This window comes from Gossypium arboreum, chromosome 8 (genome assembly GCF_025698485.1).
Source record: "Gossypium arboreum isolate Shixiya-1 chromosome 8, ASM2569848v2, whole genome shotgun sequence".
Lineage (NCBI taxonomy): Eukaryota > Viridiplantae > Streptophyta > Magnoliopsida > Malvales > Malvaceae > Gossypium > Gossypium arboreum.
The window spans coordinates 28,530,270-28,602,358 of NC_069077.1; the positions used below are offsets into that span (position 1 = coordinate 28,530,270).

Genomic DNA, 72,089 nt, shown 5'->3' on the forward strand with positions numbered 1-72,089 from the left:
CATCAAAGAAGAATGCAAGCTAGTCCAGCAAAAGCTTCGAAGGATGCGCCCCGATGTTCTGTTGAAAATAAAAGAGGAAGTCAAGAAGCAATTTGATGCTGGTTTCTTACAAGTAGTTTAGTACTCGGAATGGGTAGCCAACATCATCCCCGTCCCTAAAAAAGATGGAAAGGTACGGATGTGTGTAGACTACAGAGACTTAAACAAGGCCAGCCCGAAAGATAATTTCCCGTTGCCTCATATCGACACCTTAGTGGACAACACGGTAGGTTACTCACTCTTCTCCTTCATGGATGGTTTCTCGGGGTACAATCAGATCAAGATGCATCCTGAAGACATGAATAAAACTATGTTTGTGACCATGTGGGGAACCTTTTGCTATGAAGTAATACCATTCGGATTGAAAAATACGGGAGCAATATATCAGAGAGCCATGGTAACCCTATTTCATGATATGATACATAAAGAAATTGAAGTCTATGTCGACGACATGATCGCCAAATCTCGGACTGAAGAAGAGCATGTGCAAGTCTTGAGGAAATTATTTTTGAGGTTGAGAAAATTCCAGTTGAAACTCAATCCCGCAAAATGTACCTTTAGAGCTAGGTCAGGAAAACTACTAGGATTCGTGGTCAGTGGAAAAGGGATTGAGATTGACCCAGACAAAGTCAAAGCCATACAAGAGTTACCTCCACCACGTACTTAGAAGGAAGTTCGAGGATTCCTAGAAAGACTAAATTACATCACTCGATTTATTTCACAACTAACTGAGAAATGCGACCCCATATTCCGTCTCCTTAAGAAACACAACCCTGGTTGTTGGAACGAGGAATGCCAGAAGACTTTCGACAAAGTTAAGCAATATTTGTCTAATGCCCCAGTGTTGACACCACCTAATCCAGATAAGCCACTGATACTGTATTTGACGGTATTTAAAAATTCTATGGGATGTGTGCTTGGCCAACGCGATAAATCGGGAAGGAAAGAAAGAGCGATATATTACCTCAGTAAAAAGTTTACTGAGTGTGAGACGAGACACTCGTTCATTGAAAAGTTGTGCTGTGCCTTGATCTGGACAACTCGAAGACTGAGACAATACATGTTGTATCATACAACTTGGCTGATCTCTAAAATGGATCCTTTGAAATTCTTGATGGAGTCGACTGCCTTGAACGGGAGAATGGCCCTATGGCAAATTCTACTTTCTGAATTCGATATAGTCTATGTGAACCAGAGGGCCGTAAAAGGGAGTGCGATAGCAGATTTCCTAGCCAGCAGAGCCCTAGAGGACTACGAGCCTCTGCACTTTGATTTCCCAAATGAAGATCTAATGTGCATAGCAACCACTGAAGAAGACCCTCAAGAAGGTCACCCTTGGAAGCTAAACTTTGACGGAGCATCAAATGCTGTGGGTAATGGAATCGGGGCAGTTCTGGTGTCTCTGAATGGAGATCATTATCCATTCACTAGTAAATTAGATTTTGACTGCACGAACAATATGGCAGAATACGAAGCATGCATCATGGGAATACGTACGGCCATAGAACGTAAAATCAAGGTGTTAGAGGTATATGGAGATTCTGCCCTAGTGATTTATCAACTCAAAGGTGAATGGGAGACAAGAGACCCCAAATTGATCAATTACCGGAGGTTGATCCTTGAGTTAATTAAAGAGTTTAATGATATTGTCTTCTACTATCTCCCACGAGAAGAAAATCAGATGGCTGATGCCCTAGCAACTTTAGCTTCTATGATTAAGGTGAACCAACCAGAGGATGTGAAACCAATCCAAATGAGCATTTACGAGGCTCCGGCTCATTGTTACAACCTCCAAGAAGAAGAGAAAAATAATGATCACCCTTGGTACCACGATATCCTACGATATGTGAAGAATCATGAGTACCTCGACCAAGCTACTGAGAACGACAAGAGAACGTTGAGAAGACTGGCCAGTGACTATATCTTAGATGGGGAGATCCTATACAAAAGAAGGAAGGATCAGGTACTATTAAGATGTGTAGACGCCATTGAGGCTAAGAAAATCTTGGAAGAAGTCCATGAGGGAGTCTGCGGGACACATGCTAATGGTTTTACAATGGCCAGGCAAATTATGAGGTTCGGTTATTATTAGTCTACCATGGAAGGAGACTGTATTAACTACGCCAAAAGATGTCATAAGTGCCAAATCTATGGAGACAAGATTAATGTACCTCCCTCACCTCTGCATGTCATGAGTTCGCCATGGCCTTTCTCGATGTGGGGCATGGATGTGATTGGGCCAATTTCACCAAAAGTTTCAAATGGGCATCGTTTCATTTTTGTGGTCATCGATTATTTCACCAAATGGGTGGAGGCCGCTTCATATGCCAATGTCACTAAATCAGCAGTTAGCAAGTTCCTGAAAAAGGAAATCATCTGTTGATATGGAATACTGGAAAGGATCATATCTGACAACGCATTGAATTTGAACAATAACACGATAGCGGATGTCTGCAGTCAGTTCAAGATCAGACACCACAACTCATCACTGTATCGCCCGAAGATGAACGGTGCAGTCGAAACAGCCAATAAGAACATCAAAAAGATTGTAGGAAAGATGACAGAAACTTACAAAGATTGGCATGAGAAGCTACCATTCGCCCTCTATGCTTATCGAACGTCTATTAGAACTTCTACTGGGGCAACGTCTTTCTCATTAGTCTATGGAATGGAGGCAGTTTTACCTATCAAGGTCGAGATTCCTTCCTTCAGAGTTTTGTCAGAAGCAAAGTTGGATGAAGCAGAATGGATCCAGTCCCGATACAATCAGTTGAATTTGATTGAAGAAAAGAGTCTACGGGCTATTCGCCATGGTCAGATGTACCAAAAGTGAATGATGCGAGCTTACAACAAAAAGGTTCGTCCCAGAGAGTTCCACAAAGGAGACCTAGTACTGAAAAAGATCCTGCCCATACAAAAAGACTTCAGAGGAAAATGGATGCCAAATTGGGAAGGGCCTTATGTGGTGAAGAAAGCCTTTTCTGGTGGAGCATTGATATTGGCTGAAATGGATGGCAAGACCTTATCCAATCCCGTGAATTCGGATTCGGTCAAGAAATACTCCGCCTAAAAAAAAAAAAGGAGAGGCCAGGGTGAAAACTCGCGAAGAGCACCTTGAGACCAAAGGGATTTTGAATTGAAAACCCGTAAAAGGCAATTCAAATTTTGATCGAAGGTGGGGCATGCGATGGTCTTATAATACCTAAATTAACAAGGAGGAGAGATGTTACATCTTGGGGCATCTGCAAGAGTACTCTAGATCCCCTAAACACATATTGGGCAAAAAAAAAAAGGGAGTCCTCAATAAGTCAGTACAGAGAAGCTCACGCTGCGATATCTGGGGCACCTATTCCCTTTTATTCATTTTGTATTCCAACAATGTTTGTTGACTGTGATTAATATATTCCCTTCAAATGTTGTTTCTGATAAATTTCAGTTTTGTCATTGTTATGATCTTTCTCAAGCATTTTGCATTGATGATTAATGGACTAAAACCATTTTTGCAAAAAGAGTTCTGCACGTTACTCTGAAAGATTCTAAATAGTACAGGAACCTGAAACGGGACTATTATTTAGAACTAACCAAACTCAAAGATTGGAAGCATCTGAGAAGAAAGAGTATAAATTGGGACCACCTCTTCGGGTTTTCTGTTCAAAATTTAAGCTGAACAAGAAGACAGAGTACCTTTTCAGAGAAAGAACCTTGATGAACAAAGAGCAATAGCAACCTAAACATTAAAAGGGACTCACGCTCACCACATGTTGCACTCATACATTCATAGATTATTCGTAATGCATCTAATTAGGAGCAATTGATTCACTTTGATCATAGCATCCTAATTCTTTGGCATAAGCATAAATACATGGAACTGATTCTACAGGTCATGTCCCTAGAATCAGTGAATTCACCAAGCCTTAAACCCATAAGCAGTAGGGTAACAGGTTAAATTTACAGATCTTAACCCCCTAAGCCGTAGGGTAATAGGCTAAAAATTACAGATTTCGTCTCTCTGAAATTGCAATGGAACAGATCAAATCTAGCGAATCCTGTCTTTCTGAAATCTCAGTGGAGCAGACTGAAGTTACAAGTCTCATCTCCTTGAAATCGCAGTGGAGCAGACTAAATGTACAGATCTTAAACCCCTAAGCAGTAGGGTAATAGATTAAATTCAAAGGGCTTTAAGCCCCCTAAGCAGTAGGGTAACAAGCCGAATTTGCAGATCTTATCACCCTAAGCAGTAGGAAAACAGATCAAAGAAGATGGGCCTTAACCCCCTAAGTAGTAGGGTAATAGGCTGAAAATCACAGATCTCACCTCCCTGAAGTTACAATGGAGCAGATCAAATACATCGAATTTCGCCTCTTCGAATGCAGTGAAGCAGATTCAAACCACCAAGCTTTAACCCCCTAAGCAATAGGGTAACAAGCTGAAGTTTATAGATATTATTGCCCTAAGCAATAGGGTAACAAGCCAAATTTTCAAACCTTAAACCCTAAGCGGTAGGGTAACAGTTGAGTTTACGATCTAAACCCCTAGCGAGGGAAACAGATCAATGATGACAAGCCTTAACCCCCTAAGCAGTAGGGTAACAGGTTGAAAATCAAATATCTTCTTCCTGAAATGGCGTTGGAGCAGCTAAAAGCCACAGTAGATCTCCTTGAAGTTTCAGTGGAATTGATCGAAGCTACAGCAGATCTCCTTGAAGTTTCAGTGGATTAAGCGAAGCTACAATAGATCTCCTTGAAGTTTCAGTGGAATTGATTGAAGTCACGTGTCTTATCTCCATAGAGTTGCAGTGGAGCAGATCAAAACAAACCTTACCGTCTTGAAGTTGCAGTAGAGCAGTGAAGCAAAGCGAAGCAACAAGATTGGAATAAAGCTACCTGGAGAAAAGGAGCGCTAAACAAGTCCAGACACAGTGAGACCGGGCAAAATTGGTCTTTCTTAAGTCTTAGCTCTGTTCTCGTTACACGAAAACAAGCAAAGAGGGGCAGCTGTACAAGCTCAATTTTGGGCCCAAAACCCCTAAACCCACTAAGCCAATAACCCTAAACCTACCCATGCCCACACACACAACAAATGAAAAAGTTAAGGAAACCCTAGCCGTCAGCACATGCTCCCTACCCCATCCACCACCGACGCCCACAAGTGGCCTCTGCTCCACCACCGTTTGCCTGCAGCAACAATAGAAGAATAGACAGATATTAAAAAAAAAAAGGAAATGTAATGGCTATTTAAAAGCCAAATCAAAAACCATTGAAAAGAGGATCAGCACTTGTGAAATAAAAACAATATTAGATTTCAAACATACAAGCAAAAAATAGAAACCCTAGTAACATCAAAAAGTAAGAAATAGCCCAATATCAGAAATCAGAGAACCGAAAATACCAAGATCTAAGGTGATTTTTACTTTACTTTCGTTTTGTTTTCGGAGCCATTTTTTTTTCTTCTCACTTACATACATATATTAAAAACATAAAAAAAGGAGAAAAATACACCTTTTGGGATTCCGGCCACCACGCGACGGCAGACGACGGTGGTCCGGCAACTTAGGCTCCACCGGAGAGGAGAAGCTTGAGAGGATTTGGGGGAAAGTTTTTAGCTTTTTCTGGAAAAGAATGAGGAAAATAAAATTTTTAAAAAAAAACTTGGCTTTTATAACAGGGTAAAACGGCACCGTTTTTGTGCCTAGGGTCTGAACGCCAAAACGGCGTCGTTTTATTTGACCCGCGTGTGACCCGACCCGACGTCTGAGGATCCGCGTGTTTTCTTTTGATGGTCTAATTGGGCGATCGGCCCTTCCGCATTCTTCTGCTTTTAAATTTCATTCTCTTGACTTTTAATTTATGCCCAGAATTTTTATTTCTTCTCCAATTCGGTCCTTTTGAAGCTGCGTGTTTTGAGACAAGGGGTTATTCCCCATTTTAGTCCCTCCTGGTTGATTGCGCATGCGATTTAATCCCCTCTTTTTTCATGTATTTCGGATTTGTCCCAAAAGTTCTATTTTCAATTCAATTTCCCTTTCTTTACCTTTTTATTATTCTATTCTAATTTTAATATTAGCCATGCTATTACATTTATTACTGTTATTATTATATTTTTATTAGTGCTCTATTATTATTATTTTATTTGATGCTTATATATATATATATATATATATATATATATATATATATATATATATTATATAGTATTATTAATAGCTTTTAATATTATTATTATTACTATTATTATTATATATTAGTGTATATTTTATGTACATACACGTATATATATATATATATATATATTTATATATAACATTACTTTTTCATTATTTAATATTTTTATTATATTTGCTCTTTGTATTTCTATATTATTATTATTATTATTATCACTATTATTATTATTATATAGTAGTGTGTATTTTCATTACATGTATATATATATATTGATATACGGGATTACTTTTGTTTACTTTACTTTAATATTATTATTATCATCCTTATTGTAATTACTATGATCATTATTAGTATTAGCATTTTTTATCAATACTTATATGTATGTATTATGTTTTTTAATACCATTTTTAATACCATGCATGTTGTGCATATTCTTAAAACTATATCATGTACATATATTTTAATACCACGTATATTTTTTTATTATTTCTATTATTACGTATATATTTCAATACTTGCATGTATGTATTTATGTATTGTTATTATTTAGTTACTATTGTATATATATCACTGTTTTCAATAAATATTATTTTTTAGTCTAGTACTACGCTTTTTACATATATCGTTCCCCATTACTTCATATTTACATTATACTATTATTATTCATGTTATTATTATTATCGTTAGTTATCATTGTCACTCCATTTTACCATGTTCTATTTATTTCTATTTTATTTACTTATGCATTCGACCATTGCATTTTCTTCATGTATTTGTTTATATTACTAAACATTGCTTTTATCTTCTTATACTGGCTTATATCATTGTTATTAACACTGCCGCACTTATTATTGCGTATTAGCATCATAATTTGCTTTCGTGTTTTACTATAAATCACGCTATATTCTTAATCAATACATTAAAAAAATTTCTTTCATAAAAGTAATATTCCGTATTTGGTAATTCGAAACAATCGTGCCCTAACTTACTGGGTTTCGACTTCTTCTCATCTTACCTAAATAACGGAATATTCTTTTTAATCAATATGAGTTAAAAAAATGCTTATTCTCGGAGACACGAAGTGTTGTGCCCTAACTTACCGGGTATGATATTTTGTCACCTCTAAATAAGAATTTGTTTTAAATAAAGGCAACATTCGGTGTTTGAGAATTCGAGAAAACGTGCCCTAACTTACTGGGTTTCGATTTCTCTCGTTTATTCTAAATAATCGAATACCCTTTTTATAAATTAAAATCCACAAATTTCATAAAAGGCAAGCTTGTTCTCGAAAATTCAAGATGTCGTGTCCTAACTTACTGGATGTGACATTTTATATTTTGAGATGAGAAGGTCTTTAACATCTGAGCATTTTTTAAAGAGGGATCATATTTCAAAGTCTTTCAAGTTTTCAATTTTCGACACTAAGACACTAATTAATCAACTAGGTACCAATTTTTGGGCGTTACGAGGGTACTAATCCTTCCTCGTGCGTAACCGACTCCCGAACCTATTTTCTTGATTTGCGTAGACCAAAATCGTTGTTTAAATAAATCAAACCATTTATTAAAAACAACCACTTTTACAAGGTGATCTAATCACACCTAAAAAGATTAGTGGCGACTCCCGTTTTTTTGTTTTCATTTTCAAAATCCCAATCGATTCCCAATTTTCCTTAAAAAATGGTTACGACAATCATCTTCGTCACTTCAAAATCTCAATTATCAAAAACAATTTTACTGAATAAAATGTTGCATGAGTAAGATCCATATATGAAATAAAAAACTTCTATATAAATAAAGATAATAGTTGTTAACATGGAAAAATATATACAGTTGTCAGAAATTAAGGAGGAAGTTGCAGTAATTTGTGATGATTCATATGAAGGATGAAGTGTCGTATGGGAACTAAAATGATTATAATGTGGATGTCGAGAGGATTAGAAAGAAAGAGGGAATGAGAGAGAGTTTAGAGTATTAGAGGGAGTGTGTCTTGGTGTTTTATCCTAATATCTATAGGCTTTTAAAGGATGAGAAAGGATTGTTGTTAATTATTTTTAATGTGACACGTGTCATCTATATATTGGTTTTTAGCTCTTTAGAATTTAGTAAATGTATTGTTATCTTGTTGTTATAGACGTGTAAGTAGAAGATGCCCAATACATATTAAGCTTGTGGTCACGAAGTTTAATTTGAATAATTGTTTAGTTAATTTGCAACTCTAATTTCCAATAACATTTATTATTATTATTTATTTATATAATTTTTAATTGTTTAGATAATCTATAAGTCTGAAGTAATTAATAGCATGAGAAATTAAACAAGTTAGCCACATAAGAACCAAAATCAATTGAATATGATGGCGAAGATAATAGATTAAAGAATATCAATATGGGAAATTTAATTATTTTATGTTTTTATTATTTAATTAGATATTATTTTAATTATTTTTAGCGTTGTCGAAACCATTCTTTTGAAAACGGGGATCGACTTTGTTTGAAAGTGAAAATTAAAACGGGAGTCGCCACCAATCTTTTATCAGGTGTGATCAGATCACCTTTGTTTTAATAAATCAAATTTAGTTTACTAAAACAGGGCCTTTGGTCTACGAAACTTGAGAGAATGAGTTCGGGAGTCGGTTACGTGCGAGGAAGAATTAGCACCCTCGACACGCCCAAAAAATTGGTACCGAATTGATTAGTTAGTGTCTTAATGTCAAAAATTAAAAATCGGGAAGGGACTTGAAATACGATCATTTCTATTAATACTGATTTTAAAATTCTTGAATTAGCTTAAATGGATTTGTTTAAAGATTTCCTTATCTCGAGATATCGGAGTATCACATCCCGTAAGTTAGGACACAATACCATGAATTCCCGAGCACAATGTCGTCTTTTGATTTAAATTGGAAATCCGTGCATTTCAAAACTCAAAAGGATATTTAGCTATTTAGAACCAACAAGAGAACCGAAACCCCGTAAGTTAGGGCACAATTCTTCGATGTTCCAAAATGCGAAACATTGCCTTATTTATTGAAATTAGTAAAACATGAATAAAAATCTTTAAAGTAATGAACAACGAAATGATATAAAATAGGCGGGAGACAAAAATAAACGAGTTGGAAATACATTGAAACAAATAATAACTATGACAACAATATTAAAACAATAACAATGCATGCGATATATTAAACGTAATAATAGTATCCAATGTGAAATAAAAACAACGAATATATACATAATAAAGATATTAAGAGTATCTACGTAAAATATAAATATATATATATATATATATATATATATATATTTATAAATAGTAATAGTGTTAGAAATATACTATATATAGTGTTTGAAGTATATACATAAAATAGTGAAAATATAACTAGTAATGTTAAGATATATATAATATATACGTATGTATAAAATAGATATTAAAAAAATATGTACATAACATATATGAATATATATAATAATATTAAAATAAAATAATAAGTGATAATAGTGAAAATAATAGGTATAATAATAAATATGATGATGTATGAAAATAATACTATATATAAAAGTATATATATACTCATATAATAAAATATATGTACTAGTATTAACAATAAATATAATAGGGATAAAATAGATATAATAATACGTACAAAATATGGCATTAAAAGCATATTGCATATATGTATATAACATAATATTTATATATGTACATAAGATGATATAAAAAATATATATATGGAACAAAGATAAGAATTATATGTAACTAATAACATTAAAATATATACATAATATATAAAATACATATAATATATATATTAGAAATTATAATAATATAAAAACTATTCATACGCTATATAAATACATACATATATATATAAATAATAATGATGTTAGAAATATACAATGATATTAGAAATATATATAAAATAGTATAAAAGATGTATAACTAATAATGTTAAAATATATGCACAATAATATATATAACATACACTATTGAAAACATATATACATAATATATACGAAAAATATTTACATAATACATAAATATTAGGGATAAAAACGACTAATAATAATGCTACATAAGTATATACATAAATATATTAAAACATATACATATATATATATAAATATATATACACTAATATATAGTAATCATGATAATAATAATATTAAAATATAAAAAGTAAATATAATAAAGATATTCAAATAAAGTAATAAATTAACAACATATATAAATATATATATATATATACACGTATGTAAAATATACATTACTACATAGTAATATTAATAATAGTAATAGATTGATATTAGTAACAATAATAATAATAGGAAATAGCATTATAAATAATAGCAAAATGATAAAATTAACTAATTTAATGACAAAATAGCTAAACCATAAAAAAGATTAAATTTTATTAAAACAGAAAGTTTGGGGCGAATTCGCAATAAAAACAAAAAGAAAGGACTTGATTGGACGCGCACAAAACAAATGAGGGCTAAAAACACAATTATTCCTCCCCTCAAAACACAACACAGCAAAAGGGACTAAATCGCAAAGCGTTACATACTTTGTGATCAAATTAAAAAAAAACTGAAAAAGTACTTGATTGCAGAAGCATGAAAAAGCGGAGGGGCTAAAAGTGCAATTAGCCCTTCCAATGAAAAACACGCGGATCCTTGGAGCGGGCCGGGTCAATAAACAGGTTAGGCCAAAACGACGTCGTTTTGGGGTTTAAAGGCCAACCCCAAAACGACGTCGTTTTGGGGGGCTATAAAAGGGCTAAAATTTGCAAAAAAAAAAATCATTTGGTAAGGAGAGAAAGAAAAAAAGAGAGAGAAGGAAGTGAGAAGGGAGGGGGAAGGAGATTTTCGGCCATGGGCGGCCACCGATCGATCATGGGACCACCGTCGCGGCGGCCAAGACCACCACTTTATACACCTGGCGAAAAAAGGTAATTTTCTTCTTTTTTATGTTTTAAAATATTATTTTATTTCTATTTATGTATTTAGATAGGAAAGAAAAAAAAGATTCGAAAATGAACAAAAAATAAAAATAAAAAAATAGTAAATTCACCTTAGGGTTTGATCTGATTCGATGATATTGCACTGTTTTGGTATTTTGGAATTATTCTTGTATTTTAACCTACTAGTATAGATGCAAAAAAAAATCCTCTTTGTATTGATAGCCAAAAATTCTTTTTTCTCCCCTCTTTTACATGATTTTTGAATGGCTTTTTATAGCCATCTTTTACATGATTTTCTATTATTTATTTTTCTATTTCTTTTGTAGGTGATGGTGGCAGACAATGGATATCAAAAATGGGAGGAAAATGGGGCAAGTGGGAAAGTGGCTAGGTGGCTAGGGTTTCTTGGTTTTTTTCTTTTTTTTTGGGGGTTAGGTTTTTTTGTGTTTAATGGGCTTTTGAATTGGGTTTAATATTTGAGTTTTGTAATGGGTTTGGGTAGATGTAAATGGGTCATGGGTTAAAGGTTTTAGTGGGTTTAGAGGTTTGGTGGGTTTTGATGTAATCGGGCCCGGGCAATTTGGATTTCTACAGCTGCCCCTCTTTGGTCATCGTCGTGCAACGGGAATAGAGCAAAGACTTTCAAGGAAGACCAAATTTGCTCGGTCTTGCTAGGTCTTGACTTGCTTTGGAACTCTTCTTGTTTAGTTAGTTCCTTTTCAGTCCACCGCATCTTGTAGCTTTGGTTCACTCCACTGCATCTTATGATATACGCCTTGTAGCTTCAATCTATTCCAATGTAACTTCAAGGATATGAAATTTATGGCTTCAATCTACTTCACTGTAACTTCAAGGAGACAGAATCTGACGTCTTCAATCAGCTTCAATCTTTATTCTCTACTCGGCATGTGATCCTGAGCTCAACTCATTTTTCGCAATATGAATTGACTCTCTAAAAATAGAAATTGAAAATAGCTCAGCGTGTGAGCCAAGGCTCAACTCTCCTCTCGCAATATGAGTTGATTTTTGAAACTTAACTTGAAAAGCAGATTTTGAAAATACCTCGATATGTGACTCGAGGCTCAATTCACCTCTCGCAATATGAGTTGATTTTTTTTTTTGAAAGGCAGAAATTGAAAAACGGAAATTGAAAATACCTCAGCGTGTGACCTAAGGCTCAAGTTGCCTCTCGCAATATGAGTTGATTTTTTTTTACAACAAAAATTGAAATTACCACAGCGTGTCCTGAGGCTCAACTCACCTCTCACAATATGAGTTGATTTTTTTGAAAGACAAAAATTGAAAATACCTCAGCATGTCTTGAGGCTCAACTCATTTCTCGCAATATGAGTTGATTTTTTTGAAAACAGAAATTGAAATTACCTCAACGTATCTTGAGGCTCAACTCATTTCTCGCAATATGAGTTGAATTTTGAAACATAAATTAAGAAACAAAAATTGCCAATACCTCAGCGTGCCCCGAGGCTCAACTCACCTCTCGCATTATGAGTTAATTTTTTTTTGAAAGATAGAAATTGAAAATATCTTAGCATGTGAACCGAGGCTCAACTCACCTCTCACAATATGAGTTGATTTTTGAAAACATAAATTGAAAATACCTCAACGTGTCTTGAGGTTCAACTCATTACTCGCAATATGAGTTGAATTTTGAAAACAGAAATTGAAATTACCTCAGCTTGTCCTGAGGCTCAACTCACCTCTCGCAATATGAGTCGATTTTTTTTTTGAAAAACAGAAATTGAAAATACCTCAGCATATCTTGAGGCTCAACTCATTTCTCGCAATATGAGTTGAATTTTGAAAACAGAAATTGAAATTACCTCAATGTGTCTTGAGGCTCAACTCATTTCTCGCAATATAAGTTGAATTTTGAAAATAGAAATAAAACTTACCTCAACGTGTCTTGAGGCTCAACTCATTTCTCGCAATATGAGTTGAATTTTGAAAATAGAAATAAAAACATCAAAATACCAAAACCTGTTATCTGGTGGAACTCAGGTGTCTTTTCCTTTGATTCAGTACAACTATCATCGCATCTTCTCGCTCTACTGGAGTATCTGTATATGTCATACATGATGTTATCATGATATGCACATGTTTGTCTTGAATGATTTTATGCCTACATGATTATGCTATGAGTTTTAGGCCTGTTTGTCGTATGTCCTTCTTCGTCATGATTTTTGCGATGACATGTATTCATTATTTCGGCTATTGACTTTCTCTTTAGGCCCTGTACCCGTCCTCAGGCTTCACGAACAAGCTACGTTTCTCAGTTATCGCTCTCTTGCCCCTGGTTGAACTTTATCCTTGCTTTGAGGCTCTTGTACTTATCGAGTTCTTATCCAGGTAGTGCTTAACATTTCTTTTGTTTAGAGTATGTCATTTCACTATTTATCATGAAAATAAACGACATAATGAGATGCATGAAAATGGTCAGGTAGGGACAAAGGGATACCTCACATTTATTTATTTCAAACGTGGCAAACAAAGAAAATTAACCAATGATACCAAAAAAAATGTCATAAAGAGAAAAGGGATCGCATTCAATGGATACAGATGCTCTAGATATTCAACACACGAGCTTTTCCACGTTTCTTATCAAGAATCTTTTCGAGCATGACTTCTTGCGTAGAAGATTTCGAGCTACTGAAAAATGCTTCAAATACTGTAGTCTCGCTGTTTAACCCACCATTCAACCGCCTTGCTCTTTAAGCCTGGGTTTGCTTCATTAGAATGCCCTTTCGGGTTTTCATCCTAATCTTTTGTGTTAATCAAGATGCCCTTTTTGGGTTTCCACCTTGATCTTTTTTTTTTCAGGCTCAATATTTCTTCACAGCATCTGAATTCACTGGATTAGGTAACTCTTTCCCATCCATCTCAATGAGAATCAAAGCTCAGCCTGAGAATGCCTTCTTTACGACATATGGTCCTTCCCAATTCCAATTTGGTGTTCATTTTCTCGTAAGTCCTTCTGTATTGGAAGAATATTTCTCAGCACGAGTTCTCCTTCGTGGAATTCTCTTAGCCGTATTTTCTTGTCATGGGCCGCGATCATTCTCTTCTGGTACATCTGTCCGTGACAAATTGCCTTTAAACGTTTTTCTTCGATGAGGTTTAACTGGTCATATCGAGCTCGAACCCATTCTGCCTCCTCTAGTTTCGAATCCATTAAGACTCGTAAAGAAGGGTTCTCAACTTCGATAGGTAGCATAGCTTCTATTCCATAGACCAGAGAGAAAGGAGTTGCCCCCGTAGATGCCCGTACAGATGTGCGATATGCATACAAAGTAAATGGTAGCTTCTTGTGCCAATCTTTATATGTCTCAGTCATTTTCCCAATAATCTTCTTAATATTCTTGTTGGCTGCTTCAACAGCTCCATTCATTTTCGGGCGATAGGGTGACGAGTTATGATGCTTTATTTGAAACTGCTCACACACTTCCTTCATCATCTTGTTGTTCAGATTCAAGGCGTTATCTGAAATGATTCTCTCAGGCAAACCATATCGACAAATGATTTCCTTTTTCAAAAATCTGCAAACTGCAGTCTTTGTCACATTGGCAAACAAAGCAGCTTCTATCAATTTTGTGAAGTAATCAATAACCACAAAAATGAACCGGTGTCTATTAGAAGCTTTTAGGGAAATTGGCCCTATAACATCCATGCCCCACATAGAAAAAGGCCACGGAGAAGTCATGACATGAAGGGGCGAAGGGGCTACATGAATCTTATCGCCATAAATTTGACATTTGTGGCATTTTCTTGCAAAACTAATGCGCGCTTTCCATCATCAGCCAGTAGTAACCGAGTCTCATAATCTTCCTGGCCATAGTGAAACCATTGGCATGTGTCCCACAAATTCCCTCGTGGACATATTCAAGTATTTTTCTGGCTTCAACAGCATCTACGTATCTCAAGAGCACCTGATATTTTCCTCTTTTGTACAGGATATCCCCATCAAGAACGAATCCCGCTGCCATTCTTCTGATTGTTCTTTTGTCGTTCTCATTTGCTTGTTCGGGATACTTTTGATTCTTAATATATTCTAAGACATCATGGAACCATGGTCGTCCATCCGGCTCTTTTTCAATGCTGAAACAATGTGCAGGGACTTCATATATGCTCATTTGAAGAAGCATTATTTTTGTTTCTCTGTTTGCTTTGAACGTTGAAGCCAAAGTGGCCAGGGCATCAGCCAATTGGTTTTCTTCTCGTGGGAGGTAATTAAAAGTTATTTCTTTGAATTCTTTAATCAGCTCTGCCACTAGATCACTGTATTTGACCAGTTTCAAATCTCTCACTTCCCAATCTCCACGGATTTGATATATCACCAAGGCTGAGTCTCCGTATACCTCTAAAGTTTTTATGTTTCGTACAATTCTTGTATGAAGTCCCATGATACAAGCCTCATATTCTGCTATGTTATTGGTACAGAAAAAGTTCAGCGTGGCAGTGAGTGGGTAATGGTTCCCTTCTGGCGATACTAAGACTGCTCCAATCCCATGTCCCAATGCGTTCGATGCACCATCAAAGCTCATCTTCCATTACTTCTTTTTTGATGACTCGTATTCTTTTTCTACAATGCACATCAAGTCTTCATCCGGGAAATCAAATCTCAAAGGCTCAAATTCCTTTGTCGTTCGAGCAACTAAAAAATCAGCTATTGCGCTCCCTTTTATCGACTTCTGACTTACATAGGCAATGCCGTATTCCGATAGGAGGATTTGCCATCGTGCTATTCTTCCTGAGAGTGCCGGTGATTCCATCATGTACTTTATTGGATCCAGCTTTGAAATTAACCATGTTGTATAATACAACATGTATTGCCTGAGTCTCCGAGCTACCCAAACCAGAGCGTAACAGTATTTTTCAATAGATGAATATTTTGCCTTATATTCAGTGAACTTTTTACTGAGGTAGTAGATCGCATTTTCTTTCTTTCCTGACTCGTCGTGTTGCCCCAGTACGCAACCCATTGAATTTTCGAACACAGTCAAATACAATATCAATGGTCTTCCCGGAGTTGGCAGTACTAGCACTGAAGGACTAGACAAATATTGTTTTATCTTATCAAAGGCCACCTGGCATTCCTCATTCCATTCTCCCGGGTTATATTTTCGAAGAAGCCGAAAGATTGGGTCGCATTGGTTGGTACGTTGAGCGATGAATCGGGCGATGTAGTTTAACCTCCCTAAAAATCCTCTGACTTCTTTTTGCGTGCGCGGAGGTGGTAACTCTTGAATGGCTTTTATTTTATCTGGATCAACCTCAATGCCTCTTTCACTGACAATGAAGCCTAGCAACTTTCCCGAGGTAGCCCCAAACGTACATTTGGTTGGATTAAGTTTTAGCTGAAACTTTCTCAGCCTTCCAAACAACTTCTTGAGCTTCACCACATGTTCTTCTTCCCCTCGGGACTTAGTGACCATATCGTCGACATAGACCTCTATTTCTTTATGCATCATGTCATGGAATAATGTCACCATAGCCCTCTGATATGTTGCCCCAGCATTTTTTAGCCCAAATGGCATCACCTTGTAGTAGAATGTTCCCCACATTGTTACGAAGGTAGTTTTCTCCATATCCTCAAGGGTCATTTTGATCTGATTATACCCCGAGAATCCATCCATGAAAGAAAACAATGAATGTTTTGTTGTGTTATCTACCAACGTATCAATGTGCGGTAAGGGAAAATTATCTTTAGGACTTGCTCGATTCAGGTCACTATAATCCACGCACATTCGTATTTTACCGTCTTTCTTTGGCACCGAGACTATGTTAGCCACCCATTCTGGATATTTGGAAGCTTGTAAGAAACCCGTCGAATTACTTTTTGACCTCTTCTTTTATCTTTAACAGCATCTCAAGTCTCATCCATCTTAGCTTTTGCTGAATGGGTTTGCATTCTGGTTTATCGGGAGCTTATGAACCACTACATCTTCATCCAATCCTGGCATTTCTTGATATGACCATGCGAATACATCTTTATACTCGCGAAGCAAAGCAATCAAATTATGCCTGGTGCCCCTTGAAATAGAGGTCCCAATCTTCACTTCTTGCTTCATTTCTTCAGTTCCCAAATTTATTGTTTCAACAGATTCTTGATGAGGCAAAATCTGTTTATCCTCTTGTTCCACCATTCTTAGCAAGTCAGGAGACGAGACATAGTCTTCTGCATTTTCTTCGGCTTCGAATTCTCCTAAACAAACAGCCTTCTCAAAATCAATTTCAGGACTCGTAACGGGTTTGTTCATGCTGTTGACATCTGAGCACCTGAAAGTTGAATGAAAAAGGAGACTATAGAGGGGCATCCAAGTATTGGAACCAACAAACGAAATGTTATGGCATGGCATGAGGCAAATGTGAGGATTGCCTATGAAAGGAGAAAATGATTATGAAATTAGTGATAATGTGAAAGATTATGACAAAATGCATCTTCATTGATATTCATTTGAATGATAAAGAGCGAATGCAGGCTCTTACAAAAGAACTCTATTATATCTAAGGACATAATAGAATGTTAACGTTTGAGCATTACTCTGAAGACTTATAAACTACAAGAAGGTCCTCGGCAGTCCAATTGTTCAACCTGAAACCCAGGGGAGAAGAGCGTATCCTTGGGACGTCTTTACTTGCGTTAGCTCCTTTGTCAATGACATTTATACTGATATTCTGAAAACCCTTTTCAATCATTAACATTGTGCCTTGTGCATTATCCTGCCCCGAGTATATCATTCCCGCAGACGTAAATGTTCTTGACAAAAGAGGGAATTTCATAGGCTCTCATCCTGGTTCTCGGCCTAAGGTTCTCGCGATCCTTCTTTCCTGATCTTTCTTCCACTGCCTTCTTCTTTGACACATGTCTGGCTGAAAACCTAAACCGTATCGGGCCTTGTGGTGTACTGGTTTTAGAGCCCTGACTATTCCTTACAGATATCTCCCTAAACCTCTTCTCGCTCGAGCTCTCCTTCCTATAGTCAACTTGATACCCATCCTGGTATTTCTCGACAGTTTTGGCTCGGGAATTTTGTTTCCCTTAGCGAAAAATGTGCCATTCACAAACTCAAGGGATCGGAAGGAACATTCCACTGCGTCTTTACTTACTTCAAGATATGGCGCATCAGTAGAGATAGATGCGATAATATCTTCTTCTCCCTCGACAGTGACCAAACAACCATCCATGATGAACTTTACTTTTTGATGGAGAGAGGATAGAACTACTCCAGCAGAATAGATCCAGGGCCTTCCCAAAAGGCAGTTATACGAAGGTGTGATGTCCATGACTTGGAACTCGACATTGTAAATGTAAGGGCCCACTTCTAAAGGGATATCAATCTTTCCCATAACTTCACGCCTTGTCCCATCGAATGCCCTTACCGTGGAATGACAAGGCCTTAAATAGGACAAATCTATCGGAATTCTGAAAAGAGTGGCCAAAGGCATGACATTGAGTGCCGAGCCATTATCGATAAGCACATTCGGTATTATGTAGCCCTTGCAACGAGTCGTAACATGTAGTGCTTTCACGGAGCCTCTACCATTAGGTGGTATTTCGTCATCACTAAAAGAAATGAAATTATCCGCATTCAAGTTGTTCACCCATCTATCCTGCTTCTCCACGGATATATTGTTTTCCACGTAAGCTTGATTCAACACCTTCAGCAAAGCGTTCTAGTGTGGCTCCGAATTTAGCAGCAGAGATAAAACCGAGATTTGTGCTGGTTGCTTATTCAATTGTTCCACCATATTGTATTCACTGTGTTTGATAAATTTCAAGAACTCCTGTGTTTCCTCCTCATCCACAGGCTTTTTAGTTTCTTGCACGGGTGAAATTTCTTGCTCGTCTTCGGCCTCATGCATCACTGTTTTCCCTTTTTCCTTCCAGTCACTGTTCTTCTTCACTAGTTCAACCTCTTTCGAATAACATCTTCCACTTCGGGTAAAATGACCTACCTCTCCAACATCTCCAGTTATGGCTTTGAGCTTTTCATCTTCCGGTGTGACGATATTGATGTCATATTTTCATGGTACGGCTTTGTCGTCCTTGTACAGGAAAGGAGACGGTACTTCGATTATCATTTTTGGTTTCACTAGCTCTTTCGTCGCATCGTAATAAATTACTAACGGTCGATCCGCGCTATAAGGGAGACTTGATGACTGGTTGTCAGAGGTGCATACTTCTCTTTCGTTGGTCTCTTCCCTGTTGTTAAGGACCTTAATCTCCTTATTATCCATCCAGTCTTGAAGCAACCTTTTAAATTCCTCACACGACTGAATGTCGTGTCCTACAATTCCATGAAAATTGCAAAAACTTTGACCTTCTTCTCTGAGAATTCTATCAGGGTGACAAAGCAATCCTTTCGAACCAAGACCTCCAGTTTTTCTGCAGAGGCGTCCTTATTTCAAAACACATCTTCTGACTTTCCATTCGTCCTCTTTCCCCACTGTGCTCACATTCCCTTCAGCATGGTTAGGGAACGGGTTCCCAGTTGCGTTACTGGCACTATCGAATCGTAGGATACCCGCGTCAATGAGTCCTTGAACTCTCCTCTTAAAGGCTAGGAAATTCTCCGTGGAATACCCCTGGTTCCCTGCGTGGTATGCACAATTAGCATTTGGATCATATCACTTTGGGTATGGAGGTTTAAGGGGTGCCATGTAATGGGGAGAAATCAGCTATTTCTCCAAAAGTTTTGGGTACAATTCCCCATACGACACAGGGATAGGAGTAAATTACGGTCTCTTGGGATTAGTCCTTGCTGGTCTTGTTTCATTTCTGGGCTGGCTTTGAGCGGGTACCGTGTTTTGTGGGAATGTGGTGACGGGTCTTTGGTTGTTCGTGGCGTATACGGGGTAGGAAGGAGGTGGTGCTTGGTAATATGGGGTTTGAGGGGGATAATAGAAATTTGGAGGTGGATAACTTCGAGGTCGGGGTTGGTTTGGATATGGATTAGGGGCATAATGGCTTTCTATTCCCACCATGTGGGCTTCTGGTTCTTTCTTCTTCATGGGCACTTCCTTTTTTAACCTTCTGAACCTTTCATTCTGCCGCTCTTGACGGCATTCTCTATGAGCTCACCGGATATTACAATATCCGCAAAATCCTTCGTGGTACTTCCCACTAGTTTGTCATAAAATGACGTTTTTAAGGTGTTGCTAAAGAGAACGGCTATTTCCGTTTTCGTTAGTGGGGGTTCCACTTGGGCTGAGACGTCCCTCCATCTCTGCGCGTATTGTCTAAAAGTTTCTGATGGCTTTTTCTCCATCATTTGTAAAGTCATCCGATCAGGCACCATATCTGATACACGCTTGTACTGCTCACAGAATGCCGACGCCAAGTCTTTCCAAGATCGGATCCTTTCCTTACTGAGCTGGTTGTACCACCGAAGAGTCGATCCTACTAGATTGTCTTGAAAACAATGTACAAGTAGCTTATCTTCGTTCACGTAACCGGTCATTTTTCGGAAAAACATGACAAGATGTGCTTTTGGACATCTTGTCCCATCGTACTTTTCGAAATCAGGCACCTTGAACTTCGGAGGCAGGATTAGGTCAGGTACCAAACTGAGTTCTTTAGCACCTAGTACCGAGAAGGCTTCAGTGCCTTCTATTGCCTTGAGTCTTTCTTCCAAACTCCTATACTTTTCTTGAGCCTCGTGATCATCTATTTTCAACTTGGCTATTTCGACTGGATCATCTAAATCTAGAACTACAGGATTGGCAGGGGTTGTTCCGGGATTTGACATAAATGTTCCTTGCCCTAGATGAGCAAATGGCATAGGTCGTTGTTCCAAGCCTGTGGATTCCCCTTGAGTATACCCTCTTTGTGCTACGTGGGCATGTGGTGGAGTGAATCCTGGGGGATAGAGTGGATCTTGGTCATGATTAATTCTTGATTGAGGTTCCATACTGTCGGGGTTCTGCATGGGTCCTTTTCCTTTGACCAAAACTGATATCATCTCCATCATTCTAGCCATTTGATTCTTTTGTTCAAGTGATTCCTCTCGAGATCTTATTATCAAATCCCTCGTTTCTTGCTATGACTTAGCCAGTTGTTCTTGTAATTCCTTCTGGACTCTTTCCATCCTTTCGATTCTTTCATTGAACTCAGCCTCCATTGCTCTAGTTTGTCAACGTGTTTTATACGAATGGCGTAGTTCCAGATTTGAAGTGTTGCAACTGTGAATTATATGATTCTAACCTTAGTGAATGATTATGGGACATGTACATGCAATGAATGAATACAAAAAGAGGCGTTGATTTCAATTCAATTTCATTAGAAGAACTTCACTAGAAGAAAAATTTCTTTACATAGAACGGATGATTACATATACGACTTCGCCCTAATGCCCAAAGTCTTAACTTTTCTAAGAAGCCAAGCTAAGCTTCGACCTCGGTCTGATTCCGACTCGTACTTTAAGCTCAATATATCAGCCTGAACTGCCAAGGTTTGCAAGTGATCAGCTATCTCCCGAACCTGAGCTATAGCTTCGCCCATGACATAGTCTCTATCTCTAATCTGGTTTTAAGAATGGTGAAGCTGTTCTCTGTAATGGTCGTTGTTTATCTCAAGAAGTTCCACTCGAATTTTGCTATCTCGCAGTGTGGTCTCGAGTTCTTCTATTTTTCCTTTCACCTCTTCGATCCTGCTCAGACTAGCCTTTAGCTTAATTATCGAATTATGGTTACGATGTTGCTGAAGTAATCTTTCCAATTCAGCCACCCAAGCTCGTAACTTCTCCTTTTCGTTTTGGGTTTCTAACAAGCTCTTCTTCAGAGTGTCCTCTCGTACTTGGGCATCTTGAAATCTTTTCTCCCAATGGTCGGATCTAGTCTTTTCCTCTTTAATCTCTTGACGCCATTGCTCCGACGTTTTACCTAATCCAGTAGTTTTTATTGTTATACGAAGCTTCTTGTAATCAGTTTTCAGACTATCTAAATCTTCATCGGCCTTGTTCTTTCCTTTCTTTAACTTCTCGGCCTCTAGCTTGTGGATATCGACGTCTAACCCCAACTTCATTTTATCTTCTTCTAGCTGCTCTATCTTCTTCCCCAACTCTGAGTTTCTTTTCTCAAAATCTTGCTTAATGATCTCTAACTCGGATGGGATGACCCGTAAATGCTCCTCTATCAGTTGTGTGTTCCCTTGATTCTGCCTAGGGATGTTGTCGTTGACTCTCCTATCCCACCACCATTCATACTTGGGGGTCATCATCGGGCCTACAGTGAATCTTTTTATTCTTCGAGTTTGGTTCCATGCATCTGATATCTCGCAAACCCTCTTTTTATAATTGTTGTCTTTATAGGGGAACTCACATTGTGCCAACCCTTGTGTCACCGGTATAAACTGCCTTGATCGATACTGCCTTAACACCATCAGTGGAGCGTATCCAATGGCTTCCCATATTCCAGCCAGAGGAACCCAGTCAAAATCACCGCACCTATATAAGATCTCATCAGAAATCAACTACGGAGCCCTCCATTCAATGTCTTCGGCCCGCAAATTTTGGAGAATAGTTATTCACCTCTCTTCGGAGATGTCGTCCCGCCTCGATGTGGCCACTAACTCTCTTAATGGGGAATAATCCTTAGAGAATATCTAATAGGAGACCTTCTACACCTTCCAAAAATGACTGTGGAACCAAGTCAAAAGAAGCTGTGCGCAACCAATAAATCTTCCCTCGTCCGCTCTCCGGCATGTATTCAAGGATCGAAAAGTTTCTGCTAGGATTGCCGGGATGGGTGTGGTACCTTTATCAAGTCGATCAAATAAATCTGAGACAGCTTCATCTATGTGTCCAAGTACTTTAGGAAAGACGATCAACCCATAGAGACTTAAGGCAAAAACATCAACCCTTTTCTTCGAATCCGGGTACGCAAGAATAAAATCCCTCAAATTCTTCCAAGGAATACATTTACTATCCCCTTTTTGCTTGATGCGGGCCACAACCCATTGCTCGCTCATCCCCGTGATATTCATCAATTTCTTCAAAAAGGGAGGGACATTAACAGGTCTTGAATAGGCCCTATCGGCCTGAATCTTCGGGCAATTAAGTAACGCCATGTATTCCTCCACCGTAGGTACTAAATCAACTCCTCCAAAAGTGAAGCAAGCTAGAAGCGGGGTTCCAAAATTGCGAGGGCCGGAACAAGTACTTGTCCACCTTTACATCGAGCAAATAGTGTAGGTCGCAGTAGTTACAAAGAAAAGAGTTGTTTGACTTCGCCCTTCTAACTATTCCATATATCCCTTAACTCTTGCAGGTCGTTCTGAGTCACACTGATGCGAGTGAAATCCCACAACTCTGATTCATATCCCTCGGTCAAACTATCTCCTTTCTCCTGTTGCGTTCTCTCAGACCACACTCGGACGGCCGCAATATCCTCCATTCTATCAAGAAATCCTTTTTCCATGCTAAACTCTTCTAATTAGTAACCGAACGTAAATCAATACCCTTTTATGATGAAATGTCATGCGAAAATGATCAAAATACAACAAGTTAGTATTATATACAAAGAATAGAATTCAAAGCAAATAGTGAGTAAATAAGCACCTAATCAGGTAACCACTAGGGTTTGGTGTGGTTCTACCTAGGGTAGGCTCCTAGGGCTCATTACATGTAGTTTCGTTCTAAAGTAAAGGTACCTGAACCAGCAGATTCCTCGATCCTAATCCATTATAGGTTCATACAGACTGAGTTTGATTCAGGGGAATACATTTCCCTACGGCTATACGGAGGTGAAAACCTCACGAAGACGCAAGTACGGATGTATCCCGAAAGCGATCCACTATCCTATACGGAGGTGAAGACCTCATGAAGGAATAGTTTTTCACTTCCACTTAAGAGGGTGAAATTGACCAATAATGCGATGCGATATGCAAAGATACCTCAAAAAATTAAACCACTTAAAGCAAGCATATTATGAAGAGAGTTACGAAAATAACAGACAACATGCAATGCAGTAAATTTAAAATCGATTTTCGATTTTTGACAAAAGACAAAAAAATAATCAATTTAAGGCTTGACTCTCGAGGTCCCCAGTGGAGTCGCCAAGCTGTCGAAACCATTCTTTTGAAAACGGGGATCGACTTTGTTTGAAAGTGAAAATTAAAACGGAAGTCGCCACCAATCTTTTATCAGGTGTGATCAGTTCACATTTGTTTTAATAAATCAATTTTAGTTTACTAAAACAGGGCCTTTGGTCTGCGAAACTTGAGAGAATGAGTTCGGGAGTCGGTTACGTGCGAGGAAGAATTAGCACCCTCGACACGCCCAAAAAATTGGTACCGAATTGATTAGTTAGTGTCTTAATGTCGAAAATTAAAAATCGGGAAGGGACTTGAAATACGATCTTTTCTATTAATACTGATTTTAAAATTCTTGAATTAGCTTAAATCGATTTGTTTAAAGATTTCCTTATCTCGAGATATTGGAGTATCACATCCCGTAAGTTAGGACACAATACCATGAATTCCCGAGCACAAGGTCGTCTTTTGATTTAAATTGGAAATCCGTGCATTTCAAAACTCAAAAGGATATTTAGCTATTTAGAACCAACAAGAGAACCGAAACCCGTAAGTTAGGGCACAATTCTTCGATGTTCCAAAATGCGAAACATTGCCTTATTTATTGAAATTAGTAAAACATGAATAAAAATCTTTAAAGTAATGAACAACGAATGATATAAAATAGGCGGAGACAAAAAATAAGCGAGTTGAAAATACATTGAAACAAATAATAAATATGACAACAATATTAAAACAAGAACAATGCATGCGATATATTAAACGTAATAATAGTATCCAATGTGAAATAAAAACAACGAATATATACATAATAAAGATATTAAGAGTATGTACGTAAAATATATATATATATATATTTATAAATAGTAATAGTGTTAGAAATATACTATATATAGTGTTTGAAGTATATACATAAAATAGTGAAAATATAACTAGTAATGTTAAGATATATATAATATATACATATGTATAAAATAGATATTAAAAAAATATGTACATAACATATATGAATATATATAATAATATTAAAATAAAATAATAAGTGATAATAGTGAAAATAATAGGTATAATAATAAATATGATGATGTATGAAAATAATACTATATATAAAAGTATATATATACTCATATAATAAAATATATGTACTAGTATTAACAATAAATATAATAGGGATAAAAATAGATATAATAATACGTACAAAATATGGTATTAAAAGCATATTGCATATATGTATATAACATAATATTTATATATGTACATAAGATGATATAAAAATATATATATATATGGAACAGCATAAGAATTATATGTAACTAATAACATTAAAATATATACATAATATATAAAATACATATAATATATATATTAGAAATTATAATAATATAAAAACTATTCATACGCTATATAAATACATACATATATATATAAATAATAATGATGTTAGAAATATACAATGATATTAGAAATATATATAAAATAGTATAAAAGATGTATAACTAATAATGTTAAAATATATACACAATAATATATATAACATACAATATTGAAAACATATATACATAATATATACAAAAAATATATAGATATACATAATATAATATTAAAATATTTACATAATACATAAATATTAGGGATAAAAGCGACTAATAATAATGCTACATAAGTATATACATAAATATATTAAAACATATACATATATATATATAAATATATATACACTAATATATAGTAATCATGATAATAATAATATTAAAATATAAAATTAAATATAATAAAGATATTCAAATAAAGTAATAAATTAACAACATATATAAATATATATATACATATACGTATGTAAAATATACATTACTACATAGTAATATTAATAATAGTAATAGATTGATATTAGTAACAATAATAATAATAGGAAACAGCAGTATAAATAATAGCAAAAATGATAAAATTAACTAATTTAATGACAAAATAGCTAAACCATAAAAAAAGATTAAATCGAAATTAAAACAGAAAGTTTGAGGCGAATTCGCAATAAAAACAAAAAGAAAGGACTTGATTGGACGCGCACAAAACAAATGAGGGCTAAAAACACAATTATTCCTCCCCTCAAAACACAACACAACAAAAGGGACTAAATCGCAAAGCGTTACATACTTTGTGACCAAATTAAAAAAAAACTGAAAAAGTACTTGATTGCGAAGCATGAAAAGCGAAGGGCTAAAGTGCAATTAGCCCTCCAATGAAAAACACGCGATCCTTGGGCGGGCCGGGTCAATAAGCGGGTTAGGCCAAAACGAGCGTCGTTTTGGGGTTTAAAACCAACCAAAGCAGCGTCGTTTTGGGGGCTATAAAAGGCTAAAATTTGCAAAAAAAAATTATTTAGTGAGGAGAGAAAGAAAAAAAGAGAGAGAAGGGAGAGAGAAGAGAGGGGGAAGGAGATTTCCGGCCATGGGCTTGTCACCGACCGATCGCCGGACCACCGTCGCTGGCCCTGGCGCCGACCACCATACACGGTGGCCGGAAAAGGTAATGTTTCCTCTTTTTTTTATGTTTTAAAATATTATTTTATTTCTATTTATGTATTTAGATAGGAAAGAAAAAAAGATTCAAAATGAACAAAAATAAAAATAAAAAATAGCGATTCACCTTAGGTTTTGATCTGATTCGATGATATTGCACTGTTTTGGTATTTTGGAATTATTCTTGTATTTTAACCTACTAGTATTGATGCAAAAAAAATCCTCTTTGTATTGATAGCCAAAAATTCTTTTTTCTCCCCTCTTTTACATGATTTTTGAATGGCTTTTTATAGCCATATTTTACATGATTTTCTATTATTTATTTTTCTATTTCTTTTGTAGGTGATGGTGGCAGACAATGAATATCAAAAATGGGAGGAAAATGGGACAAGTGGGAAAGTGGCTAGGTAGCTAGGGTTTCTTGGTTTTTTTTATTTTTGGTTAGGTTTTTTTGGGTTTAATGGGCTTTTGAATTGGGTTTAATATTTGGGTTTTGTAATGGGTTTGGGTAGATGTAAATGGGTCATGGGTTAAGGGTTTTAGCGGGTTTAGAGGTTTGGTTGGGTTTTGATGTAATCGGGCCCGGGTAATTTGGGCTTCGACAAGCGTGTTAACATTTTCCAGTTTGTCTAAATATAAATTTATTTTTATTGTATTTAGAAAAGTGATGCTTTATAATTTGTCTTTAATTTCATCTTTTAATATATATGAACACATTTGAAAAGCAACATAATAACTAAATTTAGATATTGTTTGCAATTACACACGTGTAACTATTGTAAGAGAAGGGGTGTAGTTAGGGGGTTGGCAAGGGCTTACCCTGTAAAATAAAAAAAATTTATTTAGGCCTTTTAAAATTTTAAATTAGTAAATAAAAAATAAAATAAAATTATTTAATCCTTTAAAACTTATAAAGAAATAGACTATTAAAATGATGAAATTGTATTTTTACTAGCGTAAAAATTACAATTTAATTTCGACCCCCTAAAAAAAATTTCTGACCTCGCCCTTGGTCATTAGCGAGTCCAATTAGATTGAATTCAATTTGAACACCTTAATTACACTCTTCAATTCTTACGGGAGGGTGTGAATGGTAGTTACACTGGTAATTAAAAACAATTGCACTCAATTCCGTTAGCCCTGTAACTTTCCAAACATATTGATACATCATTTACTTTTAAATAATTATTTTTGTACAACAATACTAATATTTTAATTTTTAAAATATGATTATATGTTATTTTATTAATCTCGTTTAAATAATTTAATTTTTTATTGATGAGAGATAATTTTTACACATTTTAACTTACTAAATAATTAACTAATTTACATAGTATTTATTATAAATTATGTATACTAAATTTAATTAAATTACACACTACAAGAAAATAAACTTTTAACAGCCTTTTTTTACCTTTAGAGGCGTTTTCACAAGCGCCGCAAAAACGCCGCTACAACAAACGTCGCAAAAATTTGCGAAGTTTATTTAAAAAAATGTCACAAAAGATCATGACTTTTAACGGCATTTGTGGAAAAAGCGCTGCTAAACGTTATCACTTTCCCCACAAACGCCGCTATAAAATGAACCTTTAGCGACGCTTTTCTCACAAACTAAAAAACATAACCTTTAAAAATATATTTTATTTTAATTAAATAATATTTATTTCTATGATAAATATTATATTATGTTTAATTTTAAAATTTGAACTTTAAACTATATACTTTTAAGGATAAATAAAAATATTAATTAAATTAAATTTTCTATTAAAATTTAAACTTCAAAACTAAATATAAAAATTAATGAATTTAAATTAACGAAACAAGATAATTGATCAAGTTAAAAAAAAAAAAAGACAATGAAGAAATTAAAGGTCAAACATCAGCTCCAATAATTGTTCAAAATTTAAGACAGCTACATTCAAATAAAAACTAAATAACAGCTAAAGCATCCAATGGAACATAATTTCACTCTTTATCACTAAATGTTTCCTCATAAACATGGCTTCATCCAAAACAAAACCTCACACCATTACAATTTGCCTTTTAAGCAGAAGCTGCTGCAACCTTCTTTCTTGGTGCTGCTTCAGTACCTATACATCACCCCCAATCAAAAATAAGAACATTTTGAAAGAAAAAAAATCCAAAATTTCTTACAAGAACAGAAATACGCAATGGAACTAAAATCAGAAAGCAATGAGCCTAAGGACATTAGCATTTTCCTACCTTCCCTGAAACCTATCTTGAACCTGCGAGGAACATGGCGAAGATACCTCTATACACCGGTGATGGAGATGTTAGCCTCATCTAATTGAAACCAACAGCTAGAAACACAAATAATCACACAAGTTAAAAAACCCAAAATAAGTACTTAAACACTCCAATTTACAGCATTCAAACACTTCAATTTGCAGCACTTTAACACTTCAATTTACAGTATTTAAACACTTCAATTTGCAGCACTTTAACATCTCAATTAACAACATTTATACACCTCAATTACATGAGTTGTTCATCCAAATGAATTATTTAAATATCAGATCATAAATACATATTAAAAGGACTGTTGACAGAGCTTCTCAAATAATTAACTGTTAGATAAATAGATTTTAATATTAAAAAAAAGGGAAAATTCCTGCTGGAAAATAGCCTATAGACGAGATCTGGAAAATTCAAAAAAGAAAACGGAAGGCAATAGTAAATAAAGCTAAACAGAACAAATTAAATCAAGCAATTTTCATTTTTCACTGAACAAAGATGCAAATTTTTGAACATTTTACTTCCTAACGTATGGTAATATATGCAGACAGAAAAGTAGAAAACACAATTTTTCGCATCATAAACAAACAAACAAACTAACTAACTAACTAACTAAACAGGAAAGTTCAACGGTATAAAGCTTCTATATTTTGATTTCTGGGTTCAACAAACAAACACATGATTAAAGCAGATTACCAACTATATTTATTACTCATATGAAATAGCAAATTACTTTTAGACTGAAAACAATATATCAGAATTACATGCTTAAAAGTTCAAACTCAATCATAAAAAATAAATATCTTGAAATTTCACCACAAGAAAAAAAAACCTGTAAGTGATTGTAGCCTGGTTTCCCAGCAGTTAGGAATCTATCTGCCAAAAATCCCCAAAAATAGGAATTTAATGAAATGAAAACGAAAAGTATTAGGTAGATTTATTGGCAAGTAAAAAGTTCGTTTTATTCTGTGAATATATGCGTCTTATCTGCTTCAAACTCTGGTAATCAGCTAGGGAGAAAGTCACCAAAGCTTATGATGATGAGTCTGTATTTCATACTGTCGGTATATAAATCTATACTCTTAACAGTGAATAAATGCATATATCTCGTTAAAAAAGCTTAAAAACAAGCACATAATATTAAAAATTTTAACATGTGACAGTAACTTATAAGCACTACGTTGGAAGATTGTATGATGATTTTGACCATGAATGTTAGCACTTATTAGATATGTCAACTCTGAATTTCCTACTCAACTCCAAAAGGAATCCATGTAAATGTGTCCTCATTGCAGAAAGATAATAAGAGTGGCGAATCCTATAGCGTTGGTAAGTGGCAACAGTGAAGATGATATAAGCATTTGTCCCCTCCCCCCCCCCGGGAAAAATCCCAAAGCATTGCAGGCAATGTGGGTCTAAGAAATGAAATGTGATAGAAAATAAAGTTAGAAAAGGCTAAACATCATACCTCATACTTTCCAATTTCCATTTATTCCACTTCTCCCAGTTTAATCCAACTCTTCAAACCATACCAAATTTTGAAAATCCCTTGTATTCTTTCACCTTCAAAAGGGGAAAAAATGGTTTTCCAAAGTGAAGGAGCTGAAACTGAAAGTAGATCCATTAAACAACAAAGCGAGCTAAGGGTTAACGAAGATAGCAATATTGAAGCAATAAAAGAAGAGTGGTTGAACCTATCAATTCATGATATATTGAGAAAACAATCAAACATTAAAATATATGTTTGCATTCACACTACCTCTCGAGGAATAGAATTTCAACTTGAGATTAAATTTAAGGGTATACTCTTTGACCCCCAATCACACCAAAAGGAGAAGGGGAGAGTAGCTACTTGAAATGGTACATTTTAAAGTTGCAGTAACAAGGAAATATGATTTGTCACTTTAACTTACAAGGAAATTAACAAGTATGACAGATAATATTCCCACGTCATATAAAAGTGAACATGCTAGTGTGGCATAGGCAAACACGAAAAACCAGAGAGGAAGTCAATGATTATATACTTACAGCAGATAAAGATTGATATGTGCCTTCCTTCCAACATCTTTCTCGAAGAATGGCAGGATGTGCACTCCCATCAAAAACACAATGGATGCGGGTGTCCCACAATCTAAGTAGCACTTTATCAACCAAAAGTAATTAGAAAAACTGAGCAAGTTGCTGAAAGGGGAAATCAATTCAGGAGAAAAAAAGAGTGCAGTGGCTTATGTATTAAGAGTTTTTCAAGCAACCAGATGAACCAGAAATTAGCATTTCTTCCTGGATACAGAGGGGAAAAAATGAAGAGATGGTTAAGAAAATGTCAACCACAAAGATTTGCATAATCAAAAGCATTTTGTAGTCACCCACTTACCCAAAATTGTAAAAGAAACCAAGAACTTGGCATGACTCTTTGACAAAAGAAAATAATGCAATCAACTGCCTTCCATTCTATCCTTTCCAAGATTATACCCATTGTAAAAAACCAAAACTTGTCTAAGTTACCACTTTCACAGAGTATTTACAGTATGGTGATTAAAATTGATGAATTCAAAAAGTGATAAAATAAAAGTGTAATAGCAGAAATTAAAGAAAAAGGACAGGAGATCAAAGAAGCAGGATAATTTCTTATAAAATAGAAAGGGATGAAGACAATGCTCCTTTAGTATTTGAATGCGAGAAAAAAGAACGGGGTTCTTCAAAATTTGCTCTTTTCTTTCTCGTCAATATACATGCACTTTCAGCAATAAATAAAAAAGGATATTATTATGTTTTTCTTATCCTCCAGCATATTTAGCTAAAACAAAATTCAGTGTTCTTTGTTTTTGCTTGTAATTTATTACTTAGCCCAATACTAGAAAATGATGCAGGAAATATTCAAAGTAAAAAATAGAGCGCAATTACAAGAAGGCGGGTTATCGGCGGATTTAGAGAGCGTAAGGATGTGGAGCATTTTTATATGATCATTCATAGATCATGCAATAATACATAGTCGGTAAGTATAGTATTAGTTTAGTTTTAGTACCACTACAGGACTGGAACAGGAATCTGTCTATGTCGGTGTTCATATTCATAGTTGATCCCAACCTACTCTCTTTTTTTTTCCCCCTAATTCTACTTGTTTTCTTTGCTTTGGCCCAAAACCAAATGTTTCCATTCATCTCCAAGGACATAAAATGAAAGAAGATTGAAGTTGGGAAGATGAAGAAGTTTTAAAAGAAAGGTAAATGTAATTTTAGGAGGAGCATTCAAGAAAAACCTGCGTAATAAACATGAAAACTTCCCTAAATGCAAACTTAAGAATGTTAAGAAAAGCATACAAAATACAATGTATCGTCTTTCATACCATGTTTATAGTTTAAGACACTGACCTCATCACAGAAAAGAATTGGTTCTTTTCATGTGAGCGCAGCGACATCAAGCCGCAGTGTGCAATCCTCCCAATGGATGCCTGAGCTTCCCTCTGAAATTTCTTCCCTTGGGTTCTGATTACAATTTAAAATGACAACAAAATCATCATCAATCACTATCCTAAATATCCTAGGACACAAAAATAAACCTTTGCAAAGTTTCGTAGTCTCTAAATTCCCAAACAAAAATAGCTAATGCATGACATAGAACAAAAGCCTAATTCTAGCAGCTCCTTTAAAAGAAAATACAACTCGTCTGAATCATGCTCAACCATGTCACTTCCACAATCATAGTCCAATATCCTGCTGGAACGGTTTACTGAAACATCCAAACAATCAATTGTGCTTCACTTTTAGTTTAATATTCAAAAGTAAAATAAAATCAAACTAAATGATCGTAAAATTGAATTTAAATCACCAAAAACGTTAAATAAAATAATCGACATTTCTTTTTACCTTCTGAATTTCCATTGAGCAGCAGAAGGAACTTTAACAGGAGGCAAACCTTCATGTTTCCAACCGTAAAAAGCATCTAATGCATTACGACGGCTGTGGCAGTAGAGACCGACGGCGACAGCGACGCAGCAGAGGGGTTAGTCGAGGGCGATGCACCAGGTGGTCCGGTCAGTGTCTTCGGTGGCAATGGGTTGGGCACTTGGGATGAAAATTTAGGGATTAAAGGAGAAGAGAGGAAATTGGGGAAAATTAAAATGAAACTATACGTTCCTTTGAAAGCCTAGAATTAAAAGAAACCCTAACAATCGAGAGAAAAGCAGTAGATATGATGGGTGAATTCAGTGCAGTGAAATGAAAAGGAAAAAGAAATGTGATTGGTGTAGGTGTATTGACTTAATGTTGTTGGAAGCAAACTTCGAGAGTAAAAAGGGACGGAGATGAGAAGAACAGGGAGGAAAGCAGGTAACCAAAATTGTTTTTGGGGAGTGAGCGGGATTTTGATTTCCCTTTTTGCGGCGTTTTCACGAAAAACGCCACTATAGTTATATTTTTTGTGGCGTTTTTCCCAAAAATGTCACTATTGTTCAATTTTAAATTTTTTTCATTTTTAACCTATTTTTTATTTTTTTCTTTCAAAATTTTTCTGTTGAGATTATATTTTTTGGAATTTTTGGAATTTTGAATATTAATTTTTTAATTGAAATATGGACTAAAATATTAAATATTAAATTTTTTATTGTTTTATTTTTATTTTTAAATTTTAAATTTTTTGAAGATTTTTATAATTTTAAATTAACATACAAAATATAAAAGGAAACTTTAACATAAATAAATTGGAATCGATGAATTAAAAAATATAAAATGACACAGCAATACAAGTATATTCTTTTAAGTATGGTTGTTTAAATTTTTATATAAATGACATTTAATTATATGTATACACTTAAATTTTGATAGAGATACATCTCATAATTATATATGAATTTTGGTTTAATGTGTAATTGTAGACGTGAAATTCTAATTGTGGTTTAAATGTATAGTTGAAACTTTAATTTTATTTAATCATACACATTTTAAAAATAAATACATCAATATATTTTTATATTGAATAAATATAAATATTTATGTATGCAATATATAAATATAAAATGACGTTATATCAATAATTGTGTTAATAATTTATAAGACCATAAACCATGAACACTAAAACCCTAACTATAATACACTAAATCCCAAATCATAAACTTTAAAACACAAAACCATTAACTCGAAATAATAAACATTATTGTGTAAACAATGTGTTTCTATTGTATAACCATAATTTTAATAATTATTGTAATTTTATGTGACCATAATTATAATTAATTAATTAATTTAAACCCTAAACTCCTAATCCCTAAACCCTAAACCCTAAACATTAAATCCTAAAATATAAACCCTGAACCCCTAACCCCTAAACCTTAAATCCAAACCCTTAAACCATAATCCCTAAACCCATAATCCATAAACCTTAAAATAGTAACTTATAAACATTAAACCCTTAACCATATGCCTCAACTATAAACCCTAAACTATAATGATAATTAATTCAATATTTTAAAATAATACTATCCTTTTACAATTATATAAGAAAATATTTAACATATAAATTAAAAACAATCAGTCATATACCAAAAATATTTAAAATTATTTTAAATAATAGGATTTTAATTTTTTAACAAATATTTTTCTATGTTTTACTTTCAAAATTTTTCTACATTATTTTTCTGAAGAATTTAAATATTCAATTAAAATAAATTGTATTTTAATATAAATAAACCAGTTAAATTATAAATAAATAGATGAAATGTTTTTGTGTGGCGCCGCTAATACTTGATCTTTAGCGGCGTTTTTAAAAAAGCGCCGCTACAGTCACTAAAAGCTCAATATAAAACTATGTCGTTTTGCAAATTTTTTTGCGGCGTTTTTTTAAAAATGCCACTAAAGATCGAGTATTAGCGGTGTTTTTTAAAAAGCGCCGCTAATAGTCAATCTTTAACGGCATTTTTAAAAAAGCGCCGCTAAAGCCACCAAAAGTGCAAAAAATTTTGCAGCATTTTTTGAAAAACGCCGCTAATGCTCTATCTATAGTGGCATTTTTTGTTTAAACACCGTTAAAAACGTCGCTAAAAACCTGTTTTGCTGTAGTGACATGATATTCATTATTAATTATTTATAATTGGTCAAGGATTAACTGATAATAATAATGAGTATATGATCAATGTTAGAAAGAGTTATGGAATGCTAGAATAATTAGATAAAATTGTTTAGAATGGTTATTTTTCGGATTAATTTTATTAGTAATGGTATTGTTGAATATTTTTTAGACTAATGTATTATAAAAATTTGTTTGATTTTAATTCTTCTTACTTAGTTTAGATAATTTTTTTAGTTAAACATGTCTAAGGTAATTACTAAGTTAATAATTACATTTTCATTCAATTACTCTAAAGGACTAAATTACCTAAAAAGGCTCATTTCCAAGCAAATTTACAGAAATGGACCGGTTACACAATTATTTACCGAAAAGAGCCACTTTTTGCAAAACACGCCTACGTGACTGCCAAAAAATGCTCCCTAGCGCGCTTTGCTGGCAATTTGTCAACCCCAACGGCTAATTTGTTTTTTACTGTTGGGGGGGTCCAACGGTAAAAAAAGTATAAAATCTCTCTCCTATTATTTCACACATAATTTCTTCACAATTTAGCAAAAAATCTCTACAATTTCTCCCTAAAGCTCTCAAATTTCTCATTAAATTTCTTAAAGCTCTTTATAATTAGTTATTTACTTTAATTTTTTTTCTAAATTAGTATTTTTTTTTATAATTTCAAAAATATTTGATCGTGTTAGCAATGGCCGGGGAATTAATTCGTCTCGATCATAAACATATCTCCGTCGAACAAATGAAAATGGTAATAGTTTATTTTAAATTTTAAATATTATTTAATATTTTTTCATTTATGTAATTTTAATTAATTTGTATTTTATAATTTTTTATAACAATTTGTAGATAGGTGTTACAATGTTATATTCGTAATATGTTTGGTCCGTCATCACCGTTAATAGAAAATTACTTAAGGGAAGTGGGTTTTGGGCACACGGCCATTATAGGCCGGAGGTGCAAGTTAGACCTGAAACTCATTAGCGCATTAATAGAGAAGTGGAGACCGGAGACTCACACTTTCCATCTTCTATGCGGAGAGTGTACTATCACATTGGAGGATGTCCAGTTACAATTAGGATTGCCGGTGGATGGGGCCGCACTCACCGAGTCTGTTCAATCTGCTTATTAGAGAGCCATAGCTACGATCTTTTGGGTGCGGTTCTGAATAATATTTACGGAGGTCGGATCGAGATAAGCTGGTTACGAGACACATTCCAGGAGTCGGGGAATGATTCGACTGAAGTAGAAAGAATATGATATGCTCGAGCATACATCATTGAGATGATTGGAGGTTATCTGATGCCGGACTTGTCATGAAACCTCGTTCATCTGAGGTGGCTGCTGAAACTCGTTGATTTTAGAGCAGCTGGCGAACTTAGTTAGGGGTCTACTGTGTTGGCAACATTGTACCGGGAGATGTGCGGGGCGGCGCCACCAAATAAAGCCAAAATTGAAGGTTACCTATCACTACTACAATCATGGGCTCGGTTTCACTTTCCACTTTTACGTCATTGAGTGAACCATCAATATACATTCTCACTAATAACGAGGTAAAATTTTTATTTGATTTTACAATTATTGCATAGATTTAAAATAAAATTGTATATTGAAAATTTATTTAATTATGTGGAACCATCTAACGAGTTATGTTGGAATACCTACCGTTCTTGAAGATATACGACTTCTATTAGACCAACGATCGGAAGCGCAAGTAAGTATTAAATAAAATATATATACATAAAATAGTCGTTTCATATTTAGTATTTAGTATTATATACATAACTAATATTTTTATCACGTTCATATAGTTTCAATGGACACCGTACGAGGATCCGGCAATACGGGCTATAATTCTGGAAGAATTCTTTCAAAATCCAAACGTTTGGCATGTTAAGATCCCATTGGTCAATTATGCTATTGTCGAGATGCACCAAACGGATAGAGTGTTGTGACAAGTTGGATTTCGACAACTGAGTCCTGAGGAACCTGAGGTGCTCGATGACTAGCACTGAATCGACTTATGGCAAACGAATACGAATTGGCCGATATTCTAGTTGGAATATATCGAAATTTGAAAAAATAGGTATGATCATATACTTGATCGCGAACCGATCATCGTCCCAGAGTTAGCGTGCACCCCAGATTACATGCCATGGTTTAGGATCCATGGCAAGCTATATTTGCTATCGGAAGAGCAAAGGTGTCGACAAATTCATGTGGAAAGGGAATGACAGGTCTTTAATCCAAGAAGAATGGATGACGTCACGGGCCCATCAACAGCGCCTACACAATCACCGGGACCAATGCCTCAACCAACGACACCCACATCACAACCCCTTCAGAATATGCTAGGTGCGTATCCTAGCTTTTATATGTATCCTAACCCTTATATGTTTCCTTTTCCTAGTCATATGCCAGGTTGGAATGCATGGCCAGGTGTATCTCTTTTCTCGATGATTCCGACTCAACCGATGATATATAGGTCATCGTCGCCGCAGGGATCGCACAAGGCACCATCAGTGAGCTCATCTCATTACCATTCCTTATTGCCTTATGAGACTCAAACACCTCTGCCGTGGGTGATGCAAACACCTCCACATTCTTTATTCTACCAAGGTGGGTCATCTTCCCAACACCCACAATTGGAGCAGCCACAACCCCCGCCAGAGCAACCAAGGAGGAATCCAACGCGTAATCATCGTCTACCCCCATGTGGCACTAATTTCGACCGGCTATACATTGATTTTTTTAATATATTTGTAGAAGCTGTTTCTATATTGTTTCATTTAATAAAAAAAGTTGTTTTTAATATTTTAATAGTAAATTAATTTTATATTTTTAATAAAATATAATTTCTTTTAAATAATGAGGAATAGAAATAATGCAACATCATTTCATAACAGTAATTATCAACTATGTCAGTTTAGGCATGATCGATTTGTATAACTTGGGTTCCTACACCATCCACACAACTTTTGTTAGTTCGTTCTTTCTCGGATATCCATATTATTACGTATTCTACTCGAGCAAGGTCGATCTTTAGTTTGCGACTCAATTCTCTATCCACTAACAACTTAAACTAAGCAAGTGATACAGGCGGCCACTTACGTTCATTTGAGACCGGTGGGAATACGTGTCTCCACACATTGTACATGTATTCTATTTTGTACACTTCGTCAACATATCTCATGGGATCCAAACGGAGATTCTGACAAGCTGCAATTGCATAAGCACATGGATAACGAAATGCGTCAAACGTCCCACAGTCCCAAGTCCTATTTCTTAAGTGTACTCGATATTGCCCGCCAAAAATACATTGGCTGGGTCTATCAAACTCCGTCACACGAAACCATAGGTTGTCGAGATCGTAACACACAGGGTATTTTTTTGAAGTTTTGCTGACAGTGCATCCTGCTTAAAGCGTTTTTGACACTATTTGTTTAGAAACGTCTTTTCAAAATTATTTTTTCAGGGTACAAATAGTCAATTTTGTTAAAAAAAATAAACACAATGTTATTTAAAAAAACTAAACCCTAATTTAATTTATTTAAAACCCTAAAACCCTAATTTACTTAATTTATTTAAAAACTATAAACCCTAAACCCTAATTTATTTAAAACTCTAGAACCCTAATTTACTTAATTTATTAAAAAATCCTAAACCTTAATTTGAATAAATTTTATAAAATAACACTAAATCCTGATTTTTAAAATCTACTAAAACTCTAAACCCTAACTTGTTTTAACAAAAACCTAAACACTAAACCTTAACTTATTTTGGCAAAACCCTAACCTTAAAAACCCTAAAAACCCTAGGGACTAAACATGCAAATATCCCTAACATATAAAAACACGGAGCAAAGCGCACCCCTGGGGAGCTTTTTTGCCACGTCAGCAAAACGCGCTTATGTGGATGCGTTTGGTTGACATGGCAAAAAAGCTCTTCCAGGGGCGCGCTTTACTGGCAATTTCCCTCTTAAACGCAGCCACGTAGGCGCATTTTACAAAAAGTGGCCATTTCCTGTAAATAATTGTGTAATCGGCCCATTTTTGTAAATATGCTTGGAAATTGGCCTTTTTAGGTAATTTAGTCACTCTAAAATATTTAAATAGACTGTAAAATAAAATTTTCATGTATTAAAAAGGCTTAATACATAATTTGATACTTGAGTTTGACAATTTTTTTTTAATATGGTACTTGTGTTATTTTTTGGTCCAATATGGTACTTGTATTTGGCAAAAGTTATACATTTTGACAAAAAGTTATACTTTAGTATTTAATTGAGTTTTAGAATTGATTTAATGGAAATTCAGAATTAGTTAATAATATTAGAAATTAACTCTCATCAAATCAAGTCTAAAACTCAAATTAAATCAAATCCATCAAACATAAACTTAAACAAAATTACAATTAACACTAAATTTATTCTATTATAATAATGTTAGCAATTAACTTTTATCAAATCAACTCCAAAACCTGAATTAAGCACTAAAATGTTAATATCGTTAGCTTTTTGAATACCAAATATATGGTACTAGATTAGACAAAATATAACATAACTACCGCATTAAAAAAAGTTTGTCAAATTTATATTAGTTGACGTAACTTGGGTTGAAAGCAGCTTATGTCGTGAGAATGTCTTTTATTTGATTGCCTAATAATGCAACACTATAGCAAGGTCCCATGCTCTGAAAACAATTCTTCTTACTAATCTTGCTCAAAAAATAACAAGAAGAAGAAACATATAAAAAGAGCAGCGAGCATTTATAATTTGTACCTATCAACATGTATTTATTCGAAAGATGGCTGATGGGTTCAGCCAGTCATCAATGGATTTTGCATTAAACATCTGTACTAAGATTCATCTAACCTGTCTTTCGTGATGGAGTTGCTGATTGGTTAATTATTTTCTGTTTGTTTAGTGGGCTATATTGATTAGATTTCATTTGTGTGTGTGCAATTAGAATGCAACTTTTGTTTTGGGAACTTTCTGTGGGTTATAGCCATGGTTTTACTTTTATTTCTCTTTCATATATGTCGACGTTGTTGAACTAGCTCTTTGTCATTTGCTTTCACCCGACTTACAATTACTACATTACAGTTACTACATTACAGATTAGACCACAGTCAATCTTAGTGTTTCATTTTTCAATTCATGTCAAGAATATGCATATAAATAATTAAAATAATATAAAATTTGTAATATATAAATTCTCCAATAAATTTTATAACACTTCTTACAAATAATATAATTTTTGTTAAAATTTTTAAAATTATTTTTATAATTGAGTTAACATTTTTATATAAATAAAATATATAGCATGGACAAATAAGTTAGGTTTATATTTCTTGGTCTTAATTTTTATAAATAAATATATTATAACTTTTATAACATTTAAATTATTTGTTATAATATATATTTTTACTATAACTTTAGAATTTTTTTAGGATCTAAATAATATAATTTTTTATAACTTTATAAAATAAACTAATCATTTTTACAATATATTCTTTTAGCATTTATATTATAAGAAATTTCTTATCATAACCATCTCAAACACTCATATGTGTTTTTGCTTATGATATCATTCTTATAACAAGTGTTCTACCTCCGTTCTCTATAAATAGATGGCACCAATAGGGCTACTAACACAACTTTCAGATATTTTTATTCTGTCCGAAAATAAAGAGACTTTTATTCTTAAATATATTTTCCGGAATAACAATTTTGTCTATTTCTATTTTGAAGCTAGGATTTTTGTTTTCACCCTAAAAGGAAAGAAAACTATTTTTAGTTTATGTGTTTGATTTGATTTGATCGAGCCCACACTCGAGGCAATTTGTGGTACGAGAATAGCGGAGAAGGTCGTTTGGTTGAAAACCAGGAATGACAAGAATCCATCCATCCAAAAACACATGTACGATTTCGGTTTAGGGTTTATTGCCATAAATATTACCAACAGAGTTAGTTTTCAAAATTTTTATTTTCCATTGTGCAAAAAAACCATTTTCAAACCAAATTTTTTCCAACAGATACAATAAAATAATAAAAAACAAAGCAAACAATGACTCTTGGTAGTTGAGATATTAACGATTTAATCCAATTCAACTTCTTTGGGGATTAGATAAGGGTGACTTGATTCGACATGATCCTCCAAATATGTTTTTCCAAATGATATGATATTTATTGATGGGCTAGATATCATTCACATAATCAACACAACTCATAAACGTTGTTCAATAAATTGTCAGCATCATAAATATGAAAATTGTCTCACACAACGTCGGTGATCGAGGAGTGGGCACTCCTTCACACAGTGGTTCATACTTTTCTTATTATTCAACAACTATGGCTAAAACTATTAATATATATATATATATATATATAATAACTATTATAATATTATAGAATATAATAAAAGATACAAATCAATAGTTATGTGTAATTTAGTATATTTCAATACATGTTTTTATGACTAATAATACATAAAATATTATTAAAATTTTAATATCTTAGTAAAATATTATTTTTATTAAATTATACTTTGAATTGGTTTTTAACTTTTACAAATTATATTTATGTATTGAGTTTAATTTCTTTTTATTTTGTACTCGATATTTGGGTTATAATTAGTTTATTTTGACTTTGGATAATAATGACTATATTATTTAAGTTTGGGCTTAGTATAATATATTTGGGTTTTGGAATAAATATTTTAAGATATGATTATTAGGTTTATAATTTTAATAAAAAGATAAAATTTATTTATTTGACAATATAATAAAATTTATTTATTTGACAATATAATATAATAATAAATAATAAAAGATATTTTTGTTTGTTATAGGCCAATTTTGGGCCATTCAACAATTACCCATTTACCCCTTTTACAACCCAAACCCTAAAACAGATCAACTAAATCAACCCAATAAACCAAAACCCACACTCAAATCCCATGTCAGACCCAAGACCCAACCTTACCCACTAGCCTTACAAAACCATTAACCCATTTAAACCTCAGCCCATTTCATAACCCCAAAGCCCAATTACATCACTATCCAACTAAACCTTAGCCCATTCCCAACATTTTTAGAAAACACAAAACAACCCTAACCCCTATTCCCTTTCGGCACCGAACCTACTCCCCACTTGCCCCTGACACCAACCACCGGCCACCTGCTCCACCGGCCATACCCTGCAAAGACAGAGGCAACAAGCAAGTCAGAGAAAGAAAAAAGTTTGTAACTTGGCTTTAAAAAGCCAAAACGAAACTAAAATAGGACCTTTTTTTTTACTTTTTTCTTTCTATGGAAATAAAGCATAGACATTTGAAACAAAAAATATAGATCCTTGCAACATCAAAAAATAGAAGAACAAAGCAAACTAAAATACCAAAAGTCAAAAAAGAGAGATTCAAGGTGATCTTAACTCTTTTCTTCTTTCTTAATTTTGATTTTATTCTCATATATACATACATATTAAGAATATAAGAAATATATAAAAAAAAAAACTACCTGAGGCGATTTCCCACGACGGAGAGATGGCCGGACCCCCTGGCCGGTCTCGGGGTTTCTCCAGAGAGAATGTAGCACCCCAAACCCGGTTCAGACGTTATGGTCGGATCCGACATACCACATCGAAGCGTTCAAAACATTTTATATTGTTGATCTAGAAAAACTTACTTAGTGTTTTAAAAGATAATTTCATTATACGTTAAAGTGAATGGAAGTTGTGCACCAGATAGGAAACCGGAAAAGAGGTGGTGAGTCCATCGGACTGCTTAAGTACCAAGCTCCCTTCGGATCCAATCCTAGACATGCATACCGCCATTGCCACACCTTAACATCATGGATATTTCTAGGAAACCGATTTGATTAAGTCATTTTTAGGAAAAGTGATTAGTTTTGAAAAATACTTTCATTGCGGAAGCTTTGCTTGTTGTCGTGTTATTTTGAAATCAATTGTTGTTTTTGAAAACGCGTCCTAAAGCTATCCAATTTCAACAGTTAAAATAAGTAATACCTATCTTAGTAATACATATTAAAACCATCAAAAATAATTAAGCGGCCTTATTACATTTAAAAACCCAAAACTTCAAACGTAAATAAAAGGATGTCTAGTTCTCCAAAAGAAAATCAAACTTTCAAAACGGGTGGCCACTCCGAATTCCCTCACAGCTCCAAGCCCACTATGGTTGGGGATTTCCTGCGTCGATGAAAATAAAAAGGGTGAGTTTGGGGAAACTCAGTGTGTAAGGAAAACCCATTCAAAGCCCAAGTCACTCAAGCCTATTGGGCCTAAGCCCATTCAGTAATAAATGGTCTTGGGCGAGTCCTTTTCAGATTACAATAAATTGGGCCTTAGCCCTTATTCAGATAACAAGATGGCCCATAGGCCCATTTCAAAATACATGCAACATCAGTAAACATATGCAAGCCCATTTGGGAGACTACTCAACCCACCAACCATTACACTCCACCGTACCAGCCATACACTCCATGTGGGAATAGCTCAACCCACCTAGCCCAACACTCCACGCTTGTAGCCTTGTTGCTTTGTTATGATGAATTGAGGCAAAGCCTCTAGTGCGTGGACAAGCCACTTTCAGTACTTCCTCCGTCAATATCCCAGTCCCATGCATCAGATAATAACAACATGGCATGCGATAAATAACAACATCAAACATGCATTTAAGTCAATTTAACCCTATGGGTATTTGGTAATTTATCTCCTAGAGGTAAAGCGTAAATTTTTCACTTTTAAAGGTATTTCAGTAATTTATCTATTTTAGGGTTTTTCATGCATATTCCTACCTTTCACGTACTAACGAGAATCACTACCGAGGGTTCTTACGAATTGGGCCCGTTGGTCCATCATTCCAATTTTGGCCCATTAAGCCCAAAAATATCGAGGCACGTAAATCATGCACTTTGCAGTCCAAATTTTGCAGCTTACCAAAAACATTAATCGATTTACCTCACGAGCATTCGCACACTCGCAAATCTACAAAATACGGTTTTCGGCATTTCGCTTTTCGACTTTTGCCGATCTAGACTAAGAAAGAGGGTGTTAGTTACACACTGCTTTGCGACGATATCTTGACGAGATCCACACACGAACGCCTACAATTGGATTACTAACACATTAATCTAACTATTCAAATATGAACTACGTATTAACCCCTTACAATATTCGGCCAACCACACCTACAGATCATAGTAAGCTTATAAGAAAACAATAAGCAACTCATTAGCAAATTTTTGTCAATGTTTACCACATAATCATAATTTCACTACAAGCTGTCTTCCTGAGCAACAGTCACTAAATTATTTATAACTCGAGCTACGAAACTCCAAATCAAGTGCCGTTAATTTTTCCTGAAAATAGACTCATATATCTTCTATTCATAAAATTTTCAGAATTTTTGGTATGGCCAATCAATACCAGATTTTTCTTAAAGTTTCCCATGTTTCACTGTTTGACTAATCTGACCACTTTTCATTACGAATCAAATTTCTCATTGTACAGAATTCAAAATATGTTCTTGTTTATTTCATTTGAAACTAGACTCAACAAGCTTTAATTACATAATTTATTTAGCTTCTAATTCATCTCCCACAATTTATGGTGATTTTCCAAAGTAACATTATTGCTGTTGTCCCAAGCAGATTTATTACCAAATTCACTCTTTCACACATAACTTGCATGCATGTTATTTAAACATGTATATCACCAATCAATCATCACATATCTATGAGTTTACTTAAGTATAGTCTCTATTTCATCATTTTAAAGCACAACATGTTAGCCGATTTTTCTCCTTAGCATCTAAGGTACATGCATGCTCATTTGTTTGGCTCAACTTCACCTATCTTCCATTTTTCATCAAAAGAACATGAAACAACAACCATTTCCTTCATTTTAATTCATGACCAAATGCTCACAGCACAACTAAAAACCAAAATATGCTTCAAGAGTTAAGGTAGAATCAAGAAGAACTCATGAACATCAAGATAGAAGCAAACTACCATGAACTTACCTTCAATTTTCTTCCCTAAGTGACCGAGCATTCAAGAGCTTTCTCCTCTCCTTTCTCTTCTCTAACTTTAGGCTATGATGAACAAAGATGGACAAAACTTTGTTCTTTTCACCCCTTTTTCTCTTAATAAAATTTCATATTTCATCTATTTAATTCTTTAATACAAAAGACATGAAATTCCCATCATGGAACATTTACCTAAACCATTATCATGGAACATTTACCTAACCCATTATCATGGAATATTTACCTAATCCATTATCATGGAACATTTACCTAACCCATTATCAATTTGTATCAATTTGTACCATAAATTATGGATATCAAGTGCTCATATTGTCTACAACAACATGATGGCTAGCCACTTCATGTAAAATGGGAGGTTTGTCATGCAAATCCTCCTATTTTGCACTCCTATTTATTTGGCCACTTCAATTTAGCCTATAGCATTTTCAAACATTTTCGCATAGGTCCTATTTCATAATTTTACTCACAAATGACAAAATCAGAGCATGAAATTTTGCCAACATTCACAGAATTCCTGAAAATTGGGGCGTTACAGAGAATACCCCCCACTCTTTTTTTTTTCTAAAACTCAAGCATAATGATTTTTTTTTCAAGAAAATTTAACTTTTATAGGGGTATGGAACGGCGTCGTTTTGGGCTTTGCATTTAAGTACTGAAACGGCGTCGTTTCATCGTGGATCGGGTCGACCCGACCCTACCCGCCAGGATTCGAGTGTTTTTGTAGCGGAAGGGCAAATTGCGCTTTTGGCCCTTCCGTATTTTTATTGTTCTTCAATCAGGTTTATTTTGATTTTTAATTCGACTTGGCAATTCGTTACACTTTACAATTGAGTCCCTCCTACTGCGCAGTGTTTTAATACTGGGAATATTGCGCTATTGGTCCCTCTAAGTCATGCGCGCGTTATAATTTGATCCTGTTGCCTATTTTATTTCTAATTCTACCCCAACAATTACTTTTGGTCTCAATTTAGCCCTTTTTTGTTTCGTTCTTAAAACATTATTTGTAATATTAATTTTGCTATTATTGTTATATTATTGTTATTTATTACTATCACTATTATTATTACGTACATTTTATTTATGCCATTCTTAATATTATCATTATTATGTGTATTATTATCATTATAAATATTAGTGTATATTTTTATTATACATGTATATATATTCTTTATTTATGGTATTTTGTATATTATTATTTTTACTATCATCTTTATTATTTTTAATATATTATTATTTATTACCTCGTTTTCCTTAGCTTAGTATTATATCATGTTTCCTTTTTTATTTTTACTGTTACCATTATTTTATTTATTTATTTATTTATTATTATTATTATCGCTAGTATTGATGTCATTATCAATGTAAGTATATGTTTTATGTATACATCTTTAATACATATAGGCATATATTTTATTATTAATAGTTGATTTTTGTTTATATTATTATTATATAATAAAATATTCTAACACTATATTATATATATATTTTTTTTTCATATTATTATTTATATATATTTTAACATTGTTGTGTATATATTTTAACATTATTAATACTATTTTAGATATATTTCTAATATCATTGTATACTTTTACATTATAATTATTTATATACATATATATAGGTATTTATATAGCGTATGAATAGCTTTTCTAATAATCATTTCTAATATATATATCGTATATGTTTATGTATATATACCTTTAGTACTATTAGTTATATATTTTATACTATTTCTTATATATGTTCTTACCAATGTAAGTATGTGATCTATTTTGTGTATATATCTTTAATATACATGTATGTAGTTATGTAGTAATATTAAGAATTGTCTTTTAGCATTATTTTCAATATGTATATACTTTGTAAATATTTTAACGTTTTATTGTGTGTATGTATTTTTAAATATTGTATTTTTATTATGTATATATATACCTTCTAAACGATGTATTATTATACATGTCATGTATATATTTGAATATTATATAGCATATTTCTAATACTATTATTATTTACATATACATGTTCTACGTACATATTCTTAATATCATTATCATATATGTGTACTCGTTGTTTTCATTTCATGTTTAATTCTAGTATTACGTTTAATATTGCACATATCTGTATTGTTTTTAATTTATTTGTCACACTTACATTCGCTTCCATATATTTCTAGCTCTGTCATCTATTTTAATCAATTTGCTTTGCATTATTTTGAAAATCTTATTTTTTTTGTTTTTTTAATAAGTAAGGCAATGTATCGGTTTAATACTAAGTCGCTGATTTCATCGCTATGTTGGGTGAACATCAATTGACTCGTGTTAAACGGTATGCCCTTCTAAAAAATCGGAAAAGCTAAAATTTTTCGTGTTCCAATCGGATTACGACTAAATGTTACATTGAACTCGTATTTTTGAAAATCAAGACAACACGTGTTTTACAAGATACCAATTTTGGGCGTCGCGAGGGTGCTAATACCTTTCTCGCGCGTAACCGACTCCCGAACCCTAATTTTTCTCTGGACTTTGACGTTGACCTAAACTCGGCCTCCTTTTTATTTTAAAAATAAATTTATTAGGTGTCCGATCACACTTATAAAAAGGATCGGTGGCGACTCCCTTTGTTAATAAAATCAAAAGTTGGTTTTCAAATGTTTAATAAATCGTCACAATTAGCGACCAAGCTAAAATTTTTACGTCGCTACAGCTGGCGACTCTGCTGGAGACACTTTTTGAGAGTCGTGTCTGGAACTAAACTCGTGTTGTCAAAATTTTCAAAGTTTCTTGTTCAAATTAATATTTAGTCGTGATCCTAAAATTGTGTTTTTGAAAAATCATGCATTTGCATCGTGTTGTATATATTCTTCTAACTTGTTTTGTCTGGTTGTTTTAAAGCTTTAAATTTTTATGGTTTTAGTTTTGATTTAATTTTTAAATAAAATGTAAAGGTTTGTAAGTTTCTCCCCACACACCGTGCACGTGCATTCTTGCATAACATGAGCTCTATACTTGGGCTCCGTCCGTTTAAGTGAAAGTAAATACTACGCCTTCGTGAGTTAACTCGTCCCTCCGCACAGGCTAGTGAATACTTTCGGGTTACTTATGACTTATGCTTTCGTGAGTTAACTTGTCCCTCCGTATAGGCATAAGTAAATGTAATCCCTCGAATTGAACTCGTCAGCTTGTGATGGGCTACGACCTAGGCTTCGTACTAATCTTAGTAGATGACAGTACGGACAATTCGAGCACCTATCTAGAACCGAAACCGCATATAGTGAATCGTACGAGCCACCTAACTAGAGCCATGCCGAACCTCCGTCCGTTAATGGTCACCAAAATAAATACATGGGAGAAACGCCTCTTCCCTTTTATTTCTTTGACATTTACACTTTCTATTTTGATTTTCCGTAATTCATATTTGCTGTACTAACCAAGATACTTGTTTGTGTTCTTATTTTGCATCATGCATTATAGGCATCATATTAGGAAGGTGTTGACTAGAAATTAATTGCCAAAAAACGGGTTTCTAATGGAAGAGTCAATTATACAAACAACCGAGAAGAATGCCGTGGTTCGGGACTGGTCTCTAAAAACTCAGAAAGAAAAGGGGATAGTCTAGTGGAGGGATGTATTGCCAATCTGCCGACCACGTAACCGTGAATGTTCGCCAGAATAACCTTGAAGATTTGGTTCGAGTTTGGAATCAGTGGGACTCGGACACTAGGGGTATCTTCACTGAAAGATATGGAGACATAGCCAACTTAATTGCTGTCAACATAGATGAGCGATTGATTCAAGCCATGATCAGATTTTGGGATCCGACCTACCAATGTTTTACTTTCAATCAAGAAGACATGACTCCAACTATAGAGGAGTACGTTGCTTTGCTTCGTGTTGAAAATGAAGGAGCCTAAGCCGATGACCTTCAAGGAAAAGTTAGTGAGATTGACAGACATGACTGACGCATGAGCCAAAAAACAGATAAAGAAGAAGAATGAAACCATTTGCATTCTATGGTCTTCCCTACGAGAATTGGTTTTGAGCCATCCCGACATGTTGAAAAAAGTAAATCTATTTGCTTTGGCCATTTACGGTTTGATCATCTTCCCAAAAGTCCTTGGACACATAGAAGTTGCGGTGGTGGATTTCTTCGAAAAATTAAAACAAGGAATCAACCATGTTCTGACTATCCTAGCCGAGACCTTTAGATCCTTAAATAGTTGTAGGAAAATGAGGAAAGGACGCTTTATCGTATGTGCGCAGTTACTAAATGTTTGGATTTTGAGCCATTTCTGGAAAGTAGAGCGCACACCGTTCCATATGTTTTCAAAAATATTTGCCCCGTTGGAAGCTTATCTCAAGAAAGAATGGCCAAAGGAAGTCACTGAGCAACATTGGGTCTCAGTTTTTCAGAACCTTCGCTCCGAGGATATAACGTGGAGAGCACCGTGGATCCGCCCTTCGGTTCTGCTATACAAGGTTAGAGATCAAGATTGGGTACCACTACTCGGGTTATGGGGAGGAGTTGGATATGCTCTGCTATTAGTTCAAAGGCAATTTTCTTCGCGACAATTCATACCTGCAACTGGAGGATTAGCACAGTCCGAGTTCGCTTTCGCGGGTGAAGGGTATATGAAGAAGATTCGAGACACTGCAAAGTCTTGGAAGAAAATTCATCTCATGGAATTAGCCTTATATGCTGATACCCTTACCCAAGATTACGACGTCTTGCGGAAGCAACAGGTGAATAGTCAGCAAATCTCGTCAATGAACTATACCATCCAGAATGCTTTCTCGGAGAAAATGTCGTCTGAGCTAGAAATGGCAAGACAAGAATTTGAACGAGAAAAGGCTAAGATGTCTCAGGACCTTAGTGCTCTTCAAGAGGAAAACTACCAATTGAAGATCAACGTTCAGATTGAAAGATCCAGAACTGAGAAAGTGTAAAAAAAGTTGAAGTCGTGAGAAATGACTTAAGGGACCTCCATCTGGAAAATAAAAAGTTAAGAGGCACAATAAAAAATAGTGGGCTGGGCAAGTCGTCGGCAGAATAGAAAGAAGAAATAAGCAACATTAAAGGCGGGATGGAATTTTGAAAAGGAAAAGCGAAGAAAGAGGAGGAAAAGGCTGCGCGGGCTATGATAGAACTGAGGAAGAAGAACGCCGAATATGAAGCTGTGTCTGCCGAGGTAATGACTAGTCGATCTAAACGTCAAGAACTAAAGGAAAGGATACGAGATTTAGAAGATATGCTGAAAAATCGTCAACAATAGCTTGATACTCTCTTGAAGGCTTTGGAAGAAAAAAATAGTCAGTATGATAGAGACGTTCGTGCTTACGAAGAGGGTCTCCAAGAAAAAGAAATGCAACTTAGCTATTTGATCAATGAAGTTCGTGGGGTAGCCATGCACGTGGTACAATTATCGGAAGAAGCTGAAATTCTCATTTGCCAATTCCCTCCAAGTCGAATATCAAACATATCAGAGTTCTTAGCACGAGTAAAGAAATACGGTGATATAGCTAGGAAGTTTGTGTAATGGTTGAATCGAAAATGGAAAAATGTTTTGTAATGAAATCTTTTGATGAATGAAATGCCTAAATAGGGGCTATCTTAAAATCAACACCCATTTCTTACATATCTTTCATGATTGACATTCATTTATGCACTCATTCATTCATTGCATATATCTATCCCATAATCATTTGCTAAGGTTAGAATCATATAATTCAAGTCAAAACACTTCAAATATGGAATCACGCCATTCGTATAGAAAGCGTCGACAAGCTAGGGCAATGGAGGCTGAATTCAATGAAAGAATTGAAAGGATGGAAAGAGTTTAGAGGGAATTACAAGAGCAGTTGGCCAAGTCACAGCAAGAGACAAGAGACTTAATGGTGAGGTCTCGAGAAGAATCGCTTGAACAAAGAGACCAAATGGCCAAGATGATGGAAATGATGTCAGCTTTAGTTAAAGAAAAAGGACCCATGCAGAGCCCTAACGTCTAGGAACCTCAGTCAAGAGTTAATCACAGTCAAGATCTGCTCTATCCCCCAAGATTCATTTCGCCACGTGCCCACGCAACACAAAGAGGGTACACCCAAGGGGAACCCACAGACCTGGAGCAACGGGCGGTACCACCTGCTCACATAGGGCAAGGAGTATTCATATCAAACCCAGGAGCTAGTCCTGTTGATCCACTCGTTCCAGATTTGGATGATCCAGCAGAGATAACTAGGTTGAAAATGAATGATCATGATGTTCAGGACAAGTATAGGAGTTTGGAAGAAAAGCTCAAGGCGATAGAAGGTACTGAAGCCTTCTCTGCATTGAGCGCCAAAGAACTCAGCTTGGTGCCCGATCTGGTTCTGCCTCTGAAGTTCAAGGTGTCCGATTTTGAAAAGTACGATGGGATAAGATGTCCAAAAGCGCATCTTGTAATGTTTTTCCAAAAAATGACGGGTTATGTGAACGAAGATAAGCTACTCATACATTATTTTCAAGATAGTCTAGTAGGGTCGGCTCTTCGGTGGTACAATCAGCTTAATAGAGAAAGGATCCGATCATGGAAGGATTTAGCGTTAGTGTTTTGTGAACAGTACAAACACATATTCGATATGGTGCCTAATCGAATGACTCTGCAAATGATGGAAAATAAACCAACGGAGACCTTCAAGTAATACGCTCAAAGGTGGAGAGATATCTCGGCCCAAGTGGAGCCTCCACTGACTAAGACTGAGATAACGGTCCTTTTCATCAATACGTTGAAAGCGTCATTCTATGACAAACTAGTGGGAAATGTCACGAAGGACTTTGCGGATATTGTAATATCAGGAGAACTTATTAAGAATGCCATTAAAAATGAAAGGATAGAAGGCCCCGAAAGCTCAAAAGGGCAGCACCCGTGAAGAAAAAGTGCCAGAAACCCATGTGGTGGGAACAGGAAGCCACTATACTTCTAATTCGTACCCAACTCAACCACGACCTCGATATCGCCCACCTCCAAACTTCACATACTTGGGAGTGTTTTGAACAATGGGATAGTGGAAGAGATCCGTATACTTTTAAAGCTAATCTAGAGTAATATTCAAAACATACTTATTGTCTTAAGACCTAGAGGTGATAAGACTTCTTTTGAGAAATAGGTTTCAGTCCAAGATTTTTATTTCAATGAAATGCATCTTTTTGAGTAAATTTTCTTCTATTTATAGATTCTTTCATTATTTGGACTTTCATTCTTTTATTCTACATTCATGATCATCATATACAAATAATCATCCTTAGAATCATTTATTCTCTGGAATTTGCCTTCGTACGCACAGTAGGTCCCCAGATATCAATGTCACGAGCGACGCTGTTACTACCTCCCTTTGGAGCAAGGTATGTGTCTAGAAGGATCTCAGGACTTCGAAGATGATAGAGATTGTGTCTATCTTCCGATTCGTGAAGGATGACAGAATGAGATGAAAGACAGACCCTAACTTACAAAGGGTCAACTGACATTGTGACATTGGGAAAGAGATGAAGATCGAAACCTAGCTCACCGCAGAAATAAGGCAAGACTATTGAGTTATTTCCAAGAATTCAAGGATGTTTTCGCACGATCATATTAAGACGCACTTAGGAACATCTTGAAAGAGGTCCATAAGGGAGAACACATGACAATGGTTCTGCAACAGCTAGGCTAATCAATGAGGATCGAATATTGTTGGTCTACCATGGGAAGGGAATGGCATCAGTTATGTCGTCCAGACTCACGTGCTTCTTCCATCTCTTCACAAACTTTTCAATACGTGGGCCATAGATGTTATGGGGATGATCTCGTCAAAAGCTTCTACTCGACATCATCGTCGTGGCCGTCAATTGCTTTACTAAGAAGGTGAATGTTGTTTCATATGCCAATATCATAAAGTCGACAGTCATGAAAAGAAAAAAAAATAAAAAAAATAAAAAAAAGAGATCAATTGCCAGAAAGAATCATGTTTTAATGCGTAACTGTACAATGTCATATCACAATACAACAAAGGCTGCCAAAACAAAAATACAAAAATAAAGAAAAGTTATAGAAGGTGAACGAGACTTGTAAATATTGGCATAAGAAGCTACCTTTTACTCTTTGTGCTTATTAAAGTTGACCAGGACCTTCACCGGGGCATTAGAGGTGGTTCTGTCCATGGAAATTAAGATTCTTTTTCTCCAAGCTTTGATTGAATCAAGAATTGGATGAAGTAAAATGTCTTCAGTAAACTTGACTGCAGAAAAAGGTTTGAAAGTCAAACGTGTATGATCCTGAGTTATGACGGAAATGGTTCACCCAAAAGAATTTCATAGTAGGAACTTGGTATTGCAGAAGATCCTTTCTATACAAAAGGATTTCAAAGGAAAATGAATGCTTAAGAACTTTATGAGGTAAAGGAGGCTTTCCCCGGAAGAGCACTGATCCAATCTTGAATTCGGATTCAGTCTAGAGATACTTAAAAAGGAGAGGCCAAGGTGAAAACCCGCAAAGGGCGCTTTGTGACATTCATTCATTCAAAAGCAAAAAAAATAAAAAAATAAAAAAAAAAGAAAGAAAGAAAAAAGAAAGAAAAGAAAATGGAGAGGTCAAGGTGAAAACCCGCAAAGGGCACCTTGAGACCAAAGGGGTTTTGAGTTGAAAACCTGAAAAAGACGGCTCAAATTTTGTTCAAAGGTGGGGCATATGGTAGTCTTGCTATACTTGAATTGACAGTGAAGAAGTATGCTACGTCTTGGGGCATCGATAAAGTACTCTGAATCCCCTAAACACATGTTGAACTCAAAATGGTCTCAAAGGAGTTTGTACAGAGAAGCTCAGGCTGCGATATTTGGGGCACTTAACTTTCCATTTTACCCATTTCTGAATTTATCTTTGATTATCTTAGTCTTTTCAAAATGGGCTTCTAATAAACTTGCATTTACTCTCATTATTTAACTTGTTTGTTTCATGCTCTTAATCAATTTTCTTCTTGTCCATTAGTTCGATCCTTTTCAAGCATTTCGCATTGAAATAATGATTAATGGACTGATCATACTTTCGTAAAAGGAGTTTCGCGTATTACTCTGAAAGCTTCTAATTAGTACAGGAACCTGAAACTAGTCGGTTGTTTAAGAGCTCACCAAGTGTAAGGGTTGGAAATATTTGAGCTCAAATTGAGTTTATCTCCTCGGATTTTCTATCAAAAAATATTAGTCGATGGAACAAGTTACAGATCATACACCCTTGAGTTACAGTAGGATACAGATCCTATAGCCAGGAATTGCGGTGGAATGGTTTAAAGATAGTGCCAACCTTGTGTCCCCAAATTACAGTGGAATGGACCCTGAAGTTATAGTGGAGCAAGCTGGTTAAGCAAAATGCGATTATTTCCTCAGGTTTTGGGCCGAGATACCAGCCGAGCAATAGGGCAGCGTACTATGTCAGTGATAGAGCCCTGATGGGCAATGAGTGATGACGCCTTAAAAAAAAAAAGAAGATCAAGATGAAAACCTAAAAAGGGCATCTTGATAAACAAAAATTAGGATGAAAACCCGAAAGGGCATCCTAATGAAGCAGGTTTGGGTCTAAGGAGTAAAAAGATTCAAGAAGTGAGTCAAACAGCAAGACTACAATATTTGAAGCATTTTCAGCAGCTAGAAAATTTCTACGCAAGAAGACATAATCAAAAAGATTCTTGATTAAGAAACGTGGAAGAGTTCATGCGTTGAAGATCTAGAGTATTTTGAAATGACATGCTCCAAACAAAAGAAATGTTGAGTATCACTTGGATGAGAATTTGATAAGTACAAGAGCCTCAACGCAAGGACAAAGTTCAGCCAGGGGCAAAAGAGTGATATCTGAGAAACGTGGATTACTCGTGAAGCTTGAGGACGGGTACAGGGCCTGAAGAGAGAGTCAAGAGTCAAATCAATAAACACAGATCATCAAAAATCATGATGAAAAAGGACATATGACAAACAAGCCCAAGACACAAAGCATAATCATGTAGGCATAAAGGCATTTAAGACCAACATGTGCATATCATGATAACATCATGCATGATATATACAGGTACTCCAACAGAGCAAGAAATTTTGAATGGTAGTTATACTGGATCAAGGAAAAGACACATGAGTTCCACCAGATGTCATCTTTGGTATTTTGATGTTTTTATTTCTGTTTTCAAAAAAATCAACTCATATTGCGAGAGGTGAGTTGAGCCTCAGGACATGCTGAGGTAATTTCAATTTTTGTTTGCCAAAAATCAACTCATATTGCGAGAGGTGAGTTGACCCTCAAGACATGCTGAGGTATTTTCAATTTCCATTTTTCAATTTATGTTTCAAAAAAATCAACTCATATTGCGAGAGGTGAGTTGAGCCTCAATATACGCTGAGGTATTTTCAATTTCTGTTTTTCAAAAATCAACTCATATTACGAGAGGTGAGTTGAGCCTTTTAATTTCTGTTTTTCAAAAATCAACTCATATTACGAGAGGTGAGTTGAGCCTTTTAATTTCTGTTTTTCAAAAATCAACTCATATTTCGAGAGGTGAGTTGAGCCTTGCGGCACATTGAGGTATTTTAAATTTCTGTTTTTCAAAAAATCAACTCATATTGCGAGAGTTCATGTTATTCAAAGAGTCAATTCATATTGCGAGAAATGAGTTGAGCTCAAGATCATATGCCGAGTAAAGAATAAAGATTGAAGCTGATGGAAGACACCAGATTTGGACTCTCTGAAGTGCAGTGAAGCACGTCAAAGCTACAAATCTTGTCTCCCTAAAGTTGCAGTAGAGCAGGTCAAAGCTGCAAGTCTTATCTCTGAAGTTGCAGTTGAGCTGATCGAAGATATCAGATCTTGCTTTTCTAAAGTTACAGAAGAGAAGACCCCAAACCCTATCTCACTGAAGCAATAGAGGAGCAGATTGAAGCCATAGATCTTATCTTTCTAAAGTTACAAGTGAAGCAAAGCGAAACCACAAATCTCATATCCTTGAAGTTACATCAGAATAAATTGAAGCTACAAGGCGAATTATCAGAAGATGCAGTGGATTGAACCAAAGCTACAAGATATGGTGGAGTGAAAAGAGACTACCTGAGCAAGAAGAGCACTAGAGACATCGAGACTCGGCAAGACGGAGAAAAATTAGCCTTTCATTATGTCTTTGCTCTATTCCCGTTACACGACAATGAGCAAAAAGGGGCAGCTGTTATAGGCCAATTTTGGGCCATTCAACAATTACCCATTTACCCCTTTTACAACCCAAACCCCAAAACAGATCAACTAAATCTACCCAATAAACCAAAACCCACACTCAAATCCCATGTCAGACCCAAGACCCAACCTTACGCACTAGCCTTACAAAACCATTAACCCATTTAAACCTCAGCCCATTTCATAACCCCAAAGCCCAATTACATCACTACCCAACTAAACCTTAGCCCATTCCCAACATTTTTAGAAAACACAAAACAACCCTAACCCCTATTCCCTTTCGACGCTGAACCTACTCCCCACTTGCCCCTAACACCAACCACCGGCCACCTGCTCCACCGGCCATACCCTGCAAAGACAGAGGCAACAAGCAAGTCAGAGAAAGAAAAAAGTTTGTAACTTGGCTATAAAAAGCCAAAATCGAAACTAAAATAGGACCTTTTTTTTGACTTTTTTCTTTCTATGGAAATAAAGCATAGACATTTGAAACAAAAAATATAGATCCTTGCAACATCAAAAAATAGAAGAACAAAGCAAACTAAAATACCAAAAGTCAAAAAACGAGAGATTCAAGGTGATCTTAACTCTTTTCTTCTTTCTTAATTTTGATTTTATTCTCATATATACATACATATTAAGAATATAAGAAATATATAAAAAAAAAACTACCTGAGGCGATTTCCCACGGTGGAGCGATGACCGGACCCCTTGGCCGGTCTTGGGGTTTCTCCAGAGAGAATACCCCTACTCTTTTTTTTTCTAAAACTCAAGCATAATGATTTTTTTTCAAGAAAATTTAACTTTTATAGGGGTATGGAACGGCGTCGTTTTGGGCTTTGCATTTAAGTACTGAAACGGCGTTGTTTCATCGTGGATCGGGTCGACCCGACCCTACCCGCCAGGATCCGCGTGTTTTTGTAACGGAAGGGCAAATTGCGCTTTTGGCCCTTCCGCATTTTTATTGTTCTTCAATGAGGTTTATTTTGATTTTTAATTCGACTTGGCAATTCGTTACACTTTACAATTGAGTCCCTCCTACTGCGCAGCGTTTTAATACTGGGAATATTGCGCTATTGGTCCCTCTAAGTCATGCGCGCATTATAATTTGATCCTGTTGCCTATTTTATTTCTAATTCTACCCCAACAATTCTGTTTTGGTCTCAATTTCGCCCATTTTTTTGTTTCGTTCTTAAAATATTATTTGTAATATTAATTTTGCTATTATTGTTATATTATTGTTATTTATTACTATCACTATTATTATTACGTACATTTTATTTATGCCATTCTTAATATTATCATTATTATGTGTATTATTATCATTATAAATATTAGTGTATATTTTATTATACATGTATATATATTCTTTATATATGGTATTTTGTATATTATTATTTTTACTATCATCTTTATTATTTTTAATATATTATTATTTATTACCTCGTTTTCCTTAGCTTAGTATTATATCATGTTTCCTTTTGTATTTTTTTGTTACCATTATTTTATTTATTATTTATTATTATTATTATTATTATTATTATTATTATTATTATTATTATCGCTAGTATTGATGTCATTATCAATGTAAGTATATGTTTTATGTATACATCTTTAATACATATAGGCATATATTTTATTATTGATAGTTGGTTTTGTTTATATTATTATTATATAATGAAAATATTCTAACACTATATTATATATATATATATATATTTTTTTTCATATTATTATTTATATATGTTTTAACATTATTAATACTATTTTAGATATATTTCTAATATCATTGTATACTTTTACATTATTATTATTTATATACATATATGTAGGTATTTATATAGCGTATGAATAGCTTTTCTAATAATCATTTGTAATATATATATCGTATATGTTTATGTATATATATACCTTTAGTATTATTAGTTATATATTTTATACTATTTCTTATATATGTTCTTACCAATGTAAGTATGTGTTCTATTTTGTGTATATATCTTTAATATACATGTATGTAGTTATGTAGTAATATTAAGAATTGTCTTTTAGCATTATTTTCAATATGTATATACTTTGTAAATATTTTAACATTTTATTGTGTGTATGTATTTTTAAATATTGTATTTTATTATGTATATATATATACCTTCTAAACGCTGTATTTTTATACATGTCATGTATATATTTGAATATTATATAGCATATTTCTAATACTATTATTATTTACATATACATGTTCTACGTACATATTCTTAATATCATTATCATATATGTGTACTCGTTGTTTTCATTTCATGTTTAATTCTAGTATTACGTTGAATATCGCACATATCTGTATTGTTTTTAATTTATTTGTCACACTTACATTCGCTTCCATATATTTCTAGCTCTGTCATCTATTTTAATCAATTTGCTTTGCATTATTTAGAAAATCTTATTTTTTTTATTTTTTTTAATAAGTAAGGCAACGTATCGGTTTAATACTAAGTCACCGATTTCATCGCTATGTTGGGTGAACATCAATTGACTTGTGTTAAACGGTATGCCCTTCTAAAAAATCGGAAAAGCTAAAATTTCTCGTGTTCCAATCGGATTATAACTAAATGTTACATTAAACTCGTATTTTTGAAAATCAAGACAACACGTGTTTTACAAGATACCAATTTTGGGCGTCGCGAGGGTGATAATACCTTTCTCGCTCGTAACCGACTCCCGAACTCTAATTTTTCTCTGGACTTTGACGTAGACCTAAACTCGACCTCCTTTTTATTTTAAAAAATAAATTTATTAGTTGTCCGATCACACCTATAAAAAGGATCGGTGGCGACTCCCTTTGTTAATAAAATCGAAAGTTAGTTTTTAAATGTTTAATAAATCGCCACAATTAGCAACCAAGCTAAAATTTTTACGTCGCTACATCGTTAATTCATATACATACTATATAATAATAAATTTTACATGCAATTAGCAAATTGATTGTTTTATATAAAGAATTCTATTAAATAATATAAATTATATTTTTATAAGAAAAATTATTTGTGTTGTAATCATATAAAAATAAATATGGTATTACATTAGAAATTAAAGTAATTTTCCAAATTATTTAAACCATCAAAACCCACGGCTTGATTTAAGCTCGAATATGAGAAGAAAAAAAAAGAATTCAAACCTGAAAATTCAAGTCCAAAAGAGAGCCCAAGCCCAAAAATTTCATGCCTAAAAAATTTAAATCTGAAAAAGTTTATCCATACTTGCCCATTTGCCGCCTCTATGAATCCACAGTTGAACCCTTCAATCTAGCGGGAATTTGAGAAAGTGGGTGACATCAATAGACGCTACCAAAAGCCCAATATGACGGGCCGTTTTCCAAGGTAACCAGGCCTTTGTCCACGAAGAAAATAAGAAACATATGTAACAAGAGCTCCTGTTTGGATAAATTATCTAGTGGAGGAAAAAAAAGTTAAAAGTTGTCATAGACCCCTGTGCTCTTCAAAAATTTGAAATTTAATCTTGATATTTTAACTTTAAGAATTTAGTACCTTTACTTTTTAGCTTTCAAAATTGAAATCTAATTGTTACTTCTTCTTCTTCTTCTTTTTTTTTTTTTGATAATTTGGTTGGTGTAACATTTTGAAATAAAAAGTACTCACTCGGTAGTAATGTAACTAAAAAAGACATTATAATGAACTTGAATTTAAAAAATATTTTAAACAAGTATTAATAGTTAAACCTGAATTTTGAAATTGATAATTTAAAGGAACAAATTTCTCAAAATAAAAATACATAGACTAATTCTTAAATTTACAAAGAGTAAAGAAATTAAAATATCACAATAACTAAAAGAAATTAAAAATGAGATTAAGGATTTACTATGTGTTACTACCTTATTTTGAAAGAATAAATAAAATTAACTATACATGAAAAAAATATACATATACAAATATAATGTAAATATAAATACATATTTAAGCAATTATAAAATAGAATCAAACCATTAAAAAGCACAAATAAATAAGAGAAGAAAATGATTCGAGACTAAAACCTAGACATATACAATTGCATATGATGGATTAAAAACTCAAACTTAGATCTTTCAAACTAAACGGTACCAAGGCTTTATAAAAATTTATTTTCTAATAACTAATGATAATAATTTTTAACGTATGGACAATTAACCATACAATTACACATCATTAGAATAGCCCTTGGCACTTTATGTGCATTTATCATATTTTCATCTATACATACTGATACTAATAAATAAAAGTCCAAACTAGTCATAAATCGAGCATGTATAAATTAATAATTTTACATGTGTCATTGTATAAATAATTGTCAAGATATAAATATTGAAATAATATAGACTAACAAGATATTAAATATAAATTCACATAATAAAATTAGTATGTGGAAGCCTTTATTTTATTAATTAATAATTTCAACTTTTCAAACGGATATGTAAATGAGATTCCTCTAAGTTTCTTAAATATAAAAACTTGAGATTCAAATGTAATAGTAGTAGGATAGATAAGCAAGTTCGGTTCAATAAATCTAAAGGAATCCCCACAATAATTAAAGATTTGGTAATCTTTAACTCCCAAGTCCCATGTCCCATCCGCATATCTAAGAAATGCCTTGGGAAAAAAAAATCAACGCCTTTGCCGTTGTTCCTAACTTTTTTGTGAGTCAAAAGCAAAGGAAATGGCAATGAAAATGTGATACCCATTAACAATTGGAAGCTGAACATATCCCTTCATCCATTCAAAGGTTCAATATTGGATGAAAATAGAACCTTTAGACCTTTCCCCACCCCACCACGCCATCAATATGGGTTTTAAGCCACAGGTGGGTTAGCCCTTAACTGTCCCACTAACACATATAGATTATGCATTCTTTTCTTTGCAAATTGTTAATATTAAAATATGGAGAATGGGTTCTTCTTCATTCATTTGTTGCTTGCCTTAAGATTCTCTCGTGATCTAATTCGAATAAAAGGGTTGGTATTGATGGCTGAATTAAATATACATTACCCAGTTTTAAAAAAAAGTAGATTTTGGTTTTGAGATAAGACCAAGTTGGTGCAAAATCTATGTCTGCAGGCAGAATAAACTGATGGTTTGACTATATTATAAACCATGGAAAGTCGGAACACTTTTTGGTGTAGTTGAGGGGACCTTGCCTTGCTTGATGCCTTATGGCTAAACCCTATCACTTGCAAATAATTAATTATTACATTTTTTGCCTTAGAGGAGGATTTAAGAATATCCAATTCAACTTTGAGTGGTCCGTCTTTTCTCTTCCTTCAAATTAATTAGCTGTGTTTTGAGTGATTCTCTAATGGCGTCTATTGCTAGATGATATGTTGTTGATTCTCCTGATATTTTGTGTCTTTCATTTTAGACGTCCTTTTTCATGGAAAGTGTTTCAACAATGTTTAGCGTGTACTGTTTTTGATTTTAAGGCTTACAATTGAATTAGATATAATTTATCAAAAATCAAACAAGCAAGGCCAGAGGTATTCATGATTGAGCTTTTCTAACCCCCGGCCCCGACCCATTTTACTATTAATTTAAAAAATAAATTTATATTTTATTATTAAAATAAAATTAAAATAATTTTATAATTTATTTAAAGAAAAAGAAATGTGCGGAAACAAAATTTTAAGAGTAAAGTGGAAGAGATAAAATTCAGAAAGTTCCGATAATCAATTTGAAATTGTCGGCATGGATTTGTAGTTGGCAAAAAAGACAAGAGTCAAAAGTTGAAGCAGCGTCATAACTTAATTTCTATAATATGGCCAATGCTGCTAAATTTCCTAGCAATTGTGGGTGCCCCCATACAACAGTCGCTTTGAAATGCCAACAGACAGTGGCATCTTTATAAAGATTCGGAGATTGCCTGATTTGTTGGTACAACATAATAAGAAATAGAATGACACCATGGAGGAAGCTTCTTGGTTTTTATTTATGTATAACCTATGATGGCGGCAAGAAGACATTAATATATTCAATGGAACTTTGGTGGGAAACATGAAAGAAAGCTGATTTATAATCTAAAAGCTTTTTAATCAATGTAAATAAGCTCTTGCCTTTTCCTTTATTTCTACTTATTTGTATATACTACCTTATATCTATTATTTTTAATGTGATTTTTATTTATTTAATTCAATTCAACCCCACCATTTTATTTCTTTTCTTAGGATTTTGAATTTTCTGTCTGTTTTTTTTCACATACGCCTGCTCCACACTTTGCAAATAGCAATACATTTTAAAATATCATCCAAAAATACGATATATTATCGAAATTGGATTCGTCAATTATTAAAAATATAAAGTTAATTAAGACTCTATGCTGAAATAATTAAAACACAAAACTAAAAATAACATGATATGTGCATCAAAGTAATTGTCACTCAGTAAAAATGTATCAATTTACAATACTTTAAAAACTTGAATACATCAATATGTACATTATACAAGGTACGCACCTATTGCTTAACAAAATATACATATATTAATTATACAATTAATATATAAAATAGGTTATTTGCACTAGGCATCACCAAATTATGGTCTACATTTGAAATTGATGTTCAAATTTTAAAATATTTTTTATTAACTCATCATAATATCAATATTATATCAATCAAGTCTTTCTGTCATCTTGACCATTAACTTAGGCATTAAATCCTAGCTCGAATGTGAGATTGAGTATATTTGAAATGCTTGAATCAAATTTTAAACACATGTACCTATTGCATAAACAACTTGGATTTAACGTATTTTAAAAAAATAACTTTATTAAATTTTAATCATATTATTTCTTTTAATTCCTTGCATACAAGTAAATCCATACATAAGCCAAGATGTGGCTCGATTCCAAAATAATTTACAAGCCCAAACCCGTTTTGGGCTAACTCGACCAATTGACCCATTTTACTATTTTGATTTCATATTTCATTTTAAAGGCTTATGGAAATGTAATAAGAAGTTTGAGATTAAGGATGCTAGGAAAAAACTTGTTCGTTTTGATGATGAAGGAGATTTGGAGTTAATACTAAAGGGATAGCCATGGTTGTTCAGAAGGAAAGTGGTCATTTTTTTAAAGAATCTCTATTTCAATAAGAGGCATAAGTTACATTATATAAAATGGGTCCTTGTTCACTAGAATGTGATAAGAAAAACTTATTTTATACATTGCGCTCAACTTTCAATGGTTTGCACAGATAAAAAATTAAGGGTGATATATGTAAATTGAAAGTTACATTAGATTTCCAAAAATCAAATAGAAGAAGGGTGTTTGTGTCTACAAATTTGGATGAGAAGTTTTGGATTTCGTTCAAGTATGAATCATTGCTAGTGTTTTCTTTGGTTGTGGTCACATTTTCCACAACATTTGTTACACCTCACACCCAATCTGATCACCAAATTCGATCGTCTCTCTTAGTAGAATCATCTGAAAGCCAAGGTATGAGAGCTCATCCCACTTGAGGAATTGGCTAAAGTGTAAGGTATTGTCCCTCTTATTCCCTCGAAGGATAAGGTGAAAGGTCTCGTTCCTTTTGATAGAATCATTTGAAGGCCAATGTGTCAGGTCTTCTTTCCATTGAGGAATTAGATAATATGCGAGGACTCGTTCCCCTTACACCCTTAAAGGATAAGGAGAGAGGCATCTTCCCTTTTGGTATAATCAATCGAAAGCTAAGGTGCGAGGTCGTACTCCCTATTTGTAACGCCTTCAACCCGACCCGACCTGATTAACAAAATTTTGAAACTGTTGACAGATACTCCTTACTTAAAACATATTACTTTTTTACTTTACTCAAAGACTCAATTTCAAGAAAACAAAGGAAAGTATTTAAGAATAAAATATTACATCATGATTTTCACTAAATATTTTACAATACTTTATTAAACACAGACTCTTTAGGGTGAAATCCTACAATACACCATTTTTCCACTATATGTATTATAACCCGGTGTGCCACTTCCTTGGCGTAATTTTGGCGTCGTCCCTCTTGGCGCAATCTCATCTCATCAGTACTTGAAACATAAACATAACACTTGTAAGTTTAGGAGAACTTAGTGAGAGTTAATATAGAATACCTTGGCAGATACTTTGATAATATTTGAAGAACATTTGTGTGCCAGCTACCCTTACTAACCAATTATTTTTGTTTCGGCGGATGCTTTCACAATTAAAAACTTACACTTACACGCTAACTTTCATACTTTTAGCGTATCAGTTTTCTCTTAACTACTTGACTGACTTATGATCGTTCCAGGTGTTACATTAATCTATTTTTTACATTAATCTATTTTTTCTTTTAAAACCAAAAAAGTATTTTTTCAAAAGAATGTACCTTCAAAACTCACTTTATATAGACCATCTCTTCACACATACACTTATTACAGAATGACTGTTCATGAATACTGTTTATTGACGAATTCTTTCATACTTGATGGATTCCAACAATAAGTTGGATAAAGGGGCGAAGCTAGAATAATTTTTTAAGGGGGTCGAATGAAATTTTAATTTTTATAGTCTATATCTTTATAATTTTTAAAGTATTAAATTAAATTTTTATAATTTTAAGGGGACCAAAGTGTAATTTTACTTTTACTAATTTAAAATTTTTAAAAAAATTAGAGGGTTTAAATGGTAATTTTTCATTTTAGGAGAGGTAGAGGCCTATGCCAGCCCCCCTAGAATCGCCCTTGGTCGGATACCACTAGTTTACCAAATCAAATCATTTTCTAGTTCAAATTCGATACATGCTTATATTGGCAATGATTTATCCAAATCATTCAAAATAATTATCCCCATCTTTGTTGCAAAACATAAATCTACCCTAGATGACAAATAGTTCAAATTCCGTAAGATTCCAGAGTAATACATAATATTATTTAGATATGCTAGATACCAGATACTCAGATTTTAGCACTACATAAAATAGACGAACTCAAATTGACAATTTCTGAAGTTTTTCATAATTATGAATGCGTCATATTCAAAACAAACAGATTACCATGGTGAATACCTGATCTGCAGAAATTCAGTGTAGTAAATTAAACTAGTTTTCACACTTAAAGAGCCTGAATACAAGCAATTTCATTACAATTTATCTAAGTTTCTTTAGTTTTATTTACATTCAATAAAATGTACAAATTGAGTCTTTTATTAACCTTAAGGGTCGAATGAGGCTTCATGAAGAGTTAACATACTTTGTAAATGTGCAGTGGACTATTAGAAGGCATTTTAAAATGATATTGGACGATATGTCGCAACACGAGAGGACTGATGTCACAACATAGGGAATAGAATGAAGAAAACTTAAGTCTGCCTTTGATGTTGCGACACAGATTGAGGGTGTCACGACACAGACTGAGGGTGTCATGACATACCCTTGAAGATGGCTAAAAAGGAGCATACTAGTTGTTATGCCGTGACATAGGTCCTGGTGTGTCACGAAATTGAATCTGAGACAGAAATTAGACACGAAGCAGGGGCGTTTTGGTCTACACAATTAAACTTAAAGCTCGAGAACGTCAGTTGACCTAGGGTTAAGGAAACGACCACCTGAAGGGTATAAATAGGCTCATTTGACACATGTTAAAGACACTTTTCCATTAACCTAGTTTCTTTCGTTAAATTTAGTTTTGTTTTCTTTCTTTTTTAGTTTTTAGAGTTTAGTTTATTTGCTCTCTTTCAAGAGATTTTGATTGTGGACTCATTCAACTCGTGGATTTGCGCTAATATCAATACAATTAGACTCTTTCATTTACTCTATCTTGTCAATTTAATTTGCATGTTTTCTCTTTATATTGATTAAATATTGTTTATGAACATATGAGGAACTAATCCTTTTATGAGGTATTAGCAAGTGAAGGTATGATCTGTTAACTATTCGTAGGGTTACTCAACGGATTAGCTGTTTGGGAAAGGGAAAAAGTGAAACAAACCGTAGACCGACAACCCAGAAGTTACCAAAGTGGGAGTTAACCCAAAATTGATATTACCTATCCTTAAACACCTTAACCCTAAACCAGTCTAGACTGTGAGGTCGGAAGATAAGTAGTTCTTACTGACTCATTATGTTAGTAGAAGATTGAAAGATCCTGTTAGGGTAGCGACTAGTTGATTGACAAGGAAGCTGAAGTGATAGTTGATGGAGATTATCGAAGCAAGCTAATCACCCATAATCAGATTTGATTTATTCTTCTTTTTAAATCTCTTGAATTTTATCTTTTTATGTTGTTTTTTTATTATTATAAAAACATCAAAAAATCCTTTATTTTATATTATTCGTATTATAAATGAATCCAAAATACTAATTAGATCTTTTAGTGCTTAGGTTAAAATTGATCTAGCACTTGCCTCCTTTGGGTACGATCCTCGGAGTGCTCACTCACTCCATTGTAAAACTATAATACAACTAGACCCGTACACTTGCGGATATCGTCTCTAATTCTATATTTTATTATAGTATTCAAACTTTGAACGCTAGTACGTTCAATAAGTTGGATAAAGGTCTTGGTGGGCTTTCACAGAAGGTGTCATGGGTTTCTCCCTCATGGACTTGTACATAAATAGAATAATTTTTAAACATTATTGGGTATAAATGAATGAAATTTTAATTTTTATAGTCTATATCTTTATAATTTTTAAAGTATTAAATTAAATTTTTATAATTTTAAGGGACCAAAGTGTAATTTTACTTTTACTAATTTAAAATTTTTAAAAAATTAGAGGGTTTAAATGGTAATTTTTCATTTTAGGAGAGGTAGAGGCCTATGCCACCCCTAGAATCGCCTTGGTGGGATACCACTAGTTTACCAAATCAAATCATTTTCTAGTTCAAATTCGATACATGCTTATATTGGCAATGATTTATCCAAATCATTCAAAATAATTATCCCCATCTTTGTTGCAAAACATAAATCTACCCTAGATGACAAATAGTTCAAATTCGTAAGATTCCGAGTAATACATAATATTATTTAGATATGCTAGATACCAGATACTCGATTTTAGCACTACATAAAATAGACGAACTCAAATTGACAATTTCAAGTTTTTCATAATTATGAATGCGTCATATTCAAAACAAACAGATTACCATGGTGAATACGATCTGCAGAATTCATGTAGTAAATTAAACTAGTTTTCACACTTAAAGAGCCTGAATACAAGCAATTTCATTACAATTTATCTAAGTTTCTTTAGTTTTATTTACATTCAATAAAATGTACAAATTGAGTCTTTTATTAACCTTAAGGGTCGAATGAGGCTTCATGAAGAGTTAACATACTTTGTAAATGTGCAAGGACTATTAGAAGGCATTTTAAAATGATATTGGACGATATGTCGCAACACGAGAGGACTGATGTCACAACATAGGGAATAGAATGAAGAAAACTTAAGTCCGCCTTTGATGTTGCGACACAGATTGAGGTGTCACGACACGCATCGAGGTGTCATGACATACCCTTGAAGATGGCTAAAAGGAGCATACTAGTTGTTATGCCGTGACATAGGTCCTGGTGTGTCACGAAATTGAATCTGAGACAGAAATTAGACACGAAGCAGGGGCGTTTTGGTCTACACAATTAAACTTAAAGCTCGAGAACGTCAGTTGACCTAGGGTTAAGGAAACGACCACCTGAAGGGTATAAATAGGCTCATTTGACACATGTTAAAGACACTTTTCCATTAACCTAGTTTCTTTCGTTAAATTTAGTTTTGTTTTCTTTCTTTTTTAGTTTTTAGAGTTTAGTTTATTTGCTCTCTTTCAAGAGATTTTGATTGTGGACTCATTCAACTCTGTGGATTTGCGCTTAATATCAATACAATTAGACTCTTTCATTTACTCTATCTTGTCAATTTAATTTGCATGTTTTCTCTTTATATTGATTAAATATTGTTTATGAACATATGAGGAACTAATCCTTTTATGAGGTATTAGCAAGTGAAGGTATGATCTGTTAACTATTCTGTAGGGTTACTCAACGGATTAGCTGTTTGGGAAAGGGAAAAAGTGAAACAAACCGTAGACCTGACAACCCCGAGAAGTTACCAAAGTGGGAGTTAACCCAAAATTGATATTACCTATCCTTAAACACCTTAACCCTAAACCAGTCTAGACTGTGAGGTCGGAAGATAAGTAGTTCTTACTGACTCATTATGTTAGTAGAAGATTGAAAGATCCTGTTAGGGTAGCGACTAGTTGATTGACAAGGAAGCTGAAGTGATAGTTGATGGAGATTATCGAAGCAAGCTAATCACCCATAATCAGATTTGATTTATTCTTCTTTTTAAATCTCTTGAATTTTATCTTTTATGTTGTTTTTTATTATTATAAAACATCAAAAATCCTTTATTTTATATTATTCGTATTATAAATGAATCCAAAATACTAATTAGATCTTTTAGTGCTTAGGTTAAAATTGATCTAGCACTTGCCTCCTTTGGGTACGATCCTCGGAGTGCTCACTCACTCCATTGTAAAACTATAATACAACTAGACCCGTACACTTGCGGATATCGTCTCTAATTCTATATTTTATTATAGTATTCAAACTTTGAACGCTAGTACGTTCGGAGACGGTCAATACCCCATTCTCTTTTTAACATACAAGTACATACTTCTTTTTCAAGAACTTTCTATAAAATTTATTCGATTATATCATAGAACTAATTCAACCAATTAAACTTCGAACGTATCATAACCTTATCATAACAATATCCATCAAAGAACACTTAGAATTTATCAAAAACATACCATAAGGGCGGAAAATCACAGTCTACCATACAAACTCAGTAGAAAATGCCACAAGGGCTAAACAGAATACGCCACAAGGGCAACATATAAAATCACATGTTTATTGTCTTGGTGGGCTTTCACAGAAGGTGTCATGGGTTTCTCCCTCATGGACTTGTACATAAATTTCATGTATCGTGATCTACCAATTCAATCTAAACATTATTGAAGGACTATAAATGTTCATGGTGTAGCCTTCAATAAGTTGGATAAAGGGGCGAAGCTAGAATAATTTTTTAAGGGGGTCGAATGAAATTTTAATTTTTATAGTCTATATCTTTATAATTTTTAAAGTATTAAATTAAATTTTATAATTTTAAGGGACCAAAGTGTAATTTTACTTTTACTAATTTAAAATTTTTAAAAAATTAGAGGGTTTAAATGGTAATTTTTCATTTTAGGAGAGGTAGAGGCCTATGCCATTTCCTAGAATCGCCTACAGTGGGATACCACTGGTTTACCAAATCAAATCATTTTCTAGTTCAAATTCGATACATGCTTATATTGGCAATGATTTATCCAAATCATTCAAAATAATTATCCCCATCTTTGTTGCAAAACATAAATCTACCCTAGATGACAAATAGTTCAAATTCGTAAGATTCCGAGTAATACATAATATTATTTAGATATGCTAGATACCAGATACTCGATTTTAGCACTACATAAAATAGACGAACTCAAATTGACAATTTCAAGTTTTCATAATTATGAATGCGCCATATTCAAAACAAACAGATTACCATGGTGAATACCTGATCTGCAGAAATTCAGTGTAGTAAATTAAACTAGTTTTCACACTTAAAGAGCCTGAATACAAGCAATTTCATTACAATTTATCTAAGTTTCTTTAGTTTTATTTACATTCAATAAAATGAACAAATTGAGTCTTTTATTAACCTTAAGGGTCGAATGAGGCTTCATGAAGAGTTAACATACTTTGTAAATGTACAGTAGACTATTAGAAGGCATTTTAAAATGATATTGGACGATATGTCGCAACACGAGAGGACTGATGTCACAACATAGGGAATAGAATGAAGAAAACTTAAGTCTGCCTTTGATGTTGCGACACAGATTGAGGGTGTCACGACACAGACTGAGGGTGTCATGACATACCCTTGAAGATGGCTAAAAAGGAGCATACTAGTTGTTATGCCGTGACATAGGTCCTGGTGTGTCACGATATTGAATCTGAGACAGAAATTAGACACGAAGCAGGGGCGTTTTGGTCTACACAATTAAACTTAAAGCTCGGGAACGTTAGTTGACCTAGGGTTAAGGAAACGACCACCTGAAGGGTATAAATAGGCTTATTTGACACATGTTAAAGACACTTTTCCATTAACCTAGTTTCTTTCGTTAAATTTAGTTTTGTTTTCTTTCTTTTTTAGTTTTTAGAGTTTAGTTTATTTGCTCTCTTTCAAGAGATTTTGATTGTGGACTCATTCAACTCTGTGGATTTGCGCTTAATATCAATACAATTAGACTCTTTCATTTACTCTATCTTGTCAATTTAATTTGCATGTTTTCTCTTTATATTGATTAAATATTGTTTATGAACATATGAGGAACTAATCCTTTTATGAGGTATTAGCAAGTGAAGGTATGATCTGTTAACTATTCTGTAGGGTTACTCAACGGATTAGCTGTTTGGGAAAGGGAAAAAGTGAAACAAACCGTAGACCTGACAACCCCGAGAAGTTACCAAAGTGGGAGTTAACCCAAAATTGATATTACCTATCCTTAAACACCTTAACCCTAAACCAGTCTAGGCTGTGAGGTCGGAAGATAAGTAGTTCTTCTTGACTCATTATGTTAGTAGAAGATTGAAAGATCCTGTTAGGGTAGCGACTAGTTGATTGACAAGGAAGCTGAAGTGATAGTTGATGGAGATTATCGAAGCAAGCTAATCACCCATAATCAGATTTGATTTATTCTTCTTTTTAAATCTCTTGAATTTTATCTTTTTATGTTGTTTTTTTATTATTATAAAAACATCAAAAATCCTTTATTTTATATTATTCGTATTATAAATGAATCCAAAATACTAATTAGATCTTTTAGTGCTTAGGTTAAAATTGATCTAGCACTTGCCTCCTTTAGATGCGATCCTCGAGTGCTCACTCACTCCATTGTAAAACTATAATACAACTAGACCCGTACACTTGCGGATATCGTCTCTAATTCTATATTTTATTATAGTATTCAAACTTTGAACGCTAGTACGTTCGGAGACGGTCAATACCCATTCTCTTTTAACATACAAGTACATACTTCTTTTTCAAGAACTTTCTATAAAATTTATTCGATTATATCATAGAACTAATTCAACCAATTAAACTTCGAACGTATCATAACCTTATCATAACAATATCCATCAAAGAACACTTAGAATTTATCAAAAACATACCATAAGGGCGGAAAATCACAGTCTACCATACAAACTCAGTAGAAAATGCCACAAGGGCTAAACAGAATACGCCACAAGGGCAACATATAAAATCACATGTTTATTGTCTTGGTGGGCTTTCACAGAAGGTGTCATGGGTTTCTCCCTCATGGACTTGTACATAAATTTCATGTATCGTGATCTACCAATTCAATCTAAACATTATTGAAGGCTACACCATGAACATTATTGAAGGTACGAATCAATTAAACGTGTAAACGAATCTGGGTAAGTGAATGATATGTAAATGTCCCTCTGTGATGCCTTTGGTAAGGCAGTTATATTACTAACTAGACTAGCATATCACAATATAAAAACAAGTGTAAGACCATGAGGTTTAGACCCATGGCATCTTATGATATGAAAGCGCTAATGGTAAGGCCTCCAGTAAGATAGAGATTGGAATGGCAGAACACGTCTAATTGATTCGTACCTTTCTTATATCAAACTATACTTGTATACTTATCCATCCACATCCTATTCCAATAAAACTTTA

The 72,089-nt window shown here is 34.1% G+C and overlaps 3 long non-coding RNA genes across 6 annotated transcripts; all 3 read right to left on the bottom strand.

Annotated features, from left to right (window-relative positions):
• Positions 1-28,534: 28,534 nt before the first annotated feature.
• On the bottom strand, positions 28,535-33,356 carry LOC108462258 (uncharacterized). 4 transcript variants are annotated; one of them, XR_008286974.1, is made up of 7 exons: positions 32,846-33,356; positions 32,351-32,464; positions 31,008-31,120; positions 30,448-30,587; positions 29,812-29,855; positions 28,947-29,044; positions 28,535-28,813 (listed from the first exon to the last, which is right to left on the bottom strand). It is a non-coding gene; the product is annotated as an uncharacterized LOC108462258 (long non-coding RNA). The 4 variants fall into 4 exon arrangements; XR_008286973.1 differs by having other exon boundaries at positions 30,448-30,542; positions 32,351-32,708; XR_008286972.1 differs by having other exon boundaries at positions 29,812-30,587; positions 32,351-32,708.
• An 8,453-nt stretch (positions 33,357-41,809) lies between these two features.
• Positions 41,810-42,813, bottom strand: LOC128296396 (uncharacterized). Its single transcript, XR_008287012.1, has 2 exons — positions 42,564-42,813; positions 41,810-42,244 (listed from the first exon to the last, which is right to left on the bottom strand). It is a non-coding gene; the product is annotated as an uncharacterized LOC128296396 (long non-coding RNA).
• Positions 42,814-43,010: 197 nt separating this feature from the next.
• LOC128296450 (uncharacterized) lies at positions 43,011-45,218 on the bottom strand. The gene is made up of 2 exons (XR_008287066.1): positions 45,089-45,218; positions 43,011-43,254 (listed from the first exon to the last, which is right to left on the bottom strand). It is a non-coding gene; the product is annotated as an uncharacterized LOC128296450 (long non-coding RNA).
• Positions 45,219-72,089: the final 26,871 nt, after the last annotated feature.